Source organism: Lissotriton vulgaris, chromosome 8, assembly GCF_964263255.1.
Source record: "Lissotriton vulgaris chromosome 8, aLisVul1.2, whole genome shotgun sequence".
In the NCBI taxonomy this organism is placed as follows: Eukaryota; Metazoa; Chordata; class Amphibia; order Caudata; family Salamandridae; genus Lissotriton; species Lissotriton vulgaris.
In genome coordinates this window covers 515701668-515773756 of record NC_141696.1, presented here as the reverse complement: position 1 = coordinate 515773756, position 72089 = coordinate 515701668, and positions in this window count along the sequence as shown.

Here is a 72089-nt window from a genome sequence, read left to right as displayed (position 1 = left end):
GTCAAAGGCATAAAGCTAAACGTCAACAACACCCTAAAAATCAATTTTGACAGTCTAAAGAATCTGGTGCATGAATACGTGGCATCAGACGATTGTGAAAATGCTAAAACCATATTTGTGAACCAGCCATGCATAGTCAGATCCAAAAAGAAGTGGGAAATGACAACACAGCCCTCACATAAAGCCTTACGCGTTGTTTTTGATAAAAGGGTCCTGACCACGGCTATAAAACGCTTCTGTATGGCTATTAGACCCATTAGAGAGACAAACCCCCCAACATGGACACCAGATTACAACATCCATTCTCCTGCGTGTTAGCATGGCCTTCAAATAACATTGTATGGCTTTATTCATGCTGGCAGCCGCTTTATACAGCCCGGGCCCGCAGTTTCCACCATATCAGATTTATTGAAGGTATACCAGATAATCTCAAAGATGATGAGTTACTGCCACCGACCAGGGTTAACATGATAATTGTCGATGACATTAAGCGTGAAGCGGGTGATCATCCGGAGTTAGAGAGAGCTTTTACTCAATATTCACATCATCGCAATCTAAGTATCTGTTATATTGTGCAGAACTTGTTTTACAAGGGTAAGACCAGCAGATCTATAGCTCTCAACGCTTCGTATCTTGTTTTATTTAAAAACCCCAGTGACAAACAACAAATAGCCGTCATAGCTAAACAAATGTACCCCGGAAACACCTACTACTTCATGGAAGCCTTTAACGACGCTACATCAAAACCCCACGGGTGCCTACTGTAAGCATGGGCGAATTTTGCGAATCTCGCGTTCGCGAATTTTGCGGATTTGCGAACTCGCAATCCACAAAATCCGCGAATTCTCGCGAATTTGCGGATTTTTTTTTTGTGTGTTTGCGTGGGTTTCTGCCAGTTCGCGAGGGTTTTGTACAATGTCGCAAATTGCGAACTTATCTGTCGGGTCGCAAGTTTCGCGAACTTGTTGTTTCTACGTGTCCAGCCTGTTTGGGACACTCTTCTTCATCACTGCCACTCTCTGTCACCACTGCCACTCTCTGACTACTCATGCCACCCTCTGGCCCACCCATGCCACCCTCTGTTTCATCACAGCACCCTCTGGTTGTCCAGTCAGTGTACATTATTGTGGCAACGCAAGCACACCTTCCCTGCCTCAAGTGACCTGAATTAATTTGGGGCTGATTAATGTGTCACAGAATATTTTTTTAGCTGGCACCTGCTTCCTTAGTGCTTCCTGATTAGTGATCTTTTGAACTTGCTAAGTGCTTTCATTGTTGCAAAATTAGTTACAACACCTGCCCTGCCCCAACTGACAATAATGAATTAGGGGCTGATTAATGGATTTGAACCTCCAGCCTGGCTCCTGCTTGTCTCCCTTAGCTGTAATTCAGGACCTTTGTGGCATATGTGTAACTATTCTGAGGTTCAGAGCAGGGTCACATAATAGTTGCAACTGGCAACTGAACTCTGGAGGGGCCCCTCAGGAAGCACTACAGGAAATGGCTACTAATGATGAGCCTGAACTTTTGAACCTGGTAAGTAGTTTCAGTTTTGCTAAGATCGTAGTTCTGCAATTTTGCACTTATTCGCGGGGCGCGAAGTTGTACTGGGAAGCCGCGAACTCACGCGAACAGTGCGAGCAGTGCGAGCAAAATCCGCTGCTCGCGGATTTGCGGATTTTGCGGGAGATTCGCGAATCTCGCGGATTGCGAATTTACCGAAAATCCGCAAAATCCGCGAGCGAAACGGATTTTCCGCCCATGCTTAGCCTACTGGTCGACTTAAAAAATGAAACTCTAGAAGACTATAGATTGAGGGCTGATATTTTTCCCTCCGAGCTACCAGTCGTTTACACGCCAAGACCCAAGAACAGGTCCTATAAAAAGCAGGTTTGATGACTTTTAGAGACATTTACAGCCAGGACCTTATAATACAAGGTGTTGACCATGTCGGCCCGTCTACAATTCAATTTAGCTCTCCTGAAAATGCTGGTTACAGCCAGTCCCCAACACAGAAAGGCCATCCTGTGTGCTGCTTCTGATGACTTAGTATCTGCCGTTGCAGAATTAGCCCTAAACACCCTAAAAGGCAACATACCTATCTCAAGGAGTCAGTTACAGGTTCTGAAGAAGAAGAGGGGTCTTATCAAGAAGCTCAGTAATAAAAGGGCCTCACTAATTACCAAGAAGAAGCTGGTGAAACAGTCTGGGGGGGTTATAGGCGCTTTGCTGCGTATAGCGATACCTGTAATCACAAGCCTCCTCGCGGCACAGTGATGGAGCACGCCACAAAAATTTATTTGGTTCCTAAGCAGCAAATGGACCAGCTGGGTTCTTCCGCGGACAACGCCTGGGATATACGCAGAAATGAGACTTTACGACTGGATGCTGAAATTAAAAACATTTTGAACCGTACTGATCTAAACCCCTATGACAAAGCTAACCTTTACACCAGCACCCTTAAAAACTTTTTAAGTTACTACAGCAAGTGGAATACCGAAAAAAACAAGCTGACTTTATATACCCTGGACTCTGAACAATCAGCAGCCCCTGAGCATGGCCCTCAACCCCTACAAGCACCGCCGGACCTTGCGCCACCCTCTGATACCTTTGTTGGCGACCTCTTAAAAAATATAAGTCAAAGGCATAGAGGGTCCGTGCAAATGTTGATGAGTAAACTATCAACTTCTGAAGACCTAACATCATGGAATGAGAGAGGAGAATTTCTCTACAAAGGACAACCGGTTGTAGGGTCACACATGTAAGATCTAGTCAACGGGCTCACACACCCCAAAATCCTAACGCCTCAAAATGCACCTCGCGGCTGGGAGCAGTTTTTGCGAACTGTTGCCGAACTCAACATCCCCTCCACGCTTGTGGGTAACAACGAGCACCGGCATCTGCTTGAACATTTAAAGACACCCCTCCCTCCATCGCCTGCAGGCTCGGATGCACCACTGCTATCCCCCTCGTGGAGTACCTCCATGGTGTCGGATGTACGGCGAAAAAGACATTTGTCCAAAACCCATACATGGATTCAGCCTTAATGGTTTTTAAATAAAATGTAATGTTTATGTGAATAAATGTGTCTGATTTTTCTTCATATGTTTATTCGCTAGAGTTTGTCATTGTATTGCTCAACCTACAGTCCTGTTTGTTATAAACACTTTTATAACTTTTCATCCCGTCTCAAGCGTCTTTTTTTAAAAACATTTTTTAAATTATGGTGCATGTATAAGCAATAAAAATACAGAGACTGAATGCCTGACTTTAAAAAAAAATGTCTAATATTTTTAGACGTTCATCATTACAAAAACATAAGTTATAAGCACTTATAATTTTGACAAGCAACATATTCGGTTTTCACAGGTCAGACCGATACCCTTGTGTTTTCTTTTACATATTTCACAACTATACTGTCATTGTTAACAAGGTACCGCAAATATAAATTTAAGAAATTTCTAAACGAAACACCCTCATTTTTACTGATAAAATAAATTCAGTGTTCCCCGCATGTCATGGCTATAGCATCCTGTACCCGCACCTTATTATACACAACACGCTCTGCAACTTTTTTCACAAACTTGAATATGGGCTGTGTATATAGACAATGTTCAGGGAACTCTGCTGTACTGTCAAAAACTGTAACCTTTTCATTATCTATAAACATGGCCACCCAGTGTGTTCCGCCCTTGTAGTGAGGATCGGTGTTAAAGACTAGGGTGCGGGGTCTTTCTGCCCCTATTTCAGCCGGTAACCCATCGCTAGGGAAAACACCTAAAAAGTATTTCCTTGCGTGTTTATGCCTGCTTAAGAAGTCCTGGATCTGCACAGTGTCCATTTCACAAATGTTTTAAAGATAGTCAAACAAAATCCGTTGGGCGTGGTTGATCTGAATGACGCTGTTGAACATCGAGAATACGACCATGTTCACATTCGTAGGCAGTGAATTACTGAATCGTATTTCAGCTTTTAGATTTCATTTTTTGACCAGTTTGTAGTGATCCCTGTCTTCCATGTCGGGTGTCAGGTCGAATGCGAGCAGTGTGTATCCTGCCCCATAACCTTCTCGTGATACGGCTACACCACAGTCCCTCAGGTGTTTCCCTGTTATCAAAACCAACCCCTGATATTCCCTGATGTAGTTGGTTGTTATAAAACTGGGGGTGTATGGTTTTGCAGGAATCACATTGCCCTCGTGGACCAACGCCGCGTAGTTGATACCCTAGTGTTTAAAATTGAAGGGGTTTGAAGCATAGGTTCTGCTAAAAGCAGTATTGTCCACAAAATCGATGATGATGAGTTTGGGTAGTTGTCCCAGAAATAAATTCTGCTGCTGTGTTAAGCGGATACCTGCTGGGATACTTAATACCTTCAGAGCTACTCTTTCCACAGCGTACTTGGCGTTTGATATTTGTGAAGCGTCGGCGTGCACTAATCTGACGCTCGGAGATACTTTCACTCTATTTACAAACAGACTCGCCGACAGTATGTCCAGTTTGTACTGTTCTGCATCCCCGCTGATGAGGCAGAATGAGTCCTTGTTAGGAGTGAGTCTGATCTTAAGGTCAATTCCGTTGATGAGCAGTTCATCTTAGAAGAAGAGGTCTGAATGTATGTGGCCCAGGAGGTCAAAGTTGCGACTGCCTACTGCCACGCCCGCTCTTTTTACAAAACCCTTATTGGCGCCGTCCAGAGCCGTGACTTCAAACTGGGCGTATGTATCCTTGTAGAAGAGACCCGTTGAAAGCTGTGTGTCAAGGGCATCGCTACTGTAATTTAGAATACTATTGAGGTAGGCTCTGTAGGCGTACATGTTGACGTTCTGTGTGATGAGTCGATCGCCCACGGTAATGTCCACCTGATTAAACATCGTAGCTATGGGGTAAGCGATCGTCGCCACTTTAGCGTCTGCTGCTATTACGGACCCATCCGCTTTCGTGATTTTACACACAAGATGCAGCAACGTGTTGTTCAGATCCAAATACATATCCGTGGACCCTGACACATGAAACTCTATAGGGGCCAGAGGCGTAAAAGCAGCTAAAGGCGATACCTTCATGAAGAAACTGTTTTCGATGCTTGTCTGCGTTGGTTTTAGAGTGAACAGGTCTAACTCGGATTTGGCGCACACACCAGATGCGCAATGTACAAAGGCCATGGTTTAGTTTACGAGGCTTTAAACAAGCACTGGCGTTGCCAATAGGTCTTGCAGTAGGAAAGTTGGAGCTATTGGTTTTGTAAATGACATTTTATATTTATATATCGTTATTGGCATTGTCAATAACAATATATAAATATAAAATGTCATTTACAAAACCAATAGCTCCAACTTTCCAAATGCGAAACCTATTGGCAACGCCAGTGCTTGTTTAGGTAAGCGGTCTAGTCTTTTTTTGTTTTTCACTTTTTTTTTATTGACGTTCATTTCCTCAAATCGCATTGCTACGTTGTGTTACGTAGTGTTGCAAATGCTGTTCGTCATTTGGGAAATTCCCAGATCTTCGTGACCGGCATTTGTGGAAGGCGTGTCGTGTTTCCTGTGTTGTTGCTGCGTCGGTTGACAGGTAAGTTGTACATTTTTTATTATTTTTTAGTATTTGGTTATGTAGTCTTTCTCCTGTAGATATATTTTGTACGTTTATTTTTCTTTTGTAATGTTTTTTTATGTTTGCTTATACCGATTGTATTCGGCGTGCGTATGTACTTAATGTATACCTGTCGAATCTTTATAATATAATATTTAATATGTTTTTGTGATGTATTTTTATTAATATAGTCCAATGTTTTTATTTTATTTGATGTACTCTTGCCACATGTTGTTAATCTTTTTTCTCCTGTTTATGCTTGTTGTTTCATACGTATACTTTGTGATTTCATCTCATCCTTAATTATTAATAGTCATTGTAATGGTATCGAGAACCTAATGTTTTTTTTTTTTAAACATACATGTTTTGATGCGTATGAGCTTAAACTCCATATTTGTCTCTTGTGAATTTTTTTTTTGGGAGGCCTGGTAATTGTCGCTTGTTTTGCATTGTGTTTGAGCTAAATACCCATTTGTAGGTCTTGAATAATTTCAGTTAGGCTGTGAAGTCTCTTGCCCTTTTGATTACGCACTTGATTAGACTTTCTTTCTTTTGGGGATAATTTCCATAGTGATTTAAGTGTATTTGTTTGTTGAAATATTGGATGTACTATATCGCCTAATTATATTGGTGTTATTGTTCAATTGCTCTATGTAGTGATTGTGTGTTTCTTACATGGCTAGGCTTTCCTTTAAATGTTTCTATTAATCTCTGTCTATTTGTATTGTTCTTCATTTGGTTTGGAGGTATTGAGTTGTTGTTCCAAATGTATTATTTTAGCTTTCCTCTCTGCATCATAATTTAGTAAAAGGTTCACTGTTTTTGCGATGAGTTTTTTTTAATTTTAGGAAGACATACATGTGTGTAATTGGATGTTTTTTATTCATACGCCGGACTTTTAACTCTTTTTTGCAGCGTGTGAAAAGAGCCAGGGCGCACGCACTTAAAATCCCAAAATCTACACGAGAAACCATATGGAGAATGTCACTTCTTGATGTGGTGGTGTGCCTCAGTGGCATGGTGGTGGTGTCCCTGAATAGCGTGGTTGTGTCTCTGAGTGATGTGGTGGTGTACCTGAGTGATGTGGTGGTGCCCCTGAGTGATGTGATGGTGCCCCTGAGTGATGTGATGGTGCCCCTGAGTGATGTAGTTGTGTCACTGATTGTTGTGTTTTTATTCTTATGTGATGTTGTAGGGTCCCTGAGTGATGTGGTGTCCCTGAGTGATGTTGTGTCCCTGAGTGATGTTGTGGTGTACCTGAATGATGTGTTAGTGTGCCTCAGTGCTGTGGTGGTGTACCTGAGTGGCCTGGTTGTGTTCTTGAGTGGCGTGTTTGTGTCCCTGAGTGTCGTGGTTGTGTCCCTAAGTGATGTGGTGTTATCCCTGAGTGATGTGGTGTCCCTTAGTGATGTTGTGTCCCTTAGTGATGTGTTGGGATCCATGACTGATGTGTTGGTGTACCTGAGCTGGAGAGGGAGGGGGTGGGATGCATGGGCAGTTGAATGCATGTGGCAAGAGAGAGAGAGCGCGGCGAGACGGCTCTCTTATTCGGCATAGCTCTCTTCCATCTTGGAGCTCTTCTTTTCTGAGTGCGCCTTGAAGAGCTCCTTCTTTTTTTATAGGGGGCCAGCGGGCCCCTGCGGCTCAAAGCACAACGCTTCCTTTTAACACGCGCACGCCTTGCGTACGCCAGCCCCGATCCTTCTTGCGGCTGCTTGTTCATGCGCTCTGTAACTGCCGATGTAACAGAACTGACCACATCCGAGGCAATGCTCGTAGCAGCCGCCTTAACATGCAGTTTTGCAATTTCATAGCCTCTTCTCAGGAATGGCATCGCTCTTCTAAACAGACTTCTGAAGAATCCCCCTAAACCAGCCCCGTACATAACCGGTGATCCTTGAAAGAACGGTGGCCCTCCATAGCCGGCTTGGTTTCTATAATAGTCCCTGTACATAGAATGGTCACCATATGTTTTCACGACCACCATGATGCCTGCTTAATAGCTGCTGTCGCATCTCGGTCTTAAATGAAGCTTGACAATAACTTTCCCGTATTTAAAGCCAACCGGCTCAGACTGATCATCGTAGATCATAATTGAAATACTGTCAAAATGATTTTTAGAAACTGCGACGTAGTCGGGTTTATGAAACTGGATATTGACCATCCCATTTTTTTCACCTTGTACCTGGACCCATCTTAACAGCAGCGAGTAACTATCGCCGATCCTCTGGGCCTCTACTATATCCCTATATACATAGAGCGTATAGAACCCTCCGTTAATATCGGGACACAATTGATACTGTTCCTCCAAACCTTTCGAATTTGCATTTATCACTGTGCCTAAAACCCTTTTTATTTTACAGGAGCAGTTAAATGACGAGCCGCCACTTGGGGCTTCAAGAAAAACCTTCCTTCTGACGTGATCTAGCGTCAGCTGGATATTCAAATATCTTTCGAGGGTGGCTATGGATTTGTTGATGGTGTCGACAACACTTGCAACGGATGGGTAGTAGCCGTACGGGATACTGTGTGCATGTTCACATTGTCCTCACGGTTTATGTAAAACTTTGCTTCGCTCGATGTAAAGGTATTCCAAGTTCTAGGGTATTGTATTCCTGTTAGGGCCACCTCCCAATCCCCTTTCAGGTCAACCGGCTTTGTCAATTTCACAATGTAGTTAGAAATCTGGTTGTCGGGGAACATGACCTTAGAAGAGTTGGATGGTAAGGTGATATAAAAGGGCTCCGTCTCCATCTTCTCAACTGTTTGTAACTCGTCCTTAGCTCACACACCCTTCAGAGAGCTGGCCAACACCCAACTGTTAAATTTCCCAGGCCAGCCCCTCCATTTGACATATGCCTGGCTGTTAAACCCTCTACCCCGCCTTTTCAGAACCTTTTCAACCCTATACACACGGGTCGGATAATCAGGTACCGATTGTAGCTCTTCCTTGTAGAAGATCCCTGACACCTTTTCCCCAGCGTAGGCCTTTAACCTGTAAATATACAGCCCCTCTTTGAGCTCCACACTTTCCACTATAAATATCTTGCCGCTAAATGTCTGTTGGTAGCCCTTCGTGAAGACACCTTTCAATTTTGAAATCCTGACGTGCTCTCCTTTTTTAAAAATAGGCTTCTTGACCTTTGGAGCAAAATTGCACCCGTACACCGTTCTCCAAACAGTTAAAACATTACTAGGAGTCACCTCTATGGGGGTTGTTTTGATGGTCCTGTGATAACTGGCATTGTATACATCTAAAACAGCCTTAAGAACATTCACGTATCTGTAGGTGTTGCTGGCCGTAAAGTACCTCCACATCTTAGACTTAAAGGTTCTGTTAAACCGCTCTACAACAGCTGCTTTTACCTCCGTATGTATTACAAAATGTTGAACACCATGGTGGTTTAATAATTTCTGAAATGTCTTGTTTAAGAATTCTTTACCGGCGTCTGTTTGTAGTTTTTGAGGAATTCGTCCCCTAGCAAAGATGTCTTTAAAAGCGGCTTTGACACTCGTACCACTTTTATCGTGTAACGCTTCTGCGTAGGCGTACTTGGACAATACATTAATATATACTGTGCGCCGTTGTTATGTTTTGCTATATTTTGAAGGCTTATGATATCAGCCTGCCATTGATAATCTAGTTGTGCATTAACAATTGTAGGGCGTCTCTTAAAATGGCTGGTTTATGGAGTGAATACGCCTCCTCTCCTGAAAGCCATGTCTTGACCTGGGCTCTTGTTACAGGCTCGTTTTCAGCTACAGCCCGTCTACACAGAGCTTCGGCGAGTCCCAAGCCACCCACCCCACTGGTATCGTAATAAAGTTTTCTTAGCCGTGCCCCCGGCATGTTATCAGCCGCTACACCCCCGGCAATGAATGACCAGTGTTCTGCATAAGGCCATTTTTATTAAAAAATAAAAGAATCTTAACAAAACATAAACAGAAGGTATTTTACATTTTCACAGTAAACGGTGTAAGAACTGCTAAAACCCTAGTCACCTCTAGGTGTAACATTCTACTACTTCATTCTAAAAAACATGCTATCAGGGCTTGTTAGGTGTGACATTATTTACTTAAAATAGTCTTCGAGGGGCCAGCAACCCTATTCTTGTATTTTTTTGATACAGCTTACAGATCCGTCTTTCTATGAGTCTTTCTATCATCTTTCTATCATTAACCGTGCACACCCCACGCATACACAGCAGTTTTAGATCAGGATGAGGGTCGTGTTGGACTTCCTCGAGTGTCGATGTCACAATCTTAACCATAGCAGGGTGAACATATTTCTTTTCAGCGGACAACCCGTAAACTACCCTTAGCAGTTTATTCACCCTGTGAGGGTCTAACACACTACATATATAACGGATTACCCTACCTCTGTATGCATCGAGCAGACACTCGTGCGCGTCCTGCTTAGGATCATTCAGCTTATGTCTGTAACAATGCTCGTAATAGTCATGTTTGACACACGTTTTCACCACAGCCACTATGAAACCTTTAACAGAAATAAAATCGTCGTAGGATATTGCATTAACTTCTTTTACAACAGCGTCTCTTTTAGAGGCACAGTCCCACTTCACAAGAACATCAGCACTTTGACTTGTGGAACTTTCAGTCTGTTTTGCACAACATAGACAGTAAAAATTCATGCTGTGCGTTTTTGTAGGAGACTCCCCGGCCTTAGTTCTTTTTGGGGTTTTGCCCTAGGGGTAAAAGAAGACAGATTGACAAATCATTAGTTTAGCTGGAGAAATAAAATACAACAGTACATACCAGACGTGGCATAACAGTTTTCTTACTAACCTCCGTATTTTCACAGCTCTCTGCGCTCGCTCTGAAATCTTGAGAGTCGCTAATGTCCTGCGAAGCCCCATCATCTTCGACGGTTGTACCAGACGGTTGCACGACGTCCATCTCAGGAGTCGTATCCTCATGAAAACCGAGGTCTTCATAGATGGGGGAGTCAGGCAGAACTACCGGATCTCCCAAGCTGTCCAATTCCTCAAAGTTGAATCCCTCATACGCGCTGTCATTACAAGAGTCTTCACTCCACCTGCTATTGACCTTAATAGGGGATATACAGCAGTCGCAATCCTTGGGTCAAGGAGTTTCCATACAGCGGCACAGGTCAGCGTCAAAACCAGTAACGGCGCAGCCCTGAACCCCAGGTGATTCCTGTTGAGCATTCTCATCCACCCCCAGGGGTGCCAAAGAGCTGTAATATCTATTGAGAGTGGCCTGGGACCCACCCCACATAGGTCCTTTCACAACAGGGTTGTATCGCTTCATTCTTTTTCTTTTTTCTTGCTGTGGGAACCGCGGCGTATTCAGGCTTCCGGTTGCTGTACAATCCTCCTAAGGAGGCCTTATATGTATCCTAAACAGATCCAAAAAGGGGGTATCCCTCTACTCCACAACAATGTCATACACGCGCCATAGGGCTTTGGTTCGCCAATGACTCCAGAAGAAGCACCGCCCCTGTACGCCCCTTGAGGACCCCTGGGGGCCACACCCTTGTATTTCCATGGGCTTGAGGTCTGTCACTTTTAAGGACATGCAGCTGGCACTTTTTTCCTGCCACACATGTCACTTTTCCTGCCATACCATTCACTTTTCCTGCCACACTGAGGGGGGCGGGGGGGCCTCTGGGGAGGACCTGTCACTTTTCCGGGCATGAATGGGGTTTAAGGGTATCAGCTTCTACTACTCTCCAAGTTATTTTCTTGAGGATGTATGTCTTATATTTGACGTCTACCACTGTGTTAATTGTAAATTTGTGTTGATTCGACCGCTGTGCTCTACGGAGGACCCTTCTTGCTGTAGTGTTGGTTTTGTTCTGTAGCAGTGTTGGCCTCCTGGTCCCACTGGGTTTTGTCATGTGGGTTCTGTTTACATCACCTTTCAAGATAGTTTTGAGACACTCGACGATCTTCTCCCACCAATTAAGGATCAGGTCCTGCTCCCTCTAGTTTTTTACGGGGGCCTGTTGTTTAGCCAGGTTGCTACAACTGCTGAGTACTCTGGCCTCCATTTTATTCTTTTGACTAAATTTGCTTTTTCGTCACATATTGAAGTGCCCAGGTGTGCCATTCACAGGGAGTTGTAGCTGAAGATTCACTGTGCATTTTAGGGGGCTGTGGTCACTTTCCAGTCTTTCTGTGATTTCAAAGTGTGCCAGCTGCCTAGCCTGGTTGAGCGCCCTTTGGAGATTGGGGGAAGTGTGTGATTGTTCTCCTTTGCAAGTATCTATTGTGGGGCCACTTTATAAGTTGTCAGAAATTCCTGTATGATTTGCCTCCCTCTCTCCCATGGGACAGACTCCAACGGCCCACCTAAGCCATGATATTAAAATCACCCAATATTATAAGTAAATGGGGCAGGGTAGTCGAAAGTGAGCGATTCTAGACTGTCCAGCAAGTCCTGAATAATTGACAGCTGAGATTTATTGGAGCATTTATGTAGCAGTTAACCAGCATCACATTGGTGCTTTTCCAATTCATTGTCAGAATCTGATGGGAATTTCTTGGACCGCATCACTATCAATGGGAAGTTTGCTGGCCTCTAGGTCTGCTGTGTACTTGATAAAAGTTGATAGGCCCCCAGACGGACAGACAAAAATGCTTGTTCACCTTGCTGGTGAGAAGAATCATAGAAGCCTGGCAGAAGCGAGGGGGAAGCTTCCAGGTTTCCATTGTCAACAATCTAATTAATAAATCACCATTGGGCTCACAAATGTAAAACATCTGGTGTGAGGAATTTCTTGGGCCCGGTAGCAAGGGCAGAACACAGCAAAATACATCCTTTGCAACGTCAGCAGTGCTGCGCCCCTCCACAAGCACCACCTTCAGACAAACACTGATAGCAGAGTTCGTTTTGACAGCAGTAGCGAGTCGGGCTGCAGCTGAACTCATCTGCTAAAAGTATTAGCTTTAAAATGCAGATTTACACACATACACTCAATAACAGAGCTGAGCAGAGCACAGCACCAACAGTGAAACTGAATGTGTGAGTACTGTACACAGTCAGTGGCAGGGTGATGGCTGAATTGTAAGTGCGGGTGGGTGAAGCCGGCAATGCCTGGAGAGTTTAACATATTTAAGGATAGAAGCCCCTCAACAAAATCATCACTGAGAGCAGTTTAAAGTCTGCAGCCGACCCTCCGGGCCAAGGCCTCAGCTCAGTCTAGTCTCAGTCAGAACCACCCTGCCACACGGCCATGCAGGACTCGGAACCAACTGCCAGCCATGGTCTGTCCCAGCCCTGCCCCCATAGAGCAGAGTTTATGGGAGGCTGCGCTGCTGTACTTGGCGGTCGGGGTCACTATTTGTTTAATTTACTGTGACCCGGCCGAACGCGCCTAGGCGGGAAACAGGCACCAAAAATGCGCGATAATGCTTTTTAATGTGGTGATGCGGATCACCACATTAAAATGCACTCTATATAACACCTGTCCCCTAAGCAGAGAAGGGAAAATGGTGTTAAGGGCTGAGAGAGGGAGAAAAAAGGACACCCCAGCGTGCCTTTCTTTGTCTTAAGGGCGCCGACAACCTTGCTGCATGCCTCTATCTCGCTTGGCTCCCCAGGCGAGTTGAGCGTAGGGGCAGCGATATAGCATCATAGTGAGCTAGGGACATTTGGGCGAGGTAACCTGGAGAACAGTGCGAGCAACACTCCAGAGGGGAGATCCATAAAGCGGAAGCCCCTGTAGTGTCCTGCTGGACACGGTCTAGTTGTTTCAAGGATGTAACCCACACTTTACACCCACCCAGCACTGGTGTCACGAGTCATGTGACCCAGTTAATAAAGGAGGTCGGGCGCTCATGCTCGAGGCCAGTTTAGTAATCCTCTACCCTGTGTCCGTGTCTCCATGAGCGCCGTAATGCGGGCCTAGAGCCCAACACCACATTGGCGATGAGGCGGAGCTGTGCCCAGCATGCCACAGCCACATGAAGACATCGCTGGGAAAAGGGGAGAGAGCTTCAGGGCAACGTCGTGCCCCCCCCTCCCTCGCAGGATCCGCGCCAGCCTGCCGAGAGGCCCACAGGGCGTGTGCCAAGCCCCGGCCCGCATGTTAATGAGACGGTGACCGGGAGCCCACCCCACACCTCTCAAGCTTGCCGGACGAGGAAGCGGACAGGCCAGAGTCCACCTGCACCGGTCGCAGCTGTGCCCTGGAGAAAGAGGACCCACTGGAGCCCACCCGCGTCGGCCGTGAGCCCTAGTGTATGAGGAAATCCACGTGGAGCCCACCCGCGTCGAAAAAGAGGCCCGCCGGCAAGAGAAGTGCTCAAGAGAAAAGTGCGGACCGACCGGAGCCCACCCGCGTCGGCCGCAAGTGAGGCCCCACCGCGTGGTGACCGACGCAGAGCCCACCCGCGAAGTGAAAAGGCCCGTAGGCCGGAGGTGAGCCTGGGTGGGCCGCGCAAGCCAGGAGCGACCCCCTGATGACTGATCAATAAGCGGAGCCCACCCAGATGGTCATAGCGACTTGCCGGGCGCGGTGCGGCCGCACATATGTGGCTGGAAAAGCAGGGCCAGCGGAGCCCACCCGCGGCCTGCCTGCAGCGTCCCCCGCCGCGCAGCGTATGTGAAGGAAGGCTGCGGCGGCGGGGATGAATGAATCTTCAAAGGAGCGCCAGGAGCTCGAGCGGAACCCACCCGTAGCGACCCGAGACAGTATTTGAATGCGGAGAGCCCGCAGCGTAGGGAGAGCTGCAAGTGAAGCAAAGCCAGCAGAGCCCACCCTTGGCCTGCCATCAGTGACTCCTGCCCCCGCCGCGCAGCGCATGACTGAGGCTGCCACGGCGGCGGGGTGACTAAACCAAAAAGAGAAGGGAAGGCACTCGCAGCGTGTGGAGCGCTGCAGGGCGGAAGCTGAGTGCAAGCGGTGCACACCCGCGATGGCAGAAACGGAGGCTATTGCGGCTGCCAGCAAATGCCCCAAAGAACGCCCAGGCCAGCGAGAGCCCACCTGGCTGCACCCGGTCCAAGCCCGCAATATTCTCCCCACGCCGCGCAGCGTGAGAGCTATGGAACTGCGGCGGCGGGGTGAAGGATCCTCAGAGAAGCTGCCAAGCACCGCAAGATCAAGCGGAGCATACCCACAAGCCAACACAACAGCCCCAACCATCCCCTGCCATGCAGCGTGTAAATGTAAGGTGAGCTGCGGCGGCGGGGTGCAATGTGGCAATGGCGGCAGTACACAGCACCCAAATACAGCACCGCAGTGGAGCACGGAAGAAACAAGCTCTTCCGCCTCCTCCCTCCTCTCAAAGCCCACCTCAAACACAAAAGGACTTACCAGGCATCCACCAGGCCTACAGCGAGGAGGCAGCGCCTCCCACGCATCGTCCACTGCCCCGGCACACCAGTCAGACCGGAGTAGCAGCAGCACCAACAGCTCCCATGCAGCATACAGCTCAGTCCAGGCAGATCCATCGAAGGAGCTGAGCAAAGCTATAGAAGAACACAGAACGGTGGAGACTGCCAGCAAAGCCAAACAACACTGCCATCTAGTGGCCGTTGTTAGGTACAACAAGAGAGAAGGCAGCAAGTGACGATCCCAAGGATCACGGACGGCATGAAGACGCAAGACCACACAATGCCAGAAGCGCACAGGAGGTCGCGCCAGTGACCCTGCCTGCACAGTCAGCACCAAGGAAAACCTCTCCACACAGAAACACTGCTGAACGCAGGTCGGAGAGATCACACATCTCCACCACCACAGCGAAGCCCTATAGCAGGCCGAAGACCACCCACAGTGTCCTCCTTCACACTGCCTCAAGACGGAGTCAGCCATGACCCAAGATCGGCAAGAGAGGAGTCGCACACCCCATGTGGCAGGCCGCCACAGCACCATGTGCTCCAATGAACAGCGACACAAGACCAGATGTCACATCGCCCAGCAAGCAAGAAACAAGTCACCAAGTGACTAGGCCAGACATATCTCCTCACCTGAAAGCACTAAACTGGCTACCTTACGAGGCTAGAATTCAAATGAAGATGGCCTGTATTACGCATAAAGCGGTACACTACAACACGCCTAGATACCTAGCCAAGAAACTTAAGCTCTCAGGAGGTAACAGAACAACTAGAAGCGCAAAAGATTTGCTATTACGACCAGCCTTTTTCCACAAGAGAAAGACCTACAACCGAGCATTCTCCGGAGCTGCCCCCAGAATCTGGAATTCACTCCCTCCAAACAGCAAGAAGACTCAAAATACAGCAACATTCAAACGAGAACTGAAGAGCCACTTGATGAGTAAATACCCTACTTAGAGAAACCTACCGATCACTGGGATGATCAATTTAGCTAACTAAGGGCCGCCCTCTTCATGGAAAATTGGAAGATCATCATCGGATAATGAAATGATGCCGTGCGCAAGCCGAGACTTGACACATTACTGCTACCTCATATATGTGTGAACTTTAACTATATCTCACAGTCATACTAAAGAACTTCTTTCTCACTTGATTTATTTATCCATATATGTGGAACCTTTAACTATATGTCACAATCATACTATATATCCTCTACCGCACCTGATTTATTTATACTTATTATCCTTGATATGCACTGGGACGCCTCATAACCCTACCTCAACGAGCATGGTTTGTTACTATGACACAAGCCAAGCCTTGCTCGCCATTTAATGCTAATTGCACAGTCATTTTGAATATATATATTTAATCTCGTCCATACAGTATATTGCCTTCTACCTCATTATTCTCTTGTTGTCAGTACTGCTTTTATAATGTCTATATGTAATTCTTTCATTGTTAAGCGCTCTGATACCCTCAGGTCTTGTTCGCGCTATACAAAACACTATAAATAAATAAATAAATAAAGCACGCCAGAGCAAAAGCAGAAGCTGGTGCCACAACAGCGCCGCCTCGAGGTCCAAACGCAACGCCCTCGAAGAAAAGAAGAGTGACAGCTCTGTCACCCAAAAGACCGGATGAGCACAGGTGGGCTGAACAAGCCAACAAAGGGAGAAAACCGAGGACTCACAGCCAGCCAAGAAGCACACCCTGACACGCCAGACAGCCACCAAGGCGGACCGACGTCCCAGGATACAGCCACACGGATGAACCAAACATAAGCCGCAGCAAGCGCAATCCATGTCTCATCCCAACGCTTCCCCAGGTGACCGTCCATCCCCGAGCGTCGGCAGTCTAGGTCAGTCGACATCCCTGCTCCTGTCCGCAGATGCCACGGGCGAAGATCAGCACTGAGCGGCTGTCCTCTCTCCACCTCAAGATGGAGTCGGCAGTGGCCCCACAACATGCAAGAGAGGAACCGTTCACTCTACGTGTCAAGCCGCAACCCAAGGTCAACATCAACAAAGCGGAGGCACATGGCTGCCAATTCTCTCCAGACATCCAACACTCCCAGCAAGTCACCAACACATATCCCGAATCTCTACATGGCTGGCAACCACCATCACCCCAGCCATCAGCACCTGCACCAATCAACACCACTTCCAGAGACAGGCAGTGTGGACTGGCAAGAGGTTCAAGAAGTTCAAGTAAGATGTGGTCCACGACCAAGGAACCAACGAACTTCAACACCCTCAAGAACCTGAAGTATAACCATTAACAGGAAAAGGTCGCGGTGACTGGTCCAGTCACAGAGTGGAAAAGAAGACAGTGTCCTAGAGCCAGGACAAGACAAGAGGGAAATGGGCGGAGTGCACGCCGCTCGGGGAAGCCTGGTCAGGAGGACAAGAGCAGCGAGATGACCAGACCACACTGCGAAAAGGAAAACAGAGGAGAAGGGCACAACGCCATGAAGGAAAGAGAAGAAGAAAGGAGTCAAGTGGCACGACGCCATTAAGAAAACAACACCCAGAAAGGTGAGGAGAGGTGCGACAAGTCTGCACACCCACCAGAAGAGGAGGTGACATGCGCCACAACATCGAATACAAGGGCTTACAAGTCAAAGGGAACATCGGTAGCACTTGGCGAGGAACATGCCTCTACCTACAAGTCCTCTGACAACCCGTCGACTGCAGGAAGGAACAGGCTGGACTATTGGCAACACCCACCTTTGAGATTGAGCGGAAGCCTGGATGCGGAGAGCGCTCAGACGTCCGGCAGAAGGAAAACTGACCACTCCACACCAGCCCGTGGATATCCAATGGGCAAAGGCCTCAGGGACACCGGTGGCAGAGGGTCCCGGCACGAGAGATGGATCCGTTGCCGTCTACCCTGCACATCCCAGGAAGAAGGGGAACTTGTGCGCAAAGGAAAGAGTCAACAACCACCCTCCACGCGGAGCTACGGATGCATGGTAGTAATCTCATCGCCTCCTCCATTCATACCGGCTTGTGGAGTTGGAGCAACGCTGCAGAGAACACCCTGCCCAGCCGAAACCTGAAGAAGAGGGCCTCCGGGACATCTCGTGGCAGGAGAATACCCGTGAGAGGGGCGTCCCAGTGAGAGGGGTGCCTTTCAACCTCTCCTTCTTTTGCAATATGAAACCAATCTGCCTACAGCGTTGAAACCCGACGGACCAGTATAAGACAACCTCAATCAAGTCCACCATCTGGTTGTCCTATTCAGCGTCACTCCAAAATCACGATCTCAATGGACTGAAGAACACGCTGCCATGGCACAAGTCCAGAAGAGCAAGCCCACCGCGGACTAGGACGTCGAGACCAAGAGAATGAACGTTTCAGCTGAAGGTTTCTACCGTCGTCATCTAGCAAGCATCTGAAGAGACTCCTTCTAATGTTATGAGATTTGCATATTTTTGTATTTTTTCTCCCACCGGTTCGGACTTTGTTTGTCTCATCTTTTATTAAAGTTGGGGAGGAATGTAGTGTCCTGCTGGACACGGTCTAGTTGTTTCAAGGATGTAACCCACACTTTACACCCACCCACCACTGGTGTCACGAGTCACGTGACCCAGTTAATAAAGGAGGCCGGGCACTCGTGCTCGAGGCCAGTTTAGTAACCCTCTACCCTGTGTCCGTGTCTCCATGAGCGCCGTAATGCGGACCTAGGGCCCAACACCACAGCCCCCTCCCCCACTGCTCTCAGCCTCAGTTCGTCTCCGGCATCACCGCAGCATTTCCCTGTGGGGAACAGGCAAGAGTCATGGAGTCCGGCGTGGTTCAACGGCGTTCAGCTGCAACTGTCCTGAACAGGCACCCCCTACGCCTATGGGAGGGGTGCCCTTAGTAGCGCCACGGGACTGAGCCTATTCTGGGTCCAAGAAGGGGGTTGCTTGAATGAAGGGGTCAGGTGAAGTCATCGGGGTGCGCAGAAAAAAACCTGGTTGGATACATAAAACTGCGCCCCAGGGTTTCCAGCCTCTCTGTCCCCTCGCACCTCAGGCAACCTGCAGGGGCGCGTCGTTGAGGATCAAGTTTTCCGGTCGCCGGCTGTCGGTGTGTTACACGGTAGGTTGGAGGGGGCCTTTGTGTAGTCATTTGCGTATTGCGTCGCCCGCATAACACGGCTATTAGCCTCCTAAGTGCTGTGCCGGGGCGTTGGCCGACAGCAGCACTACCTCCCCAGTGCTGCGCACGTCCATTGGACGTCCATTCAGCACTAGTTCCAATGGACAGCGCAGCACTGGGGAGGGATATTTGCGCCACATCTAAGGTGTTAGTAATAATAATAATATGTTTTGAAATTTCCTGAGAATCGCAGTAAGAACATGAGGTGGGCGCGGTGGCAACTTTGATGGATTATGAGGCCACTGCAGAATGCGGGGCCACGCCCGTCTGCGGGGATGGCAGTAATGATGGCACTCGGTTTTTAAAAATGTTAAGGTCTCAATGGGGAACTTTAGTTGAGGCGGCACTAGATAATGAGGCCACTATGTGGGTGTGGAATCATATGCTTATGTAATAAGGCTGCTCCCGTAGGTCTGTCTGACTGAGTCAGCGTGTATGCTCCTGGCACCTTTGCAGAGTGACATGGGAAAGGAGAACTCGTGCAATGGTGCCTGTTGTGTCCTCGAGGGGTCCTGGGTCAGGGGCGTAGGACACAGTAGGGGCACACTAAGGGGCACACTCAGGGTTATACTTGAATAATCACACAGACACGGGGGTCTTGCTTACTGATCGCCACGCCGTCACCAACTGGCATACGTGCGTGCGTAGACCTCTTTTATTAGGCACGAGTCACATGACTCTAACACATTATGCCTGTTGCGTCACAGGCAAACACTACGTCCCTCCCCAACAAACATAACAACAAACACTGACAGGTATGGCTTCTGCTCCATTCCTAACTTATCAATCACAACTGGATACTACAATCAGCCAGCACATTTGTGAACAGTCTTACGTGAAATAGTCTCTCAGGCGACAGGAGGGCACTGGGTTCCACCACAGTTGGTGTTGTGATTGGCCTTGGTTCTGGGTCTCACGGATTCCGGCATCAGGTGTTGTTGCGCCTGGCCGGGGCTCGGGATTTCTGCAGCTACTCTCCTGCTCCTCACTCACCGCTCCGTCCCACTGAGTCAACCCAGGATCAGAGACTCTCGGCCTTCTGAAGGGGTGAACAGTTCCATTGAGCCGCTGGGCTGAGCATCTCCGCTATTTATGGAACAGGGGCTACTCTCACATCTCCTGGGAGAGGATGCAGACCCTTCGGATTGATACTTTTTGAAATGGGATATATTGCGGGTTACAGTTTCTCTACCTCGAGTGGCAATAACCCTGGTTCCTTTGATGTTGACTACAGTCCACAGCTCTTTTTCATAGAGCAGTCTGAATTTTCCACTAGTGATACGATTTCTAAACAACACAGCATCCCCTCTGGTGATATGGGGGGCTTTAGCCCTCCGCCGATGACTGACCTGATCCTGTGCCTTGCGGCGTCTTGCATCAACTTGACTGTCATCGGGTGTCACCTGCCGCCACTGGGGGTGATAAGGTATCGAGTTGGTGACAACTTGGCCCATGAAGAGATGCACTGGGGCTACACCCGTCGTGCTGTGGGGTGTTTGGCGGTAGCTCCTTAGAAACGTGAAGATAGCCAGCTAGAGGGACTGTCCTTTGTCATAGGCGATTTGAATTACCCTAGTGGAGTAGTGTGGCTCACTGGTTAGAGGCAGCAGACCCAGAAGCAGAGGACGGCGCGGGACCAGGGTTCAATTCGCGACGCATCAGGGTCGTGAACCAGGGTCAGTGGACTTGATAATTCTCGCCTCGGTGCCTACTCTAAATAGGGATCACACTCGGCAACTCTGGGCATTAGCTTGTCTCATCTCCACAACGGGCCCCCACAAACGCTGGGGATGCCTGGTTTCACCTTGGAGATACCCAGGAGGGAACATCTCACAGGGAAAGCCAGGACGGGTTCCCCAGCGGTCTATAGCGCCAGGACACCTCCGGGTAGCAGTGCGCTTTACAAGACACACACATTTACACATTTACATTCAATGTTCTCATGAACCTTTCCACTTCACCATTTGCTTGTGGCCATCTGGGTGTAATTCTACGATGTTGGATGCCAAGAGCACTTAGGTACGTAGCCAGTTCTTGCCCTTGAAAGGGCCGTTGTCAGTCCTTAGCTCACGCATCAGGCCATGTGCCGCCATGATTTTCTCAAGTTTGGGAATCACCTCCGTGGCACTAGGTGTTGATATGATTTCCACCTCGGGATACTTGGAGTGGTCATCAATGGCCACCATCGTGTGGCGGCCATCAGGGAGGCTGCCAAAGTCAAGACTAACGCATGACCATGGAGACTTCGGTCGGGGTTCCACAATGATCGGGCCGGTCGAGGGGCTTCTCCAGTCACTTGACACGAGGTGCAGGACAGGACCAGTTTGTCCATCAGGAGGAACCTCACCTTGGTTCTGAGTCGTGACTTGGTCTTGACCATGCCTTGGTGCCCAATATGAGCAAGTTGAACAACTTGGGCGGTTAATGACGAGGGGATTACCAGCCGGTGTCCTCTTAGCAGGCAGCCGGTATCGTCCTCATTGAGCTCATCTCTTACATGATATAGGCTGTCCATGACACGATGTGCTTCGGTGGTCAATATCTTCCACTCCTCCTTGGCCTTGTGCCAGTTTCCACTCTGCAGAGCTGTCTTGGCCCGTTGTAGGCGATCGTCCGCCTTGGTGGCTTCTGCCAGGCTCTCCATGGATAGCAGCAGGGGACATGCCTGAGCGGTAATGCACCGGTCATACTCTTCAGTGTCTGCCGCATCTTCCATTTCCTCCCTAGTGGTTGCTCGGGGATGTCGCGACAGGTAGTCAGCTGGTTTCCGAGAGCCAGGCTGGTACTCTACTTTGCAATTGTAGTTTTGGAGCTGAAGCATCCACTTCTCGATTCGCGGCCATGGCTTTGTGGAGGTCCCGGAGAAGAAGGCCACAAGTGGTTTATGATCCGTTGCTACCACGAAGGGTTTTCCATAGACGTATGAGTGAAAGTGACGGCACCCCCAATGTATGGCGATCGCCTCCTTCCCGATTTGGGAGTATCTCTGCTCCGTCTCGGTGAGTGATCGGCTGTCGAAGGCCACGGGGCCCAGTCCTCATCCTGGTGCTGTCTTTGCATCAGCACAGCCCCTAGACCCTTGGGACCAGCGTCCACTGCCACGAGTGTCAGCTTTCTTTGGTCGAAGAAGGCAAGTGTGGTGGCCTCTTTGATCTCCAGGAATGCTTTGACCTGTTCGGGCCCCATTTCCAGGGAGTGGAGTCTTTGGTGAGCTAACTTAATGGCAGGGTCCGGTTGGCAAGGTCACGGATGAACCTCCCACAGTAGTTCACCATACCGAGGAAGCTCCGGACCTCGGTGACGGGGGTGGGGGCAACAGCGTCTTTAATGTCTTTCACCTTCTCCGGGTCAGGGTTGACTCCGTCGGTCGAGAATGTATATACCTGAAAAACTGGAGCTTGCGCTTTAAGAATTCGCACTTTTCTCGATAAAGAGTGAGCCCCGCATCTCGTAGGCTCCAAAGTACTTGAGTTAATCGGTTGTTGTGCTCCGGGATGGTCTTCACATGTATCATGATGTTGTCGCTGACATTAATTATGCCAGGGATGTCCGTGATGAGTTCCTGTATTATGTTTTGGAATGCTTCAGCCGCACTGGACACCCCAAAGCTCAGTTGGGTATATCTTCGCAGGCCCATGTGTGTTGAGAAGGTTGTAATGTTGCGGGAGGCCTCGTCTATCACCAGCTGATGGTAGCCGGAACGCAAATCTAACTTGGAGAACCAACACGCTCGGGCCATCTCTCCTATGAGGTCATCTATGTTGGGGGTGATGTGGTGCTCCCTCTTAATAGCGACTTTGGGCAGCTGCATGTCCACACAGATCCTCACTGCACCGGGCTGTTTGGGCTTCCGAATGACCAAAATCAGAGAAACCCATGGAGTGGGGCTGGTTACTTTCTCAATTATTCCAGCAGCCTCCAGCTTCTGGAGCTCTTCCTCAACCAGGGGTCTCAGGTGGAAAGCTATTCGCCGATGCCTCAAAGCCACCGGTTGGACAGTGGGGTCAATATGGAGATAGATTTCTTTGCCCCTGAATTACCCGATCCCTTTGAAGACTACCGAGAATTCTGTTAATAGGTGTCGGATCGACTCCTGGTGGACTCCGAAGGCGAATGTCACTACTCCAAGGTCTTCTTCTGCTCTGCACCCTAGCAGCATGCCTTGTCCATCTTCGGTTACAAAAACGTTGGTTGTGATGGACTGCACAACGTGTGTGATGGACGTTCTGAACTTGCCTTGTATTCTCAGGGGTGTGTCCTGACCATATGCAAAAACGTTGATGGCTGAGGGATGAAGCACTGGCAGTGGATTCATGGTTTGATGGAGGGCCGAGGCCATGATGTTAAGGGTGGCACCATGACGTCTTGGGAGCCGACCCCGACACTGTACTGGGGTAGGCGTCGTGCCTTTCGGATGGTGGTGCCTATCATGTGCACTTTGTGCACTACCCGCTCTTCGTCCTCATCATTGTCCATGTTGCTTTGCTCTCTGTCCCCTTCTGGCACAGCGTTGACCACTTGCCAGGGCTTGCAATACTTCTTGGATCTGCAGACTTTCTCAAAGTGGTTATAGAGTCCACACCCCGAACATCTCTTGCCCTTGGTGGGACACTCCGCCACTGGATGGGGTGACACCCCACAGTACCCACATGATTTGGATTGTCCGGGAGTTGACGTTCTGAGTCCCTAATTGACCCACCTCGTCGGGGGTTCGTCATCACAGCGTTCACTGATTCGGCTTTTACAGGTGCTTGGAGGGCCACTTTCAGGTGCGCAGCCCGTGCTTTTGACAGTTCCTTGGTGCGCCCTAGGGTTAGTATGTCATTGCGAGATTTTCCCGACTCCTCCAATATTTGCTACCGGAGCTTGGCAGTTGCGCAGCCTTGGATGACTTGACTTCGGATTTCCTCAGTAGGGTCAGCAAAACCGCATGTGGACGCCAGGTTCTTGAGCCGGGCATGATACGAGTCCAGCGACTCTTCGGGTAACTGCCTCGCCTGCCGGAATATGAATCTTTCATAGTCTTGGTTGGCCATTGGTTCGAAGTGTCCATTGAGGGCATTGATCAGTGTGTGGTGGTTCTTTGGTGAGACTTCCGCAAGAGTCTTTGCGATGTTATGGATGTCCTTACCCCCTAGGTGGAGTAGCATGGCCCTTTTCTGGTCCTTGTGGACCTTTGTGGCTTCAAAGAAAATGAGTAGGCGATCCACCCAATCCTTCCATTTGGGTGCGAGAGATGAGGGTGATCCCTCCACTAGGAAAGGCTCTATTGGGGGTATCGTGGACATGTTGGGCGGCTGGACGGGTGTGTCTGCCACTGCAGATGAGTCCTTCGCCGCTCTTCTGACTCTTCCTGACCTGCGCCTCACTAGGGCCTCGCCTGTTCCGGGCATGTGGCGGTCGTTCCCTGCAGGGTCTGTTCAGAGGGTTGTCAGCTCTGCCCTCTGCGACGGGCCTTCTGGGGACTGCCTTCGTGGGTGCTGCTGTAGCGGCTTGACTGTGCCAATGCTTGTTGATTTTTTAAAAAGATTTTTCTATGCTTGCATGTGGCTATGCTTGTTTGATTGTCCCTTCTTTTCTGTGTACCCTTGAGTAAATGGTGGCTGCAGGTATTGTGGTGCTGAGGGAGGCACAGGGCACGTGCTATTACTTTGTGCTATAGAATTTGGTGAGTTCTTCCACTCTCCCATGCGTGCCTCCAGTCCTGTGATGGGGGGTCTTCTATTCCCCTGTTCTTGCCCACCTGTTGTAGAGGGGCCTGTGACCCCAGCAGGACACACTGATGTACTCCCCGGGGCTTGAAAGTGTAGGACAGGCACTCGGAGCTTCAAGCACCTCCCAGCCCTCACGGAACGTCCGCTGTGTATCACGAACCTCCATGGCGGGGGACCACGTGGCCTGCAGGCCGATGCACAGCCGACAGGATTCCTTTCTTCAGGGATCCAATGCGCGTCTCACCTCAGAGGCGCACATGTGCCGCCGGGTCGCTCCGCGGATGCACCGGCCTCCGTTCACACCCCCGCAGTCACTGCTGAGGAGGGGCACAGCGCGTTGCACGCTGGGGCACGAGCGCCGCAAGCCAATGGTAGTGCTCGTGGCCGCCTCACCACTGGATGACACGCGGCGAGGGCACGCCCACCCTCGTCGCCAGCTATTGTGTCCTCGAGGGGTCCTGGGCCAGGGGTGAAGGACACAGTAGGGGCACGCTAAGGGGCACACTCAGGGTTATACTTGAATAATCACACGGACACAGGGGTCTTGCTTACTGGTCATCACACCGTCACCAACTGGCGTACGTGCATACGTAGACCTCTTTTATTAGGCACGAGTCACATGACTCTTACGCTTTATGCCTGCTGCATCACAGGCAAACACTACAGTGCCTGTTGCCTCATATATGCAATCTCTCCTTTTGAGCGCGATGATAATTACAGTCCAGGCTAAGGAGAACTTGTGCAGTTGGTGCCTGTTGACTTGTATATGTACTCTCTCCTTTTGAGCATGGGGATAATTACGGCCCAGGCTAAGGAGAACTCAGGCAGATTGGGCCAGTTGCCTTTTATATGCAAACTCTCTTTTTGGGCATGGCAATAATAATGGCCCAGGCTGCTCACGTACATGGAGGGGACTACATTTAGGAGACATTTTGCAAACACAATACTTGCAGCCCGGGTCGCTGTTGATGGAGCGAGCTTCAGAAATAATTTTATACTGACTCGTGAAGTCTATTCCCTGTAACATGAACTAATCTATTAATGAATTGTTGCATGATTTGTTTGATTAATTCAATCTAGTATAAGATTGCACCACACACTTGAACACGCGGGAACTAATGACATGTGCTCTTGTTGCATTTGCGAGTCTGTTTTGTAACACATAATTAATATTGTTTTGTTTGTCATGTTCATCCTATTGACTTTGTCATTATTAATATGCGGCTGATCATTTATGGCATGTGCTTTATTATATGTGCTTACATGTTTGTCCTATGTTGTGATTGTCCGTCTGTGTATCATTTAATCATCTTTATACTCTTTCAGAAATATAAAGCTGGACTTTATGAAGAATGGTAGATATTTTATGTGCTGCTTTATTTGTTTGCTTCTGCTAGATGTCATTTATTAATGGGTTAATTATTAGCAATGGTCGGGTGGGTAACAGAAGGGTTTATTTTACCTAAATTAATATTTCTTTTGTGTTTGTTTAAATACTAGCCCGAGAGAGAGGTTTGAGGCCTAGTATTGGTTCTGAAGAATATTGGTTGGCCTGTACGTGAGCAGAGTCGGAACCAAGCGCAGTCATATTGGAACTTTTCCATGGAGAGCTATACTTTTGAAAGGACTGTGGCTCAGACAAAAGAGACTTGTACACGGACTGCTCTGAATGTTCTTTTTACAAGGTCAAGGAAGTGACAGAGACGATTTTGCCGAGCTCTGGAGGAAATCAGAGAAACAACTTTTAAAATTGTTGCAAACGCTTGGAAGCCGGTGTCACTCCATGTCAATGAACAATAATGTGGTGACGTTCTCTCTCTGGAAGAGGTGGTTTTGGTGGTCTGACAGTCAGCAACCAATCAGGGTGCTGAAGTTTACTAAAATATTACATTTAGTTAGATTAGCGAGCAGGAAAGGTATAAAAAATGGGCCTCTTGAGGGGAACGGGGCTGACTGTTTTCTGAGGGCGAAGTGCTGTCCGATTTCCAATGGACATGTAAGGTTTCAACTGTTTCTTAAAACTATTTTCCTTTTCAGGTCAGAAAGCTAGCTTAGGGAATAGGGTTAATGTTTTCTTAAATTCATTATTTAATGCAATGTTGAACTGTCGGATCTTTGAGCCAATGATTAATGAATTAAACTGATTTAATAAAATTAAATGTTTGATATTAATAAAGAGCTAATAAAGTTTTATGCAAATTGAATATTATAAAAATAAACTTTTAAAATGACAAGCTGGTCTTGTTTATTGTAGAGAGTTTAAACAACATATTAGATCCATTTGCCTCATGATTCAGCTGCTCTGTTATTCTTATGGGCCTGGTATTGATTGGTAAGTTTGGTGGTAGATAGTGACTTCATTTATGCAGAAGTTTAGTAGGAGCGCTGGATCAGTTTTTGGGAGCATTCGTACCGTTATATGTTGTTTTTGACATGTATGTTACATGTATGATTTATATGTTGGTATATACATAGGATCAAAGTTTAACATATGTTGAGTTTTTGATTTTGTCAGATTGTTATATGTAGTCGTAAGGATTTTTTCCAGCAGTGTGAAAAATTCCTGGTTATTTGCCGGCAAAGGGTAGTGTGACTAGAAGAGTTACACAGTGCATTTGTTCTGTTTCAAAATTGTGGTATAGAATATATCACGTGTTGTGGACGTACAACACAAGTTTAGGGACATTAGATGTGTATGGTTGAATGTTATAGTGAGGATTGCCTATGAAATCGTAGCATTAAGTATAGGGACTTGTTGCCCGTTTGAAAACTTTTGTGAAAAGAGTAATAGGATTTATCCAAGCTTGAGTGAAGGGTGAGATAGCGTTGCCTATTCTTATTAACGCTTGATGTTTTCTGTGGTTGGTTCAAGTCCTGCCAAGATTTCGTGTGCGAATGATCAGGGTTTTCGTATGTATGCATGAATAAATGATCGTATAGAAATAGCGTTGTCTATTTTATGCGAAGAGTGAGTTCTGAATGACTGTAAAAACTATCACTTTGTTAGCGAAACAGACAAGTGGTTTGTTTATTTGTAGTTACTAATTAAAATTCATTGGAAAGTTTTGCTTAAAATGGCGCTGTGAAAAAGTTTTGTGAAGGAGGGGTGAGTTTACGGAGTAACACGCAGAGAAGCTGCAGCGGCAGCATATGTCATTTTGGTTCGCCCTGCGATTGGTTAATATACGTCACAGAAAGCGCACTGATTGGCTCACGTGACAGTGACGAGCTGGTACCAGATTGGTCAGTTCTGAATACTGTATTTCTATTGGAGGAGCAAGGTGGTGACGTGGCTTAACCTGATTGGTTTGTTGGTGTCTTTCGCGCACGGATTGGTTAGAATAGCGGAACACCAGGAAAACATTTCCGAAGCTTACGGAACAACGATTTTTGACTTAAAATCATGAGTTTTTGGAATGATAATGAGAAAAAGAAGCCTTCATGGTTTCTGAAGGTGAAAAATTATTTTAAACCTGACAAGAAAATTGAAACGCGTGGTGGTAAACTACTTCATAAGTATAAAAACACCTGCAGCCTATATGGAAGGCGAATATGGCTATCATACTGTAATTTGGTTTGATAATTGGATGCATTATACCAGTAATGATGACGTATTAGCTTTGCCAGAAGATGGGTCATTTAATATGAAAGTTTTGAGAAACCTGAGAGGAAAAATGATGGATCTTGTGCCGAAGCCAAGACCTACACAATTTGAGGCATTGGTTGAATGGGAGGTTGAGATGATGGAACTTGAGCGTGAAAGCAAATGCCTGGCACCTAGAAATTCAAAATATATTTTAAATAGAGAAACGCATGAAGATAAAGTGAGACTCTGGAGAAAGGCAGATATGTATGATGGTCTGTATCCAGTGAGAATAATGATTACTGAAGATTTAGAACAAAAGACAGCTGGAAGGAGAATTGATGAGGAATTAGATGATGCAGTTTTAGATGACATATATGCTACTAAACGCAAACCGCCCCCTTATCAAGCAGGTTCTCAATCTACCCCGAGAGTTTCTACAGGAACTTCTCCAAGTGCACCTCCTAGAGAAGCTGAAGAAGGTTCTCCCAGATTTTTGAAACTGCCTGAAAGAGTAGGGTCAGTAAATAATTGTAGCACACCTAGAGAAAATAGATTCCAGCAACAGGAAAATAGCTTTGTGAAAAATCTTTTTTTTTTTTTTAAACCTTTTTTTATTGATAACACAAGCAGCTGATAGTTAATAAAAAAAGAAAAACAAAAGGAAAAGTATAAACAAGAATACATTTGATCAGTACATATTACGTCTTGAACTTCTTCCTAATAAATACAGAGAGTAATACATAAAAAGAAAAGAAAAAGAAAAAAAGACATCAAATAATCAACGCAAATTCATATATCATCTAAGAAAAAGATAATAGGATATCGAGGTAAGCATAACCCTTAATTAAATCAATTCATATTTGAACGAGTAAAAAGACATCCCCATATTCTATCTATTTTCTTAAGTGCTTTATCACCCCTTTTCCTAGCTAAAGATAATTCCATATCAAATATCTCCTTCACCAAAAACCACCATTCAATCTTTGTGAAAAATCAAGAGAGAATACCTGCTGACATTCCAGAAATTTCTAGTTATAATAAAGCAAAGGAAGAGTTAATTCAACAATTGACAAAAGGCATGGAAGCAGTGACAGTACCAGTAACTATTGGTCCTGTTGTACTGGTTTTTGATCAAGAAGATAATAGACATTCAGCTTTGACAGTTCCATTAAATGCAGAAATTCAAAAAGTTGCTGAGAAATTTTATTCGGAACTTACAGAGATTCATAGAGAAAAATCTATGATGGCAAATTTAACATTAAATGGAAGTTTGTCAGGTTCGCAAACACCATCAGTGGCAGATTCAGAATCAGGTCTGTCAGAGAAAAGTTTAAATAGGATAGAAGTATCTCAAAATGGATTGAGCCCTGAAGCTCCTGATTATAAAAAGCTTGATGTTGCTAAATTTAAAGCTGACCTGGAGGAATTAATCATTGGCACAATTGGTACTGACAATTTGAAATTGTATCAGGATGATGAATTGCTGTTTATCTGTAAAAGTATTCAGTGGAAAACTAAAAACAGGTATGAACAAATGGAAGAAATGGCTGCTGAATTACAAATTGATTTGAGTAAACAGAAACATTTGCAGAAACATTACAGAGTGGATTTCTCTGAAAGAGACATTGACAATCTAAATGCTGCTGGAAGAATGACACATATAAGAGAATTAATAAGTTTTCTCAGAAAATTAGGTGAATTAGGTAAATGGAGAATAAAATGATCAAAGAAAGAACAGGATTAAAGACTAAGAAACTTGGTAGTTTCTGAATTTCCAATGAGGGAAATAGCTGGAGGAGGGTATGTGCATGTTCCTTGGTCTAGACAGGATATTCTCCTGTTTACTAATGATTTTCCACGCTTGAGAGAGAAGCCAGTTGAGTGGTACCGACAGGTAGATAGATTTATAAAGGTGTCAAAAGTTCTGTGGATTGATCTAGATGGATTCTTTGACATTGTTGTTCCATCAGATCTTTGGACAGAATGTAAAATTTCTGTGGATTGGCCAAAAGAAGAACCTCCTCGAGACCCGGTTACAGGTGCCCCAGCAAAAGATGTCATGGACATTTATAATTAAGTAATTTACTGGTTGAAAGGGAAAATTCCCCCGAAAGAAGTGGATTAGGTTAAAATTGACAGAACAAACCAGGAACCAAAAGAATCAGTTCATTCATTTTATGAAAGGTTACTGTTAGTCTTTAAACAGTACAGTGGCTATGAAAAATTAAGTGAAAAAGACATGAGCCACTTTATATACAGATTTGTATATGGCCTGAGACCTGAAATTGGTGACATGATTAGAAATGGAATTGTCTGCTGGCAAGCACTTTCAGTTGATGACATTTTGAGAAAGGCAAAATATTGCAGCGATGAGATAGATGCAAAACAAAAGAATCTCAAGGAAAAAGCGATGTGAGCACAAGTGAAGGTAGCAGAGCAGCAACAACAAAAGTTAGCTTCTATGCAGCAGCAGAGTCAGGGAAAGTTCAAGAATAATTTTAATAATAATAAGCCAAAATTTAATGTGAATGTTGAAGAGCTGAAAGAAAAGCTCCCATGTTTTAATTGCGGAGAAATTGGACACTGGAAACGCAAGTGTAAAAACCCGCCCAAAAATTTTAAAAATAATTCATTAAATCCACATGTGCATTGTGAGTTAAATCTGCAGCAACAGCAACAACTACAGCAGCAGTTAAATGAGTTAAGTCAGCAGCGACAGCTACAGCGACAGGTAGCGAATCAGCAGAGCCAGATACAGCAAAGCCAGTTTCAGCAGAACCAGGTACAGCAGAGTCAAATTCAGCAGAGTCAGGTACCTCAAGCACCATTCCCTAATAGTGCTAACACACAGATATTTTCTCCCAAAACAGGTTTCTGTGGAGGTAATTTGGTAAATAATGTGTCAAAAATTAATCTGTCAAATGCTTCTCAATTTTGGTTAAAAGACAAAGAAGAGAGTTATTCTTCAGAAGATTACTCATGACGGTGCCTGAGAGAGGAAGAAGAGTGTGTGCTTGGACCCACTCTTGAGGTAGATCAGTCTGGTCCATTTGTGAATGGTAAAGTAAACGATGTTGATGTTACCTTCCTTGTGGATACAGGTGCTACCCGTTCTACTGTTAGATCAGCAGAAATAGAAAATCTTCCTCTCTCTGGGAAGTCCATCCAAGTTGTAGGTGTAGCTAATCAGCAAATTAAAACAAGTTTGACAGAACCAGTAAAGGTGGAAATAGGGAACTACAAAGATAAACACAGATTTCTGGTTTGTGACAGCAGTCCTGTGAATCTGTTGGCTCGTGATATATTGTGTAAAATGAATTGCAGAATATATTGCTCACCAGATGGCATTGAAATGCAAACAGCAGAAGAAGATGGGCTTTATAAATTGACTATGCTAATGGTTGATGAGGAGAAAACATCACTATTTCCTGTGTTCGATAAAAATGATTTGCCAGAAGAGCTCAAAAAGCCAGTTAATCCAACAATTTGGGATCTAACAGGAAATGATATGGGTCTTATGAAAAATATAGATCCAGTAAAAATCACTGTTAAGCAAGGAATGGAATTTCCAAATGTTCCTCAATATAAAATGAAAGGTGAAACAATTTAGGGTGTCATTCCTGTGATTGAAAAATGTATAAGTCAAGGTGTGCTAAAAGAAATTGAGAGCAGCCCATGTAATTCACCGATTATGGGTATTAAAAAGCCAAACGGAACATACAGAATTGTTCAGGACCTGAGAAAAATTAACCAGATTGTTGTTCCATGTTGCCCAATTGTTCCAAACACTGCAGTAATTATTTACCAGATTCCGCATGATGCAGAATGGTACACTGTCATTGACCTGTGCAATGCCTTCTTTACAGTTTCATTACATCCAGAAAGCCAGCAAATTTTCCCTTTCAGGTTCCAAAATAGGATCCTAGCATGGTGTCGTATCCCTCAAAGGTATGCTGAGAGTCCATCTATCTTTAATCAGTTGTTAAAGAAATCCCTGGAAGATCTAATATTGCCTGGTAATTCCACACTGGTACAGTACATTGACGATTTGCTTGTGGCAGCTAAAACACGAGAAAATTGTGTTACTGATACCATTAAATCGTTTAGCAGATAAGGGACATAAAGTGTCACCTGCGAAATTGCAGTTTTGTAAACAAGAAGTAAAGTATCTTGGTCACAGAATTGCAAAGGGAACAAGAAAAGTGACAATTGAAAGGATTAAAATGATTCGAGCAATTAAACCACCGACAACACAAAGACAGGTGAGAATGTTTCTGGGAATGGTTGGTTACTGTCAGCAATGGATTAGTGGGTTTTCAATAATTGCAAAACCACTTCAGAGACTAACAAAAGCAGACATAAAAGATCCAATCAGTTTGTCAAAAATTGAACTGGAAGCTTTTGAACAATTAAAAAGGAGCTTGTGTGAAGCTCCCGCCCTGGGTATGCCAGACTATGAAAAGGAATTTGAACTCTACTGCAGTGAAAGAGAAGGTTGTGCATTGTCTGTGTTGATTCAGAGGCATGGTAAGTTGAGAAAACCAATTGCATATTTCTCAGCTGTTTTAGATCCTGTTGCAAAAGCTTTGCCAGGTTGCTTAAAAGCAGTGGCTGCAACAAGTGTAAGTCTTGAACAAAGTGAGGGTATCATTATGGGATTTCCTGTAAAGGTATATGTACCTCATTCAGTTGAAATTCTTCTTACCAGAAGTAGGACTCAACATTTAACAAGTAGCAGACTGACAAAATATGAGAAAACAATTCTGGGATCAGATAATGTTTCTATTGCAAGGTGCGTAAACCTGAATCCTTCCACATTGTTGCCAGATGGAGTCTTTACTGAGGTAAATAATGAAAATGACATTGATCATGAATGTCTGGATGTTGTAGATTACTGCACAAAACCACGACAGGACATAAAAGATGTTCCTTTACCTGAATCAGACATAGTCTACTTTGTGGATGGGTCTTGTTTGAGAAATGATGAAGGGATTCTGAGAGCAGCATACTCAGTGTGCACAGTTTCAGATGTTGTTGAAGGTTCACCTTTGGATGGAATTCGTTCTGCTCAAATTGTAGAGTTAATTGGTCTGATTTGAGCATGTGAAAAAGCAGCTGGCAAAAGAGTAACCATAGTGACTGATAGTCAATATGGTTATGGTGTAGTTCATGACTATGGACAGCTATGGTCTCAAAGAGGTTATTTAACCTCTGCAGGTACACCAATCAGGAATGCAAAATTGATCAAGAGATTGATTGATGGCATTCAGTTACCAGAGCAAATTGCTGTAGTCAAATGTGCAGCTCACAAGAAAGGGGATGATTACATCACCAAAGGGAATGCGTATGCAGACGAGATTGCAAAGTACTGTGCCAAAAACTATTATTCAATCAATCGGGAAAAAGACAAAAGTCACACAATGATTTCTCTCATGCTAATTTCTGTAGTTGAAACATGGCAGGAAGTAAAAGATTTACAAGATGAGGCAGAGAAAAACACATGGTTAAAAAATGAATGCAGGCAAAGAGAAGAAGATGGAATTTGGGTTTACAAAGATGGAAGGCCTGTAATGCCAGACTGCATGATTGTAGACATGGCACGAATGTACCATGGTCCAGGACATTTAGGGAGAGATTCCATGATTAGATTATTCAGAGAAACATGGTTCAATACGAAATTTAGAATCATTGCAGAATCACTTTGCCAAAGATGTTTGACCTGCCAACAGATGAATCCTAACAGGAAGACTGTTGTAAGTTTGGGAACCATAGGACGGGAGGGTGGTCCTTTTACCAGATTACAAATGGATTTCATTGAGATGCCGTTGCACAACAGACTGAAATATGTATTGGTATTTGTTTGTCTGTTTTCAAGATGGGTGGAAGCTTTCCCAACATGTCATAATGACTCAGTCACTGTGGCAAAATTGCTTCTTAGGGAGATCATACCTAGGTACGGTTTTCCAGTAACCATTGAAAGGGATTGCGGAACTCATTTTGAAAACAGATTGATGAAACTGATTTGTGAGGCTTTAATTATTCAACAGAAGCTGCATTGTGCTTACAGACCAGAAGCATCAGGTGTTGTTGAACAAGTAAATGGAACTATCGAGAATAGAATTCAAAAATGTGTCTAGCCACAGGAGTGAAGTGGACGGATGCACTTCCACTTGTTCTAATGTCAATGAGAAGTACTCCTGAGAAAAAGACAGGTCTTAGCCCTCATGACATCGTGATGGGTAGAGTAATGAGGCAAGCATTTGTTCCAGTTGGCAAATTAATGAGTATTAATGATAGTGCAATCATTGAATATTGCCACAACCTGTCTGATATAGTCAATTCTGTATTTCATCAGGTGGGAACAGATGTAATCTCAAAGGAGAAAGTGCAAGCCCATGATTTGTTACCCGGAGACTGGGTAAGGACCAAAGTTCATCGAAGAAGAAACTGTTTAGTTCCAAGGTGGCAGAAGGCAAGACAAATAATTTTGGTTACAACAAATGCAGTTAAATGCAAAGGGCTGAAAAGGTGGGTGCACGCAAGCCATACGATTCGTGTACCACCTCCTGAAAATCCTGATGAAGACAGTGATACAACAACTGATTCAGATTCAGAAGGAGATCCAGAAGATCCTGAGTCTGATGATCAACAAGAAAATCAACATCAAGAAAATCTAGATGAGAATCAGAACTTGAATGAAGAATATCTGAATATCGAAACTGGAGATCAAGGTGTTGATGAGGATCTGCTTGAAAAAGAGTCTCTAAAGGAAAAAAGAGATTAAAAAGCAGCAGAAGATTCTGAGCGAGACGAAAATCTGAGCCGAAATATTGAAAAGCAAAAAAGTAACTCTGTGTTCAGGAGCAAAAAGCCTGAGACTGGGAAGCTGAAGGTGATTCCTGAAGAAGAAGAAGAATTACCAAGTACCAGTAAGGATATTGTTCCGAATGGAGTGAAGCTGCTGAGTAAAGAAATTCCTAGGTACAGATTTGAAGTCTCAGATACAGACACTGATGAAAGTGAGGAAGAATCTGAAATAGGAAAATTCAGAAAAAGAGCTTGGAAAGCTGAATGTAACAAAAGTGTGCCAAAGAAAAACATCTTGAGAAAAGGAGATATTTGGCCTGAAAATAATTTGAAATTCAAGCTGGTGAAGAAAACAAAAGATCAAATCAATGAAGTATCTAGTCAGGGAGGTGACTCTGAAAAGAAAACTGAAAACAAGAAAATAGAAGTAATCACTCGAAAGACAAAAAGAGTAGTAACGCCAAATCAGAAGTATAAGTCCCCAGAGTGGACTTATATAATAATTCCACCGATTGTAGAGGTTGAGAGCAGCAGTCAGGAAGATTTGGAGGAACTCAGTGACAAGGATTGAAATTCTTTAAAATTTTTTGATAAGGGTTTTGTTTTCTGGCATAACGCTGAAGAAAATTTGTTAGATGACTTTAGGTCGAAGAAATTGTGTTTAGTTGGAGAGCACATATTTATGTGACACAAGGTCGAAGAAAAGCTGTTTAGGGTTTTATTTAAAAAAAAATTAAAAGGGGGGATATAGTTTATAGTTTACTCACATTTAAAATTTTTGTTTTTTTTCAAGTTTTCTAGAATGCCTAGATCAGATACTTCTAGGTGTTCGATACTTAAGAGATGTTGTAAAATGACTTTAATTTGTGTGATATTATTAATTCTACTTTGGTTAATATTAGCTGTGGTCTATCCTTTTGATGTTAATAAGCAAAAACTTAAGACTAATATAACAAGTAAGGTAGAGTCTAAACATGAGAAACATGCTGGCAAGTCTAGCAGAGTTATTGAGCATGATCCAGAGACTCATCAAGATAGATCTGTTGGAGATTTCTCAAGCAATTCATTTTCCAGGCTTCTGACTGAATATGTTAAAGTAATAAATGTCAAGGATTGCTATGTTTGTGTGAAATTGCCTGCTTCTGTTTCAGAGGGAGTAACTTATAATATGTTACCTCTCACTTATGGCATTACTTGTAGTGTATTTGCTAGCCTGTTTTATCAAACTGTTCGTCTGGAGTATTATTACTCTGACTTTGATGAGATTTTTGCAAATCTCAAAGTTGTAAATAGCTTAAATAAAGTTAGGCCTGGGAAACAGATGAGGGAATTATTTTTAGTTACTAATGAACTCAATTATGAGTACGCTTATAGAAATAATTTAACATGTAAAATGAGAGCTGAAGAAAAGACTTTCCTGAACATGGTTGAGGAGAGAAGGGCTGTTTACAATAGAAATGAGATGCTTAAGCATGCTAAGTCTAAATACTGGCAAATGGAGGATGCTAAATTAAATGGTGTTAACACAAATGCTGCTATTCATATTGACGAACCAGTTAGTGGTAAATTTTGCATCAGAAGAGACAATACGCTTTACGATAACTTTTTTGTGGGTGCTAGTCAATGTGAGGATACATATCGTATCATTGGGGGATGGGGATTTAAAGGTGTTAAGGATCCAATTTTTCCTGGGATTTATTTTATTTGTGGTAACAAAGCATATTTTAGCCTCCCAGACCATTGGTATGGGACATGCTATCTTGGCTTGGTCTTTCCAAAACTTTTTCATGTTGACAGAAATGAAAAGGGTACCTTTGAATTTGGTGAACATCTGATTCTGAATAGGTACAAAAGAGAAAGTTTTTCAGAAATCCTGGGAGACATCTTTGGTGCTGTTATTCCTATGGTGGGAATTACTATGAATTCAATCAAAATCAGAAAAGTTTCTACAATTGTAGATAGATTGTCAACAGATACTGCAAGTGGTTTCCAATTAGTTAGCACAGAACTTGTTGCTACCAGAAGCATGGTTATGCAGAATCGTCTTGCATTAGACATTCTGCTTGCAAAAGAGGGTGGAGTTTGTGGGGTCTTACATGTCCAGCATTGCTGTACTTATATACCTGACAAAAGTCGGGATATAGAGTTGCTTGTTAAGAACATTACGCAATTTCATGAGGAAATAGAACCTATGGAAGAAGAGAGTTTCACTGAACCAATTGGGAAAAGATTGGAGGCTATAAAGGAATGGTTTTCTGAAGTTGGAAGCTCCATCATTGGCAAAGTGCTCTATCCAGTAATTGTCATCATTATAGTGATAATGCTGCTAAAAATTAGCTGTTTGATTCACAAAAGGAGAAAGCATCAGAAAGAAATGAGAAGGATTTTCAAACTTAGAAAGGAACAAGAGAAGGAATATGAGTTGGAGGAAATGCGAAGGGTTCAGTTTGTAAGAGATGATCAGACAGCAGAAACAGGGGTTTAGGGAGACTAATATCGAGAGAATCCAATGTGTGACGTCTCCAAATTGGGTGAAAAATTTCCTGAAATTATTTGGGTGTTGTTTGGTGATTTTAAAATCACCAGATGAGGGAGTTGATGGAGCGAGCTTCAGAAATAATTTTATTCTGACTCGTGAAGTCTATTCCCTGTAACATGAACTAATCTATTAATGAATTGTTGCATGATTTGTTTGATTAATTCAATCTAGTATAAGATTGCACCACACACTTAAACACGCGGGAACTAATGACATGTGCTCTTGTTGCATTTGCGAGTCTGTTTTGTAACACATAATTAATATTGTTTTGTTTGTCATGTTCATCCTATTGACTTTGTCATTATTAATATGCGGCTGATCATTTATGGCATGTGCTTTATTATATGTGCTTACATGTTTGTCCTATGTTGTGATTGTCTGTCTGTTTATCATTTAATCATCTTTTTACTCTTTCAGAAATATAAAGCTGGACTATATGAAGAATGGTAGATATTTTATGTGCTGCTTTATTTGTTTGCTTCTGCTAGATGTCATTTATTAATGGGTTAATTATTAGCAATGGTCGAGTGGGTAACAGAAGGGTTTATTTTACCTGAATTAATATTTCTTTTGTGTTTGTTTAAATATTAGCCCGAGAGAGAGGTTTGAGGCCTAGTATTGGTTCTGAAGAATATTGGTTGGCCTGTACGTGAGCAGAGTCGGAACCAAGCGCAGTCATATTGGAACTTTTCCATGGAGAGCTATACTTTTGAAAGGACTGTGGCTCAGATAAAAGAGACTTGTACACGGACAGAGACGATTTTGCCGAGCTCTGGAGGAAATCAGAGAAACAACTTTTAAAATTGTTGCAAACGCTCGGAAGCCGGTGTCACTCCATGTCAATGAACAATAATGTGGTGACGTTCTCTCTCTGGAAGAGGTGGTTTTGGTGGTCTGACAGTCAGCAACCAATCAGGGTGCTGAAGTTTACTAAAATATTACATTTAGTTAGATTAGCGAGCAGGAAAGGTATAAAAAATGGATCACTGAAATATTATCGACGGTCACATTATCGACTTGCAAAAATATCGTTGACAAATTATCGATGACAAAAATATCGACTTTATATACTTATTACACAAAGTACAAAAATATCGAGCAAAAAATATTGAGTATTTACAATATCGAGTACATAAATATCGCTTTAATAAATATCGACTACAAATATATCGTTGTACATGAAATTAGCACTAACACTACAAAAATATCGACTAAAACAATATAGACTACTAAAATATCGTTAAAAAAAAAATATCGAGTTCTTTTTTGTACACTTTCATGTCTAAAATACCATATTAATCATCTATAAAAGTCATTGCTCTATACAAAATACATTTTACATATAATACCTGTTACTTTTATAAAATTCCTATTTTCAACATTTGCTATACATTCTATTACATGCATTATATCATTTTCTAAATATTCTTTGCATTTCACAAACTTTTTCATTACTTCTTTTCACTTAAAAATCTATTTCATTTAACAACTAACCTGCTTTAATGCGGAAATCACCACATACCACCATTCTCACATCAACAAATACACCAATTAACAAAAAAATTCAAACTAGCCTATACAATGCTTCATTACATCCTACAACCAATCAAATCAAAGCACACAAAATACACATACTATAAAAGGGATACATGCATTCTACCATTTGTTGCTGCTAACTCTATGGAAAGTAGATGCCAACACTCTGAAGATTTGGTTCCTGAAGAAACATCTTTAAAGATCCAGCTCACTAGCTCATTATTCAAGTAAGTAACACTGCATTATTTAGAAATCTAAATTAGAAGTGTACTATTTTACTTACATCTACTAACTCTTGCACTTATTTTATTTTAATCTCTTCCTACATTTCTGATAGAAACTACTCCAAAAAAATTCCTATTACATGGTCATATTTCTTCACATTGAAAATCAGATTGTAAGTATATATTAATGCTCTGTTATACACCAACTGCTGTTTTTAAACACTATTTCACAAGAGTATGTCTTTATTTTAAACATTATATTTACAGATATACTGAGATTTTCCTATTTCTACACAAAAAAGGATAAAACGACACTAATTAAACATGTAAGTATAGATGTTTTTTTATTACCAACCCAATTTTATAATTGCAAATTTCTAAGCAACATATCTTGCATATTACATCTTCCCTACAGATCATATAAAACATCCTACATCAACTATACCAAAAGACAAGACTACCCTTGTAAAAAATGTAAGTATACTTGTAATTTGTCTAAAACTGATGAAAAAAACGCTAACTATATTCTTAACACCATGTTATATATTTTGAATTTCCTCTACAGATATTCTGAATACATCATACATCTATTCTACAGATCCTATAAAAACATCCAACACAAACTATACCAAAAGACAAGACTACCCTTGTAAAAAATGTAAGTATACTTGTAATTTGTCTAAAACTGCTGAAAATAATGCAAACTATGTTCTTAACAACATGTTATATATTTATTATTTCCTCTACAGATATTCTGAATACATCATACAGCTATTCTGCCTACAGCAAAGAAAACGACTTATTTAAAAGTTAGTATACTTTTAAATATTTCCCATTTCCCAACGGTTCAAAATATTAAATATAATAATTTTCATTTTTTTCTTCTATCTTCTCTACAGATCTGAACTTTACTACCTTGATGTACTCCACCAATTACTACAAGTCTACTATTTAAACAAGTAAGTATATGTAATGTTTGCATCAAATGTACAAGTAAGCCAAATTGACAACTGCTTTTTTGTAGGAAAAACGTTTGTTATGTGTAAACATTAACTTGGCATTTCTATATTTTCATACCAACAGTAAATAAAGAAATACACACAAGAAAATCCATCAAAATACTGTTCTGCATTTGTGATTACTACTTTGAGTAACTGTAAGTATAAATACATCTTTAATGATGTTAGTACCACAAAGTGAAATATATGTGTTTTGATTTTGTTTCTTTCTACTCTTTCCTAGAACAAGTAAATCAAAATGACTGAAGGTGCAGAATTTGTTATGTCACAGAAAAATAAATTACTATTATGTTACATGGGTTATGTGTATAATCAGGAAAGACAAAGTGGTAGAAAAGTTTTTTGGAAGTGTACCAAATATTACTCCAACAAATGTTATGGGAGGGCTACTACAGAGGAAACTAATGTGTTATTTACCAGGGAACACAATCATCCCCCAAATGTCACAGAAATTGAAATAAGAGATGCTTTAGAAAGTATTAAAACTGCTAGCACACAAAGTGATAAACCAACAACACAAATCATTAAAGAAGAACTGGTAAAAGTCCCAGCCCATGCTTCAGGTCAACTACCCTCTATTGACTCCCTGAAACACACAATTGCACGCACTAAAGACTCACTAGCACAACCCAACCCAACCCAACTACTTTTGAGGAAATTATTATTTCAACAGAAATGGCCATCACACACAATAAAGACAAATTTATCCTTTTTGACAATGAAAGCAGTACAAACAGAATCATTATGTTTGCAACTGCAAGTAATTTAAGAAAAATCCAACAGTGTCCCCCAATGGATGATGGATGGAACATTTAAACCATGCCCAAAACCTTTTTATCAACTGTATTCCATCCACGGTTTATACCATAACTCTAACATACCTTTCATTTACTGTTTGCTACCCAACAAACAGCAAAACACTTATACAGAAATATTAAATGTTCTCAAAACAGAAATCAATAATTATTTTCCAGAAAAAATAATTATTGATTTCGAATTAGCTATGATTAATAGCATTTTGAGAACCTTTCCCCACACAGCAATCCAGGGTTGCTATTATCATTTTAATCAGAGCATATGGAGGCATCTGCAAAAATCAACTTTAAGTATACTATACTCAACAGATAGCACCTTTGCCTATCAAGTAAAAAAATTGATAGCCCTGGCCTACGTCCCTGTTACAGATGTAGCGGAACACTACAATTTATTAATTGACAGCACATATTACAAGAGGAATGAAGATAAACTAACCCCATTACTGGACTATTTCGAAGATACTTGGGTGGGAAGGTTGCACAGATCTGGACATCGACGCCAACCCAAATTCCAAATCCCTTGGTGGAATGTCTATCTTAGTACTTTAAACCAAGAGGCTAAAACAAACAACAGTGTAGAAGGGTGGCATAATGCTTTCCAAGCAACCACAAGCAGAGGCAACCCCACATTCCATAACCTTCTAGAAGCTTTGAAAAAAGAACAAAGCTATCAAGAACTAAGAATGGAACAATCTGTGTCCCAAATAGGTCCAAAACTCACTAAACAAACTAAACAAATGTTCTGACTACTGCAAAGTCAAGTCACACTATACCCTACAACTAGAGGATTAGAATACCTGTCAATAATAGCTAAAAGTCTACTATAAAAATGTCAACAAAATATACTACTGTCTTCTTACAATAATGGTAAAATTACATTTCAAAAACATTTGTAAGCAATTATCAATAATACATATTTGTTGAACAAACTTATGAAAATTAGGAAAATTATTTTTTAACAAATATGCAATGTTTATAATTACATCACACATACACATTACATAAAAATCGACATTTCCCACCCAATAAAAATTGTAATTTAAATACTTACAATTTTTGTAGATGAGAAAGACGCAATCAAGCAAAATGCAATCCATACAATCCAATCCAATATAGGACAATTCCAATATGGGAAACCCTCAAAAACCCGAAAATAAAGTTAAAAAATTAAAAAAACGCTCCAGGAAATCCCGAAAACAGTAGTGTGGACACTTTAGTATTTAAAGTGATATACACACAACTTGTAAAAAACGGTAACGCATATCAATGTATCAATCCAATTCGAAACCCTCCAAAAACCCGAAAAATGTTGAAAATGTGTAAAAACCGCTCCTGGCAAACACGAAAAATAGGAGATAAGAGTCAAAATCTAACCATAATAAGTCAAACATTAGTTTCTCCGGAAAAAAACACGCTTCCTTCCATGTAGTTTTCATGCGAGGAACCGGAACCTGTAAAATAACAGACATAACGAGACCCACCCGCAAATAGCCCATAACATTTGTAAATACACTCACAATTAACAGTAACCATGTAAGAAGACATTTCCGAACACTCAAAATTACACTAGAACTAAAACATTCACGACACATCTATAACGAAGACATTTCACCAAAACGCTACTTAAACAATTCATACATACACCAAAAAACACTACAAAGTTCGATTATACCCTCAAACATGACCACTTACTTATAATTTGTATGTAAAAATAACCTTACCTCTCTCCACGCGAAGCAACTCCCAACCGCGAGCTTCTCCAGTCCAGAATGGAGTGCAATAACCTTACGCGGTAAAAAAGTAGTCCCCTTAAACCATTTGTGTAAAAGTACCATAGACAATACAATGTTATAGTAAAAAAATATAATACATACACATTTATAATTTTACAAATTAATACACTATACTCATTATAATTTAACATATTTAAGAAATAGAAATATATTTAATATAAATTAATATATAATAATTATTATATATTAATAATATTAAAAACTTATGTAAAACTTGGAATAAAAGATGTAAATATTTAGTTATTTTGTACATTTATAGGAATAAGTTTGTGTTTCTTTTTGAGTAAACATTATAATTGTTTATGGTAATAATTAATAATAACAAATAATATAACTTATTTATTGTTATTAATATCAAAAATATAACCATTTAATATATAAACAATGCCCAGAAATAATGTATTATTTTTTTATCTGAATGTATGTTTTTCCGAAAATAATAAAAGAATGATTATGTTTATTAATTAATAATAATAATAATAAATACATTTGTTATTATTTTTATTAATTATTACAAAATGTTTTATAATAATTTCTAACTATAACAAAAGTATCTAATTGCTTAAATAATATTTTTGCAATACCAGATATTATTATTAAACATATTGTTCCCCTATACTGTTATAAAGTTTACAACATAATATATTTATATGTTTCATTTAAAAACAACATTGTCTGAAAAATGTATCAACAAATATTTTAATTTGTATTTCAATTTCTTGAACAAATGTAATAATAGTCATGTTACTTGATAAAATTAGAAATGTTTTATATATATATTTAATAATATTAATAGTTAATATTAACATTATTAAATATTAATTGAAGAAATTTATAAAAAATTTTTTTTATTTATTTCAATATAAATACTTGTAACTCAAAGTTAATGATGGGAATATGTTATATTAACTGAAATAATGTTGTTAACAAATTTATTTTTATAATTGACAACATGTATATAAATGTTAATGTGTTATTCTGCGAATACTAAAAGTCAAAATAATGTTATGTTATTTTTGTTTGTGATTGTATTGTAGTACACAATAAAAATGTCAAAAATGGTTAATAAAGTTTTTTCAAAACATCCATGTTGCATTATTTTGTAATATTATAGGACAGTAATATAAAAATGTATGGAAATGTGCTGGACACTGACCAATTTAATATGTCCTATTGCTACTCCAGTCAAGCTAATATCATTGAAGGTGCAGGACACTGACCAATAATTATTTACTATTCCTACTCCAGTCAAGCTAATATCAGTAAATGTGGTGTACACTGACCAATGATTAATTACTAATCCAACTCCAGTGTAGCTAATATCAGTGATGGTACTGGACACTAACCAATTAATAATTACTATTCCAACTCCAGTCTAGCTACTTTCCTGGAAGGTGCTAATACATATATTATTTAGATAAATTTAAATCTTAATAATGTAATGTTATTTTTTTTGTATTTTCCTGTAATAGCTTTAATGTATTTTTTTTTACCCTGTACACCTGTACCCCAAAAACCCAAAACTGTCCCAGAACACTAAAAATACCCCTTCACCCAAAAACCCAAAACTGTCCCTGAACCCAAAATATACCCCTTTACCCCAAAACTGAAAACTGACCCAGAACCATAAAAATACCCCTTAACCCAAAAACTAAAAACTGACCCAGAACCCCAAAGCATACCCCTTTACCCAAGAACAGAAATCTTACCCAGAACCCTGGAAATACCCCTTTATCCACAAACTGAAAACTGACCCTGAACCCTAAAAATACCCCTTTACCCACAAACTGAAAACTGACACTGATCCCAAAAAAATACACCTTTACCCAAGAACTGAAAACTGACCCTGAACCCTTAAAAAACCCCTTAACCCAGAAACTGAAAACTGACCCTCAACCCAAAAAATACCCCTTTACCCAAGAGCTGAAAACTGACCCTGAACCCTATAAATACCCCTTTACCCACAAACTGAAAACTGACCCTGATCCCAAAAAATACACCTTTACCGAAGAACTGAAAACTGACCCAGAACCCTTAAAAAACCCCTTAACCCACAAACTGAAAACTGACCCTCAACCCAAAAAATACCCCTTCACCCAAGAACTGAAAACTGACCCTGAACCCTCTAAATACCCCTTAACCCACAAACTGAAAACTGACCCTCAACCTAAAAAATACACCTTTACCCAAGAACTGAAAACTGACCCAGAACCCTTAAAAACCCCCTTAACCCACAAACTGAAAACTGACCCTCAACCCAAAAAATACCCCTTCACCCAAGAACTGTAAACTGACCCTGAACCCTCTAAATACCCCTTTACCCACAAACTGAAAACGGACCCTGAACCCTTTAAAAACCCCTTTACCCACAAACAGAAAACTGACCCTGATCCCAAAAAATACACCTTTACCCAAGAACTGAAAACTGACCCTGAACTCTTGAAAAACCCCTCAACCCACAAACTGAAAACTGACCCAGAACCCCAAAAAAATACCCCTTTAACAAAGATTTTAAAACTGACCCTGAACGCTAAAAATACTCTTTTATACAACATTAAAGATTAATATTTAATTAACAATTAAATAATAATTAACAATAACAAAAAAGTAAATATATTAGCACATTAGCTGTAATTAATAGAATTTATTAATTAATATTGTTTATTTCCAATTAATTAATTAACATTAACAAAAAAATTTACATTATAATAAAATTACTCCAATTAATGTAATTAACAAAATTAAATTAATTAATGACCAATTAATTAATTAAAAAACATGGAATTAATTAATAATATGCTTAACTAATTATTATTAATTAATTACCAATTAATTAATTTTAAAAAATGCTAAAAACTTAATAAAATAATTAACTAATTAATATTAATTAATTACCAATTAGAATCTAATTAAAAAAATTAACAAACATATATTAATTAATTAATTAATATTAAATTACTTCCCACCCTATTCCCCTATAAACCCACAACCCGCTCCTAAACATTAACTACAATTTATATTTTTAATAATTATTTTTTTTATTTTTTTTTACATTTTTTCTACTTATTCTCGATATTTTTTACTTAGACTATTTATCGATATTTTGTCTGGTCGATTTTTTTGAGTCGATATTTTTGTAAAAGATATTTTGTTTTCCTTTTTTGAGTCGATATTTTGTCCTACGATATTCCTACAGTCGATATTTTGTTAATGTCGATATTTTTAACTCGATATTTTGTCCATTCGATATTATGTATTCGATATTATGTCCAGTTACCATAAAAAATGGGCCTCTTGAGGGGAACGGGGCTGACTGTTTTCTGAGGGCGAAGTGCTGTCCGATTTCCTATGGACATGTAAGGTTTCAACTGTTTCTTAAAACTATTTTCCTTTTCAGGTCAGAAAGCTAACTTAGGGAATAGGGTTAATGTTTTCTTAAATTCATTATTTAATGCAATGTGGAACTGTCGGATCTTTGAGCCAATGATTAATGAATTAAACTGATTTAATAAAATTAAATGTTTGATATTAATAAAGAGCTAATAAAGTTTTATGCAAATTAAATATTATAAAAATAAACTTTTAAAATGACAAGCTGGTCTTGTTTATTGTAGAGAGTTTAAACAACATATTAGATCCATTTGCCTCATGATTCAGCTGCTTTGTTATTCTTATGGGCCTAGTATTGATTGGTAAGTTTGGTGGTAGATAGTGACTTCATTTATGCAGAATTTTAGTAGGAATGCTGGATCATTGTCATACATGGAGAGCGGACACTCTTGGGGTTTCACGCCCAACGATTACAGCGTTTCTGATGCTGCACAGGGGGGGCATATTTAGGATGGTGTAAATGCACGTGCCCAGGCACACAGGTAGCATTTGATTCTGCAGATCTTGGGTGCGGCCCAGATGGGGCAGGGGGACCAGCGTGATAGTGAACGCAGTATTAACGTCCACATGCGCGAAGATCTTTGTGTAAGTATTGAGCATGTCCATGCCAATGATGTTAAACAACAGAGTGACTGCACAGGCACAGTAAGGGAGAGGGTGTGCAAGAATAAGAATAATGTGTGCAGGAGGTATATGGCACAGAGTTTGCAGGGTACTCAGAGACCAGGTGTTGTTTAACATGTAATGTCTTTTGTTTCTGCCTAGTAGGTTACCAGACGTGGCGCCGAAGCGCACACACTCTAACCCCGGGAAGTCGGTGACTCAGGAGGATTTCCACGCCTTCAGCGAGCTTTGGAAGGCGGCAAAGCGACATGACATGGAGGCAGCGCTGCAGAATTTGGCAGGGGGGCTAGAGCAACAGTCAGACGACAGGGCACCAAAACGGCAGAGTAGGGTCTCAGTTCGCTATATGGAGGGGCAACAGGACAAGCCCAGCGCACAGCCTGAATCAGTAGCCACAGTGGTGTGTGAGTAAATTGCTCCGGACACAGCAGCTCGCAGTTTGGACCTGGGGGTGCAAGGGCCAGTACTTAACATGAGCGTGGGTGAGGTGGGGCAGAGCATAATGGCGATCTCAACGACAGCGGCATCTGTGGGTAGGGGGAGCGCCAGCGGTGACACAAGTGGCAGGGAGCGCTCCAGCCCACCAGTTCCTGGTAATGATGGGGGCGCCAGTGCAGTCACCACCCGGGCCAGTTACATCGACAGGAGCACAAGGGGGGTTGCAAGCGGCAGGGAGCGCTGCCGCCCACCAGTCCCTGGTGATAATGAGGGGGCACCGGTGCCACCACCACCACCCGACCAGTTACGTCGACAGGAGCACAAGGGGGGTTCGCAGCACAAGTGTGGGCACAGTCTGGGGGGACATCGGTGATGGTGAGGTCAGGAGTAAATCAGTCTCCTCCCACAGTGGTGATGGTGGGGCGAGCATAGTACAAACTCCTCCCATAGTAACCCCATTGATATTTGGGTCTACCTCCTTGGTGCTGACCTCTCCTTCAGCAATTGCATGGCACATATCGACAGAGATGTAAGAAAGGATTCACAAGGGAGAATTTGTGAACGTCTTCGACTTAATCAATGCAGGGGTGGTCCCAAGTAGGCCCAGACAGAAAAGGAGAGTGAGCAAAAGTCAAAAACAGTGTGGGTAGAGGGGTCCTTAAAGAACTGGGTGAAAGGGTTTTCCATTTATGCAGCTATTCTGACTGAGAAAATCCCCATCGTTGGCCCCACAATTATTTGGGTGCATGTCCCTCATACATGGGGTGGCCTCCGAGTTCCAAGGGTCAGCGTGGATGCAGTATGACATCAAGTTTAGGCAGATGAAAGCGGTCAGGCCACAAATAGCATGGGACCAGATTGAGATCCATATCTGGCAAGCCGATTTCAATATGTCTCAAGGAACGAGAAGGGTGGCTCAGTCCTTTCATTTCAACAGACGTTTAGGAGACAAAAAACTGGCCTGCTGGCAGTACAACAAGAAGGAACGTATTAAGGGGGCAGCATGTAAATTTAACACATTGGCTCCTTCTGTGGGGGGCAAGGCCACCCAGAGTTTCAGTGTTTTTAAAGGCATGTGAAGCAGAGAGAACAAACATCCCCTAAGAGTCAGCCCAAGTAATAAAAATAAGCTTCCTTAACCAATCCGCCTTTACGTTCTCACTCATCTTCTCAGCAAAAATAAAAAAAATAGCATGGACGCACACATGCCCTACTATGGTTTCAAGGATGGGTTCCCCATTCCTTCCCACACACCCCATACATCAGTCCCACCCAAGAACCAATTGTCAGTTCTGCGGCAGCATGAGTAGGTCCGGGACAAGTTTATGAAAGAGGTGTGGGCGGGGAGGGAGGCAGGTCCTTTTAGTTCTCCACCGTGCGCATCCTGGGTTTGTTCGCCCCTGAAGCTGGTTCCAAATAAAGAGCCAGGACAATTCTGCTTGATTTACAGCCTCTCTTACCCCACTGGGTTATCCGTAAATGATGGGTTGGACCAGACACTATGCACTGTGCGATATACCATCTTAGATGAAGCCATTGCAAAACTGCAGGGATTAGGCAGGGGGTCCTAATGGCCAAGTCAGACATAGAGGCAGCCTTCGCCTTCTACCCACCCACCCGTAGAATACTCGCTTGCTAGGTTTCACTTTTGAGGGTCAGTACTTCCTTAACTTGTGCATGCCCATGGGGTGTTCCATAGCGTGTTCAGTGTTTCAGACATTCAGCAGATTCCTGGAGTGGGCAGTGAGGGATTTGGTGTCATCGGACGATGTGCTGCATTACCTAGATGATTTCCTGTTCATGGGTCCCCCAGGTGACCAGGCATGTGGGAAGGCCCTCCCTGACTTCGGTCAGCTGGCACAGGCTCTGGGGGTTCTGTTGGCTGGGGACATGACGGAAGGCCCTACAACATGTTTGTGCTTCCTGGGTATTGAGATAGATTCGGTGGTAGGGGAGTGATAGGGGAGTGTAGGTTGCCACAGGAGAAGGTGAGGGCATTCAAGGAAGTGTTTAACACCTGTATAACTATCAGGAAGGTTACGCTACATCAGCTGTAGGTCTTGGTAGGGCAAATGAACTTCGCTTTGAGAGTGATTCCCATGGGAAGAGTTTTTTCAAGGAACATAGCGCAAGCAATGACCGGCCTATGGGCAAAGAACCACTACACAAGATTGCCTGCAGAGGTCAGAGAGGAGTTAGAGACTTGGAGGGGGTTCATAGATAATTTCAATGGAACACTATTGTGGCAGCAACCAGCACAGCATAGCTAGAATGTAGCCCTTTACAAAGATGCAGCAGTCAGCATTGGGTCTGGGGCAGTGTTGGGCTCTAGATGGTGCATACAGCAGTGGCCGGGGGAATGGATTGCATCTGGGATTTCACGCAATGTTACCTTTCTAAAATTGTTTCCCATCATTGTGGCCCTACACATTTGGAGACCATTAATAACAAACACCAGGACAATTTTTTGGTCAGACAGCATTTCAGCAGTCATGGCAATCAATCATCAAAGTGCAAAATGCCTGTGGGTGCTGCGGTTGCTGAAGACTCTTATTTGCCTATGTCTCTTGCATAATGTGCATTTTTTATCAAACATGTACTGGGTGTGGATAATGCAGTGACTGACGCTTTGTCTCGATCTAAGTTGGCAGAGTTCAGGGCACGGTGACCGCATGCGGACAAAGTGATGGCAGAGTTCCCAGAGGAGTTGTGGAGGCTTGGTGCCCCATTACCACAGACCTAATTGCAGCAGCACTGGCACCCAAGACAAAACGTATGTACAAGAATGCTTAGTGGGTGTACGACACAACCTTCAGATCAGACGTTAAAGCAGAAAGGTTCACCCCAGAAGGAGTACTGGGTTTTCTGGTGGGTCAGAGGGAAAGGGAAGAATAATTGTCGTTAATGTGCCGGCAACTGTCCACCATTGCCTTCTTTGCCGGGTTAAAAGGGGTCAGGGATCCCACCAGGACTTAAGGTTATAAAAGCCCATCAGGGGTTGAGAATGCATGGTACCGGGCGTACAGGACAACAGACAAACTATAAACGTGGAGAGGCTAGGGAGAATTTTCGGGGGTCTTGCAGCAGGTTTGGAGGTCCCAGAATGAGGTAAAGCTATTCAGCCTCTGCCCATCTCAGAGTTGATAGCATCTTCTAAGAAAGGTGAAGGGGGCTAGACGTGGTGGATGTCCTCTTGTAGGTAGGGGCGATCGATCTCAGGGTCAGGAGGTCAAAAACCGACCCACTAGGAAAAGGCACATAGTTGAAATTGCACACAGCGCACAACACCGGATATTGTCCTGTGGCATTGGCAAGGGATTACATCAGGGACGCCCATCGTGACCCTAACCAGGCTTTTAGTTCACAGGGATGGGGCACCAATGATGCGATACTACTTCACTCAGGTGTGTAGGTAGGTGCTGGCCTACCTGGGCGTGAAGTCAATCAACGCAGTTTCGCTCCCATTCATTTTGCATAGGGGCGGCCACCACAGCAGCGTCACTGGGCCTGCCAGTAGAAGCAATCAAAAGGGTGGGTCGATGGCGTTAAGTATGTTTTGAGCGGTAGGTGCGGCCAATCCTCGTGTAGTTTGAGGAATGATGCCCAAGGACCCGCCAGTCATGGTCATACCAGCAATACTCTCTCTCTTTCAGTTGATGGGCGCAGCCCAGTACAAGTATGTTGGTGTGGGCATTCTTTTATTCGTGGAGCTGCAATTCTGTGGATCCAGTCTGGGGGTGGCACAGGGGGACACTGGGTTTGGACACCATTGGATATGGGTGGGGATCTAAGATTGCAGGATCTCTTTGGTCGGCTTGAACAAGCAATAGAATGAAAAGCAGATCCCCGCCTGGTCATTTTGGTCATTCACGCTGGGAGGATTAATATGATGCTGCTAGGCAGGCAAGAGGTAAGGAAGGCCTTGTTCACAGCCATGTCAAGGATTAGAAAATACTTACCGACAACGTCAATATTGTGGTTGGAAGTAATACAGCTAGCAGTATGGGCTAGGGGTGCTCTGATTTAGGCAATGAATGAGCCTGTAAAGAAGCGGAACCAATCTATCAAAAGAATCTTAGCAGGTTCCACGATGGGCACAATTCGGCACAACTTGATCCAGCCAGGAAAAAGAGAGCTGTTCCCATCAGGATGGGGTGTATTTGTCGGGAAAAGGGCAGAAGCTATTTATCCAGAATATATTGGGGGCTATTGTGGAGCACAGTCAGCTCCGGGGGGAGGGCGAGGGTGCCAGGGAGCTTCTCACCTTGTGGCAGAGCACTGACAGTTAACAACAAAGGGGGATGCACAACAATGGAGGTTTTACAACTGGATGGACCCAAGGAGGGAGTAGGATCTACGTGTGCAGAGAGTAGGCTGGGAGGGGGGACTGACCTGATGGTGGTCCTGGACTCTACTGCCCTAACCTGCAAAGTATGGACTGAGTAAAACCTTCTGAAGACTGCTTGTGTACTGGTACCCCGGTGGGCCGATGAGTTATGCGGTGCCCTGGATTTCAAGTAGTCTAACAGTTCACTGTGGCGCATTGGGGCCTGCTGGCACAATGTGAGCAGAAGAGTGGGTGCTTGGTGGGCTGAGACGGCCAAGTTGAAGTGTACGGCCAAGTTCAAGTTTAATGTTGTGCCTATTTTCTTGCTGCCTTTGACATGTTGATGCCTCTTAAGTGTGATGCTGTGAATAATTTTTATATATCCAAGTAGGATACTTTACTCTGGTATTGGTCTGTGGTGAATTGCCTGGTTTGATATGAATAAAAGGCTACGCCTTGGACAACATACCCTGATTCTGAGAATTTTGGGGCACTGTGGGAAGGAAAGGTGACGAAAATTGGAGAAGAGTGAATGTCACGTTGTGCGCATACTATGTGAGCATTCCACTCTGCCTTGTTGTTTAAAAAGCTGGTAAAGAGATAAAAAATGGTAGGACTACAATAAAAAAGACAAGAGTTTGACAAAGAAAAAGTGAAAATTTGTGTGATGGTACTAGAGCAGAAAAAGTGAAGAATAATTAAATTGATAATGGGCATTTACGTAACATTTAATACAAAGTAGGTGTTTTTGCTCTTTATTGACATTACTAAAATGGAAAGGCCTTCAATGTATTAATCCGCAAAAGAATGAAGGACTTAAATGTATATGAAGCAAACACAAGGAGATGATGGACGGAGTGCTGAAACTTTTCAGACACTCACCACCAGCCACAGATCTGGGTTTAATCCATCATTTTTCTTTAGCTCACTTTGCCACCCCAGTTCAGACACAGCTATATGCAAATCAGTCTTGACCCTGTGCCTCATGGGAACAGTCCAGCCCGAACTGCCAAGTCATGTCTTCCCTGGACCGGAAACAAGCATCCTGGGACCGGTTTCGGGCTAACAGCCCTCATCAGCCAGGCTAGCTTGAATCCAGTGGCAAAGTGAGCAAGGGACCCATATCCTGCCAACGTAGGGCAAACAAATCAAACAGAAAGAGATGCTCTCCATGCTACTGGAATCAAGCTATCCTGGCTGAAGAGGGGTGAAACCCTGAAACTAGTTCTAGGATGCTTGTTTCCAGTCCAGGGAGGACCTGGCTTGGCAGTTCAGGCTGGACTTTTACCATGAGGCACACGGTCAAGAATGATTTGCATATGGCTGGGTTCAAACTGTAATGGCATAGTGAGCAAAAAAACAATGGATATAGGCCCAGATCTCTGCACTGGGGTGAATGTATGACATTGTTCTGCATTCTGTCCATCTACTGTTGGTTTTACATATTGTCTCCCCGAGTGGGACGGGTATGCCCAGACGTGGGTCCTGTGCTCTCTGTGCCACTGTAATCAAGCTATCCTGGCTGAAGAGGGGTGAAACCCCGAAACCAGTCCTAGGATGCTCGTTTCCAGTCCAGGGAGAACCTGACTTAGAAGTTCAGGCTGGACTATTCCCATGAGGCACAGGCTCAAGACTGATTTGCATATGGCTGGGTTCAACCTGGAATGGCATGGTAAGCAAAAAAATTATGGATTTAGGCCCATATCTCTGTACTGGGGTGAATGTATAACATTGTTCTGCATTCTGTCCATCAACTGTTGTATTTGCATGTATCACTCCGAGTGGGACGGGTATACCCAGACGTGGGTCCCGTGCTCTCCATGCCACTAGAATCAAGCTATCCCGGCTGAAGAGGGGTGAAACTCCGATACCGGTACTAGGATGCTTGTTTCCAGTCCAGAGAGAACCTGGCTTGGCAGTTCGAGCTGGGCTGTTCCCATGAGGCCCGGGGTCAAGACTGATTTACATATGGCTGGGTTCAAACTGGAATGGCATGGTAAGCAAAAAATTAATGGATTTAGGCAAAGATCTCTGTACTGGGGAGAATGTATGACATTGTTCTGCATTCTTTCCATTAACTGTTGTTTTTAAAATGTATATGGAGCAGGGCACTCTAACCTGCCGGTAGTGATCCCGACACCGCTTCATAACTCCTTGAACACTATACTCTCCGCCTTGATTTGGGGTAACGTCTGCCATGGAGTGGGGCTAGCCGAGCTGCAGTTGGACACTGATAAGGGTGGACTAGGTGCCCCGGATTTTCGTGCATACTGTTACGCGAGCTAACTGCAATGGCTCTCGTATTGGTCGGCAGGCTGCAAATTACATGAAATTAATTACACTTCGGCTGACAAAGACTGAGGGCAGTTGCATACCCTGCTCCTACCGTTGGCTAAAATCCCAGCCGCTGCCCCGACGCTCCTGCGCACGGCACTCAAGTACTGCATAGAATCCACACCGTACACGCGTAGCTGCCTTCCTTATTCTGACACTACTCCACTTCTTGGCCTCCCTACCCCCACTGGCCTCCTCACCAAGAGGCAACTGCTTCCCTGGATGGAGGGTGGTGTGGCCACAGTGGGTGCTTTATTTGATGAAGGTGCATGTATTGATGTTCCCAGTCTTCATTTGTTAATAAATCTTCTTTATTCAAGATTTTTTGTATATATTTAGAAAGGGTGCTGGCTTCCCTAGGAAAGATCCTGGACAGAGTGTCCTCACATTCTAAGTTATTACCTTTACACAGATTCTACATGATGCCAACACATTGTACTTGAATATTCTAACATTTAAAGATTCATATTACTACACAACACCATTTCGTACCAAAACAACGACAACAACAAAACAGTAATAAAAAGTAAGATAAGAATGAAAGAGTAAATGATTTTTTTTTAAATAAGTTACAAAGGTAAATCCTGTAACACTTTAGGAGTAGTAATATGTCTGCCACACCTTGTAATAACCGGAGCAGCATTTTTTCTACTAACTAAATCAGAATGGTCTGAATTTACAAGATTGTCAAGATTGGCCAGTTCAGGTTCATGAACATCACATGGAACCAGATCAGTGTTTAATCTCTAGGTGTAACAACAAGATCCCTTGACACACCAGACTCAGTAAAATCCTGTGAGCCACTAGGTAATGTCACATGTTCCTTCTCTGACTCCAATCCAAAACAGGGACTTAACCACCAGTAATCACCTTCACATCCCTTTCACTTGCATTATTAACAGCTACAGAGATTTGATCTCGTGCAACAGCAACTCGGCTCATGTGACAGACACTGCCATCATCCAACATGACAGTATTCCTCATGACTGTAGAAACCAGCCTGAGTTCCGAAAAATGAGGTTGTAATTTCCCAACCTTCTTTGTGCTTTTAATTCTAACCCATTGGCCAGCTTCTAAAGTGACTTACTTGCTACCATGTTTCATGTCAACATAAGATGTGTTCTTGATCTGTGTATTGTAAATGCACTCTCTTATTTTCATGCTGTCCCATTCATATTTCTTACTCCTGTCCATCCAACTAGGATTAATATAACAATAAGGAAATCTCCCCCTCATCAGGGCAAAAGGACATTCACCACATGTATCATGAATTGTAACCCTATATGACCATACTAGTTTGTCTAGTTCAGATTTCCATTTCTTTCTCGTTCTGCTAGCTAATTGTAGTGCCCCTTTAATAATTCTATTGATTCTTTCTACAACCAAAATATCCCTAGGATGATATAGGGCTGCAAATGTGTGTACTATGCCACTGGCTTCCATGAATCATTTCATCTCATCCGATTTGAACTGCACACCATTGTGGGTCAAAATAGAAGCAGGTAAGCCTTCTCTAATAAAGCATTCATCCAAAAATTGAATTACTGCAGAAGTGTTAACATGTTCCACAACCTTGACCTCAAAGCAGCTGGAGAATTAGCCAACTAATACCAGAAAAAATTTACACAAACCATCCTGCCAAATTTTAGGTCCCATAATATCCAAGGCTTAACCTTCCCACTGTAACTTGGGACAGCCTAAAGAAGATAAAAGCGGATTGAGTGTCTTTTTACTTTTGTCAGCACCTTCACAGCTTATACATTCACGTAATAGTCTTTCAATCTCCAGATCTACTCTGGGCCACCAATATAATGCTTTAACATTTCCCTTTGTTCTAGAAACTCCTGGATGACCATTGTGTCCAAACTTAATAACTTTGTGTCACATACCTTTGGGAGGAATAGTTCTTTCACCCCGACATACAAACTCTCCATCCAGGCTCAATTCATCTCCCACCTCCCAGAAAGCTCTAATATGTGGGTCAGTTTTACAATCATTGGACCATCCGTTAGTGATTTTGTCCTTTACTACTTTAAGTAAATCATCCTTCGCAAGTTCTTGTTGCCATTCATCCAAACCTAAACCTCCTGACTCAGAAAAAATTCCAGCAACGCAAAAATCATTCCATAAATTATGGTCTTCTTCTTCGAGAAGTAGAGAAATTCTGCTAAAAAAATCAGCAATTACATTTTTGACTCCCGGTACATATTGTACTTTATAAACAAAATCTTGGAGTCTCATGGATAATCTAGCTATCCTAGCTGAAGCTCTGCATAAACCTTCCGTAGTAAGCTACTTTGTCAAAGGTTTATGATCAGAACGAAGAACAAACTTCTTACCCCAAATAAACTTTCTAAAAATGCTCCTTTGCCCATACACACACTAAGGTCTCTCGTTCAATGACTGAGTATTTCTCCTTACAAGGAGACAATGAGCGTGAGGCAAAAGCTATAACTACTTCTATACCCTGCTCAGCCAATTTTGAGAGAACTCCTCCAAGTCCTGTACCACTTGCATCTATAGTGACAAATGTGTCGGATAACGTATCAAAACCAGGTAATGGAGGTGGATTGGTGATTGCCATTTTTATATCCAAAAATGCCTTTTGACACTCAGAACTCAAAACAAATGAGGTCTTGTTTTTCATTATCTGACGCATTTCGTAAGTTTTTTTAGAGAACTGAATAACAAACTTTGAGTAAAACTCTGTTAATCCCAAGAAGGACCTGAGTTTTGGTCTTAGGTGCAGGAGAATTAACAATAGCCTCAACTAGTTTACTCTTAGGTTTGATTCCTTCATCACAGATCTCATGTCCCAAATAAGTAACCTTTGTTTCTGCAAATATACACTTGCTACCTTCCGCGATCAACCCGTTGAGTTGTAAAATCCTTAGAATGGAATTATGATGAGACTTATTTTTCCCCATAACTAAAATGTCATCCTGAAAGACAACAACTTCAGGAATATGACCAAACAAATTAGACATGAACCTTTGGAAGACCGCAGCTGCCGATGCCAACTTGAACGGCATGCGTTTGAATCTAAAGCAACAAAAAGGAGTGCAAACGTTGGTTAGATGTCTGCTTCCATGGTCAAGAACTACCTGATGGCATGCGGAGGAAAGATCCAAAGTTGAGAACCACTTGGCATTACGCGTTAGAGACAACATCTCACCAATTCTTGGCAGTGGGAACTTGTTAACTAGTATGTTGTTTTTAAGATATCTGATATCAACACATAAACGGGCCTTACCATTGGCCTTGCAGGCCACGACCAACGGAGAAACCCATTCTGCAGCTTCAACGATTTCAATTACATCATTCTTTAGTAATGTATCCAATTCACATTTGACTTCATCTCTAACGTTGAAGGGTATATTGCGAGCCTTATGTATTTTAGGTACAGCACCATCTTTTAAACTAATAATGTGAGTAAAACCTTTGAGTTCACCCATTTGAGAAGAAAAAACAGTCCGAAACTCATCTAGTACCCTTTTTTTTGTGTTTTCACCTTCACAAGATATAAGAACCTACTCTTTGCTATTCGGGTCAAGGATGATGTTGAAATTCTTCTGGTCTTTCTATCCAAGAACCGATGGACCTTCTTTAGCAACATACAGTTTGCCAGTAGAGTGACTAACTCTAAAGCGAAAAACTAGAACTCTGAAACCCAGGATATCAATCTTTTCACCTGTGTAGCTTTCAGGAGCAATGTCGCTAGATTCCAGTCCACTCCCAATAGTTGAAATGAATAATTGTTTCCATACCTGTCTCGATATTTTGGTATATGGGGAACCCGAATTGTCTGCCAATTGAACCGGTACACCGCCAAGGGATATTTGACACATGGGCTTCGAAGAGGAAATGTCAGCAACATTAAGTACAATATTTTTGTTTTTGTTAAACTGTGTTTGAACCTCATCATCACTAGAAGTAGAATCACTGTATCCTTCAGTTTCCCTTACACAAGCTATTTTACTTTTAGGTTTTTTACAGAATTTATTTCTGCAAGCCTTTGCAAAATGCCCAACAATGCCACACTCAAGACATTTTGCAGATCTGGCAGGACACCTGTCAAAGTCAGCCGAATGGAATCGACTATCGCATATGAAACACACTAAATTGCCTGTTTTTCTAGGCTAAAATGTTCTTATTTTATACCATGTACCTTAGACTCTTTGTCATTTTTGTGACTCACTTTCCCTTCAGAAAGGTTGCTCACCATCTCAACCTCCTTTTTGTCAGAAGATAAACTGGCTTTTAAACAGCGTTTTGACAGTTCCACTTTTTTGACCATAGCAATAATGTCCTTAGGTTACCCTCACCTGCAACCCATAATTTATCTTGGAGGTTCTTATTTTTTGTATACATGAAAATTTGATCTCTGATTAATTTGTCAAGCAACTGAGCAAATTTACATTTGCTAGAATTTTTTTTAAGGCTGATACATATTCTTCAATACTCTCATGGTTATCTTGTTTCCTTTGAAAGAAGCTGTGTCTAGTAACAGCAATACAAACTGTGGGAGGAAAATGATCATCTAGATCTAAAATTGCAGCTTTGAATACATCAATATCTCCTTCAGCCATTTCATGCTTTTGAAGTTCATTGGAAACTCGTAGACCTTCGTAACCTAAGCAGTACATAAGAACTCTATTTTTTCTTTCTGGAGAAAATGTTTCGCTCAAATCTTCCATGTTTGCAATATAGTTGAGAAAGTATTCCGTCCACTCTACCCAAGCCACCGGTGGTTCTCCAGGTACCGCTAGAAATTCTCTTGGTATGTTAATATGCATGGAGGAAGCAGCTGCAACAACCGCATCACAAGGCGTTGAACTGGTACCAGAGTTTACGGTAGTAGGCATGACTGAAACATGTAAATGACTCTCCGACTATTAGTTTAAATAGTGTTAGAACGCTTATCCAAGCTAAAACAAATAAGATTTGGTAACGTTGAAAATACTAATAGCAAGGGCTCCTTCATAAATGACTGTAAAATAAACATAAAACTTACAGTACACAATTGCTCTAAAAAAAATTGCAAAAAAAATAATTAAGCAAAGTACTTGAATATGAAATTGTGAACTGCTCCCAAATAAATAACTGGAGAATGAGAAGCCAAAAGTTACAGTACGAGATAATCCAAAATTGCTAAAATGAAAAATTTGTTGAAGTAAAAGCTACAGCACCCTTTAAATCCCAAAACGTAAGGTTAAGTAAAATAACACATGTAAAAAAATACCCTTTGTTTGTGAAGTTTGCAGGCTGGGGACTTCTAAAATCCAGATAACATTCCTTCCGATGCTGAATTACTATGGCAACAAACAAAAATCCTCAAGAAGGCCGCTGTGCGTGACCTGGACATATAGACGTCAGCTGACCTTGCGTGAGCAGGGTCAGGCAGGCAGCGTAGTCGTCATCAGAAGAGAATCGTCATAGGCAGCTGCACATCATAGGGATCGGAGAAGGAACCAGCAAGTGCGCGCTTTGAAATACCAGCCCACGTGAAGAAGAGCGCACAGGTTGCGGGATTTGAAAACCCAAAATGGCGCTCAAATGCAGGTAAGAAACTGGCATACACTTACTTAAGTTGCCACACGAAATCGCAGAAACTTCAAAATTGAGTTTCACGCACCGCTGAGGTACTCCGGTTATTGCTTGCTTATCGAACGCTTGTGGGCAAAATAAAGTCAGTTTTTCTTTTTCTCCTCCTGTGTTTCCTGTTCCAAAGTGGTCTTTGATGTCATTCACCACTTCCAGCTTCACGAGGGAAAACAAAAGTGCCCAGCCCGTTGACAAAATTGTTGTTTTGTTCCCAGTCTTGATTTGGTCATAAATCTTCGTTATTCAATATTTTATGTATATAAGTACAAAGGGTGCTGGCATCCCTAGGAAAGATCTGGGACAGAGTGTCCTCACATTCAAAGTTCCTACCTTTATACAGATTCTAAATGATGCCAACACATTCTACATGAATATTCTACCAATTAAAGATACATATTACTACAGTACACTTATGGATCATGGCAATTTTGTCAGACGACATGCATTCACTGATGCGTTATATCTAACACACACTGTATTCTTGCAATATGTAAAGAAACATTGGGCCCCCAGAGAGAGGAACCCCCTCAGCATGAAATGGTCTTCATGGCCTACCTAATGGGAGAGGGCCGTCATCTCACCAAGTGGCTCTACAAAGGCATTACTACCCACACTAGAATCCCACTGACGGACTTGCATAACAAATGGTCTACAGACCTTGGTACAGTCTTGACGAATAAAGACTAGGGCAGGGCCTTGGAATACCCTAGGAAAATCCCCCGTAACGCCAAATTCAAATTCACTCAACATATGGTCTTACATAGGGCGTATCATACTCCACACCGGTTGCAACGCATTTTTCTGACCACCCAACACTGCTGCCCCAGATGTAAGTTAGAGGACCCTTACTTACTACACATGCTGTGGAAGTGCCCTGTACTCGCACCTTATTGGTGGGAAGCGCTTACTTTGATCGAATCCGTGGTTGGGATTCCTGTCCCAGGCATGCCCGCAGTTTGCCTCTTGGGACTGTTACAACGCCAGAAGACGCAGAAAGTACAACTTCGCATTATAGACATAACCTTACTCCTGGCTAAACACACCATCATGACGAGGTGGGAAACAGTCACACTCCCACAGCTTTATTGCTGACACAAGGAAGTGGTGAGATGGGGGGGGCGCAGAGAGCGCTTCCATCCGCCGGGAGATATCCCGGGATTGCGCAAAAAGATCATCTCTCTAGACTGGGAGAGTATTTTGGAAGCGTTCAAGGCCCTGGCTCCACCGCCTGTCCCCATAACTCGGAATTAATGACAGCTTTGTTACCCAGGCCCTCGTCCTGTCCACGCTAGTATTGATATATATTCCATTTAGACCTTGCACCATACAGTGTATATACATACCTTGATTGTTTGAGTGCAACAGGTATTAGCTAATGGAACGCCTTGTCGGATACGCCGTAAATGAATGGGGCAGACGAAGTTGGGGGAGGGGGGGTGGAATGGGATTGTTGCATTCATGTGATACACAAATCTTTTCCAATAGGGGGACCTTATGCTGCACTGTGATTTCAATGTGATACATGTCAAAATGAAATAAGGTGGATTGTCTGCTACAGCGGGGGCAGAGGTAAGGCCTTTTCCACCTGGACAGAAGACCTGCTGTGATCTGAATGAATACATTTACCACTATTTGTAAAACCTGGCTCAGTTTAAAAGAAACCAAATGACCGGGAGAGAAATGTTCCACTTTCCTCTATAAAGAATTACTTGATGAGTTGAAAGATTCTTTGTACGGCATTATCAATTGACCCACTGGGGTGTCAGTGCTTATTAAGCTATTTTTAAAATTGGACCGTAGACTGATGATGAGCAACAATAGGATTACAGACTCATAATTCCAAGACTTACAAAGCCTGTTTTGATGGACAGAGCGAAGCTGCTAGTGATGCTGAAGAGGAGCCTGTGCAAACAAGAACAACATTGCTCATCAGTCAGAGGAGGTGTACTGGTGAGTGCTTCGAGATTGGAAACTCCAAATACATATACCATTTCCAAGTCTTTACAGTTGTCTCCCCTGCAAATGGTACCACTGGCAACATTATATGTTGTTTAGAACGCTATAATCCTTGGCACAACAATGGGGGTCTCAAGGACACAGATACATTTTGTGACTTAAACAGAGAACATACTAAGGCTTACATGCTGAAAGAAAAGATATCAATGAATCCGTTTAAATAAGTTTGTATGGAACTAGAGGTGTGTGAGGTGTTTCAGCCCCCCACATACCATGCATATTTCAGATGGATAATGAACATTAGAGAGGGATTTGATTTATTTTCCAGCAAGATTTACCAAGTCTAAGACAAGTTAAAAACTGTTGGTAATTATTTGAACACATAAAATTGCATTGCAATTGCTCTTTCTACTTTCTCTCACTGCAAAAACACTGATAATAACATTATCTCGCCAGGTTCTAGCCACATTCTTTTGATACTGCACTCCAGATTCCATAATTTGTCTCCCCATAATTTCGATGGCCTACACCCCCACTCTGAAAATTGCTCCAGAACCAATGGTTTGAATGTTAAATGGAACTAACCATATTTCGAGTCCAGTCTGTCACTCCGAGTTACTTGTTTTACTAAGTCAATGAGGAAAAAACGCTTCACCTCATAGATGCCCCAAAGTTTCAAGTAATTCTGAGCTTGTTACATCTGGTTCCACAAAATCAGGACATTAATTGGGGTAAGTGGAAAATTGTGTTTATGTACGGTTCGGTATTGCTACCAATACATCCTAAACGCACAACCTAGTCACTGGCTGCTGGATCTTATGGCCTGGTACTTACTTACTACAGGCCCCATCACAGCTATGAGGATGTCCAACAACTCCCTCCCCTTGACCAATTATTGCGACAAACGCCAGGTTTTTGGATTGTGGGGTGTGACCTTCCCGGCCATATTTATTACAGTATTTAAACATTTGTTAATAACATTTTATGTACAAAAATTTTACGCAGAAAGTACAGATACATTGATAGACAAAATGCTGTTATGTGGCTAACCTGTGGTAAATTTAAATTACCTATACTTAATTTATGCGGTAAAGTTCAATAAGAATAACTCAGTCAAAAAATAAGAGGCAGAGTCCGTGGCATCTGAGTTTATGAAGGTTTTATTCCTTAAAAAGGAATTGGTTCGAACCAGGTATCATGTTCCATCACCACAAGGGTTCAGGAAGGGAATGGACATGGACATGTACCATGTTTTATTAACAGGATATCATATATATAGTCAATGCATACAGTAGTGTTGAATGCAGAAGGCGTAACAGCTGAGAGAAACGAGATAAGAACACAAGTACGTAACAGAAGGCGTGCATGAGGGCGTGCACGGAGGTGTGTGCTAGACAACGTCACTTGAAACGTATCACAAGTAGGTGGATCCATAGAAGAATCCTGCAGTGTCAGCAGAAATACATGGCAGAGATGCGCGCGCAGCAGCATGACGTGTGATTGACGTGGAACTGGAGGGTGAAGGGGACTTGACATTTGCGCTATACAGGGAGACAGAAGTCTGGTGTGTCAGAACAACCTAATCCCAAATCATATCTAATATCTTGTGTTTGAGGAACTGTATTATCTAGAAGGACAGGTCTCTTGGGCAGAGGCTATTCTATACTGACTGCTAGTGCATGCATATGCGACTACGTGTCTATGTGTAAAGCAAGGGGGCCATGGGCCTACCATGGTAACAGGAGCTATGAATTACTTGCACGGAGACAGAAAGGCCGGGCCCTTTGCTCTGCAGCTGGGAAGGATGTTTGTCTAAACTACTAGACAGGAATGTATTTTCGAGGAGCGGAGCAGATAACTTGAAGGCTGAATACAGTCTTGGCAGGCAAGCAGGTCGAGCCAGGCACCGCTCGCCACACAGGGAGTAAGGCAAGGGTCAGGAAGCAGCAGACTGTAGCTTTCAGAAACAGGAGGCAGAAAGGGCTCGATGGCAGGAATCAGGGCCTAACTCACCAGAGCTAGTGAAACATGAAAGTGCACCATGTAAAGACGTTGGCAAGGCACACTTAGGAACTGAATATCCGACCCATTCATGGTGGATCTGAAAGTGGACATGTTAACGTTGGACGCAAATGTATTTGCGTCTTCATAGCTGGAAGTGGAGGGAACATACATGTACTTGAAGCACGTACATGGAGCCGTTGGGGTCTACGATAGGGGACATAATTGACAATAAAATTCATATTACCTCATTCCCTCCTTGTCCCCTATGGACCCTTCATGAGATATCAATCCTCATTAATCTATCAATCTGTTCATGCAACATCATTTGCTCTTCTTTCTTTTGACGTGATTTTGAGCGTGGACTTGAATGAGGAATACATGATGTGGCGCACAGGCCGCAAATCGCTGGCCCACATTGCAGACATAGGCAACAACTGAATACTATAAGAAGGGCTATACCTAGGAAGGATAGGACCTTCCATCCCCAGGCTGACAACACGCTCCAGAACCAACCGGACCAAGTCCAGGTGCCTGGATTCTGGTGTATCTGACTTGCAATCTTGTGAAGACGGGTAATGGCTCTATATACTGATGGCGCGTTTTCTGGAATGAAAACACAGCAGCTCGATCCGATGACTCTACAAGCTCCGCCCCTATCGGCCAGGATGACATCAAGGACAAGACGATTTTGAAGAACAACAATCCGCATAGCAGACTGCTCCTCCGTTAAATTGCCTAGGGCGGAAGTAGTTTCATTCACTACTGCTTCGAGGGTTCTAGTTAATTTTCATATCAGTTTACTATTAAAGACAGCACCTAAGTAGGGAAAGAAACCTTTATTGAAGTCTGAGTATTGTTCCCATGCCGTTTCAGTGTAGTCGAGGAGATCTCTCTGTGGTCTGACGTGTACTAGATGGGTGTCCCTATGGTAATCAGGAGGGGCTAGGAAAACGTGTGGCAGAAGGAATGCAATGTAACAGGTGCCATCCCAATCTAGAGGTAAGCGTATATATGCGGTATGACCACAAATGAAGTAGGAATGACGGGAAGCTTTAAATGTAGACTTGCCCTTATCACTGAATTCGATCACAGTAGTACATTTACTATGACCCAGGTGTACTGAACCATTCTTTCTGACACATAATTCACCTTTGACTGGTAGTACGGACATGGCGGGCAAGACTGGTTCTGTTTCGGATTCAACACTCAGAATCATGAGTTTAAGTGTAAAGTTACCTAATCCATATACTTCATTTTCTAGATCAGTTCCTGTCCTTTTGGGAAGACCATCCTTGTCAGGGAAACATACTTTATGCAAAACAGTGTTCAGATTTCCCCATACCCAATTGCCCTGGTAAACTATGGAATCAGAATCTAAGGAATTAATTAAACTAAACCATGCACCACAGGAACCATTGTGTGTGAACGGGTACGGGAAAAGGGGCAGAACTCCCTTGTATTTCTGATAGGGAGGGAGTCAGCCACATATCCAACAATTGGTAGCATTGCTGGTCTGATGGGAATGATGTAACATACTAATGAATGTGTTGTTGCGCAGCGCAAGTCGGTAAGATAACTCATGCGGGGGTAGTTCACTGAAAGAGTGCTCGGCAGTGACATTTAAGGAAGAATGTGCACACTTGAAAATAGGATAATATACATGTAACAGTACACTTGCAGCAATAATCATAAGACTCAGAAAAAACATAATCAATAGAGTCACAATACAGTGATCGCGAAGAGATTTACAATATTCACGTTTCTTGAGCTGTTTCTGTCTATCTCTCTCTCTGTTGGGGTCTAGGGGATACATGTCAGAAACTTGTCTAACCGATTCACCTAGGGGAGGACTTAAACAATTAAACTGTCTGACTTGCTAGACCTCAATTTTAATTTATATTCTTGAGAAGAAGTTTTCTCTACCAGGGGGAGTTTTGAGTCAGTCTGTGGAGGAGGGCCGGGCTGGGAGTCTGAAACTGGCGGCAGTCCATGGAATTTTTTAATATGACTCGAGTGGAGCCAGCCCTTGCGGCCCTCGACTTTAATCGCTGTCCTTGTGGTCAAAAGTACTAGCTTCGGTGCTTGCCAACGGGGCTCCAGCGGACTTCTCCTGTCAAAGTTCCTTACGAAGACGAGATACCCCGGAACGACCTCATGTGGCTTCACCTCGGTGTTGTCGGGAAAGGCTGCAGCAACCTGTGAACGACATGATTGTAGTGCAGACATCAAGGAAGCAAGGTAATCTGTCAGCATATTACAATCAACATCGGTAATTTTTCTCGGCAGAGGCGTCCCCCACATATTCGGTGGCCTACCAAAGACCACCTCGTACGGGGATAACCCTGTTCTGGAGTGTGCGACCATTCTCATATAAAAAAGTGCAACTGGCAAAGCTACTATCCAGTCGACACCTTTCTCTCTACAGATCTTAGCAAGACGAATTTTCAGAGTCTGATTGTGTCTCTCTACAAGACCTGCTGCCTCCGGATGTCGGGCACAGTGGAACTTCCACTGATAGCCTAGCAGGAGTGATACCTGCTTCATAAGCTCGGACGAGAATGGCTGACCGTTATCTGAGTATACGATACGGGGCAAACCATATCTGGGGAAGAATTCACGAACCAGCTGCTTGGCAGTGGTCGGAGCAGTGTAATCTGGGACTGGATATGCTTCTGTCCAACGGGAGAGTGCACATACAACTACGAGGACATATTTGAATCCTCGACAGCGTTCCATCTGGATATAATCCATCTGGAGGACTTCAAAAGGGTGATCAGGAGGATGAAATCCACCTTGCTCTACGGGAATGCTTTTACCTGGGTTGAACTGACAACAAATCATGCAAGTACGCACTTTCTGTTTGGCTGCTGCCCGTAAATGTTTATTGAACCAAAGATTTAGAATACTGTCTAACATGGCTTTTTCTCCTAAATGTGCTGGACTGTGTACTGTGTTGATGATAACTTGAACCATAGAGTCGGGGAGAAACCATGTAGATTTTCCCTTCGTCATCCATCCTTGTTCTGTCTGGATCCCTCCTAGTTCAGTCCATTTCTTTATTTCGTCGGGTGTAGCATGTGTCTGTATGTCAATTACATCTAGGGCGGGATTCTTAACTGTCATGCAATGTGTCGGTGTCGCAACTATTGTCTTTGTCAGGTCAGTTGCGTGAGTCTGAGTCTGGGCTGTATGCTTTGCTGTTCGGTCTGCCAGGTCGTTACCCTGGGAAATTGTATCTGTGACCTTTGTATGTGCCTTGCACTTCATGATGGATATTGCTGTAGGCAGATGTATTGCATCTAACAGAGTTTGAATGAGGGGACCGTGCTGAATTTTGGCTCCGTGAGAGGTCAAAAAACCTCTCTCTCGCCAGAGGACACCGAAGTCGTGTACAACTCCGAATGCATAACGGGAATCTGTGTATATGTTAACTCTCTTGTTCTTGGCTTGAATACAGGCTTGTGTCAGAGCGATGAGCTCTGCTGCTTGAGCTGACAGGGTGTCTATACAATTCGTTTCTATGACTTCAGTTTCTGTCGTGACTGCATATGCGGCCACTAACTCTCCTGTACTTGTTCTCATGCATGAACCATCCACATAAAGTGTCAACTCTGGATCTGGTGATGCGGTGTCTGTCAAGTCTTGTCTGGGTTTCGTCGTGATGGTAATGACTTCAATGCAATCATGTGCCAAAGGATCTGTTTCAGTTAATGGCAGAAGTGTAGCAGGGTTCAATGTGTTGCAACGTCTGATTTCTATGTGTGGCTGAAACAATGTCAATTCATAACCTGTCAGTCTTGCTATAGTCAAGTGCTGAGTCTGTGTTCGGTTTAAAAGAACTTCCACAGAGTGTGGAACTTGTACTGTCAATTGATGTCCTAACACTATGGAATCACTTTGTCTGATTGCTAGAGCTGTTGCTGCAACTGATTTCAAGCACGCAGGCAAGGCCTGGGCTAATGGATCCAATGTACTAGAAAAATAAGCACACAGTTTGTGTGAACCTGCTTGATCCTGAGTGAGTACTGACAATGCGGTACCTTCACGTTCTGTGACAAAAAGTGTAAAAGGCTTGCTGTAACATGGTGTCGCTAAAACTGGTGCTTGACATAAGGCTTTCTTTAAGTTGTCAAAAGCTTGTGTGTGTTCCTGAGTCCAAGGGAGGGCAGTCGATGTCGCTGCCTCCTGGGTTGTCAACTGTATGAGTGGTTTCGCTAGAAATGCATACTGAGGGATCCTTTGTCTACAGTAAGAAGTGAGGCCTATAAAGGCTCGTACCTCCTTTTGTGTCTTGGGTTGTGACATGTTTACAATTAACTGAATGCGGTCAGGTGTTAGCTGTCTCCCCCCTTTGGACAGCAAGTGCCCAAGGTAAACCACTTGCTGAACACAGAATTGCAGCTTCGAAGGGGACACCTTGTGTCCCTTGTCAGCCAGGAAATGCAAAACCGCCAGTGACGCTTGCTCACATTCAGGTTCGCTGCGGGCGGGGATCAGTAGATCATCGACATACTGGAGTAGGGCAGTGTTGTCAGGCATGTGTATACTGTCGAGTTGTCTTTTCAGTGCTTGGCTATAGATGCTGGGGCTTTCTGTGAATCCTTGAGGTGCGCGTGCAAATTTGAAGCTTCGTCCATTTAAACAGAATCCGAAGAGATATTGGCTTTCCGGATCAATTGGGACACTAAAGAAGGCGTTCTTCAGATCAATTACAGTAAAGAACGTTGCCTCAGATTCAATAGCTGTCAGTAGAGAGGAGATATCTGGGACCACAGGGTACTGCGGTACAATGCATTTATTCAATTCGCGCAAATCGATAACTAATCGATAAACTGGTGGTGCATTTGGATCAGTGCGTTTAAGAATTGGAATGATAGGAGAATTACATAAATTCAAGTCGGTTTCTACAACCACTCCTTGTGCAATGAGCTCGTCAATGATTTTCAGTAAAGCCACTACAGCATCTGGGGGTAACTTGTATTGTCGAAGTCGTGGTAAAACAACTCCTGGTTTAAGTGTGACACAATATGGAGTAATGTGCATACAACCTACATCAGTGGGGCCTTGTGCCCATAAATGTGCAGGAACATTCTGTAATCTGGGATCAATATCTCTCAACACATAGTGACCCTTAAAGTCACGTAAAAACAGTCTTACTCCTTCCGGAGAACAGCAAATAACAGCTCCTAGAGCTTTCAGTGTCTTGATACCTAACAAGTTTTCTGGACATGATTTCGTCAATAACAAATCTGTAGTGCGAGACAACGGACCAACTAAAAGAGGTACTGGTTTCGATACTTCATTTACAATAGGTTTGCCTGAAAATCCAAGGGAAACATTCTGGGAGCCTGAGAGGGGTGCCCCTGGAACCTCGTCATGACTTATCGTTGTTCTGCTTGCCCCTGTGTCAATCAAAAACTTTCTATCTTTCCCTAATACTTGGCTATGTACGTAAGGACCCTCTTGATCTACAGGAACCTCAATAAGAGGCAAGCCAACTTCCCTCTCTAGGCTGTTTCATGTGTATCGCTGATAATCGGGATAATCTGTTTGTGCATACTGGTACATCTGTTGCGTTGCATGTTGTGTCGCGGCAATGGGCTGTGGCTGTGGTACTGCTACGGTCTGTACTGTCTGTTGTGAAGCTTGCATAGGCTGGATATTCTGTGATACTTGTTGTTGGACTTGGTCCTGTTTAGGAGGACGTGGTCTTTCTTTAGTTTTACCTGTAGCTATATTATGTTTCAAAACTGCACAATCGTTTATATAGTGACCTGGCTGTTTACAATAGTTGCATGTCCCTTTAACAGGAGCTGCTGAATTATTGGACTGTGTCATGCCCTTCTTCTGACCGTCAGCTGGAACTGACTGAGCAACTAACATTTTCATTTTCGTGTCTTTCATACGTTTTTGTTCGTGATCATGTTCTTCCCTGATTCTGTTCTGGTGGTACTGTAACATTTGTAACATTTGTGAAGGCGTATTTGCTTGCCATGTGCTCTCGACCTTTAGTACACGATTCTTAACCTGCGGCAGGGAATTCTCGACTAACTTGGTTACAAAAAGATGTGGATATGACTCGCTACTAGGTTTCAGGCCACTATTAATAACAAAACATTTTTCAAATCGGGAATAAAAATCACTAGTGTCTTCATCGGGTTTCTGTTTACAGGCTGAGATTGCACCCCAGTCCTCCTTTTTCGTTGCTAATAAACGTAGCAAAACTTGTACTAACAATCCTGGTAATGCTTTGGTTTTGTCCCCAAGCCCTAGGCCTGGGGTTCGAGTATTTTCTTCATTTTCTAATGCAGCCCAATCAATCTTTTGCTCTCCCACCTCCCATTCTTTTTCTTTGAGTTTCTCGTAAATACCGGCAGGCAATAATACTTTCAATATTTTCATGATGTCGGGATAGGTATAATCAGCCATGAGTAACATGTCTTTTATTTCACGGTGAAAACCTGCAGGGTCTTTATCGTGACTGGGCACTAATTTCTTCATCTCTAATAGTTCCATTTTTGTTATGGGCGTGTACACAAACACACGTCTAAAGGTATTATCATCATTCCTAACTGGATGCACTTCTCGCAAGGGATTCTGTCTGTCTATGTAATACATTTTTCTTTCTACGGGTGGAGCTGGAACAAACTGTGTATTCAGAAAAGCACTATACCTGTGTCGATGTTCTAGAATTACTTTAATTAAGTCGGTACCTAGACCTCTCCATCTATTCGAGAGTAGCTCTATTAAAATATCAGGTAGGGGACCTGGATCAGAATGTTGGCCTTTGAACAACGTAATGAGATGCTGAATCATATATATTCCAGCTAATTTCTGTTCGTCAGGGGAAAGGTTCAAAAAGGTCTGCGCTAAGGCGTCATTACTATATTTATCAGAATTGTCAGCCCATTGTACTGCTGACCTGGCCAGTTCTTGTTCATCCATGGAATCGAGTACATGGTACCCCATTCGTTCTTGAAGTATTTTATCGGTAGCCTGAAACATATGTTCAGGAGAATTCGGATTTGATATAGCAGAGAGAAAAAGTCTTTTGCTTTCTGGACGTATTCTTTTCTTAAGGTTTTTTCCCTTACCTACATATGCTATTGTCCCTTTGTCTGACTGTTGCGAAGTTTCTGCTAGATCCTCTGTTTCCTCCTCCTCTTGCGAGGAAGTTGGATCGTCTAATTCAAGATCTTCGCCAGGTGCTCGCTGGGGATGTATTTCTATTATTTCTTTACGGACCTTTCTAACCATATGATGTATTTGGTTTTCCTTATCATGTTTACCCTCCGACATATTCTGGCTCCATCTAATCAGTCTATCCATCTCACTTTGCGGAAAACCTGCCTGATCGTGTTCTCTTATTAAGCAATTCACCAGAAATCGCATTATCAAACCTTTAGTCTCAACTTTCTGACGTGACATGACTTCAGCAACAGACTCCGGCCCCTCTCCTGTTCTAATAAAATCGTACAATTTGTCTAGATGTTCTGGCATTCCTGGTAGTAACTTTAAATAGTCTGTAACGCGTCTCAAACGTAGGGACGCAAGTAACATGGGGCCTGACGTACCAGGCACTGGGTCATATCTGCAGTCAGTGAGCTCTCTTCTAAGTAGTTCGGCCGGAACGCCTTTCGGTGTCCGTGCCTTTGCTAAATCTCTCATCGTAATTCGGTGTATCTGTGGGGGTGTTTGATAACCTCCCGTAGCACCTCCTGAACCGGAGGCTTGAGCATAACCTGACTGTACTTGCTGTAGCTGGGTTGGGTCCTGGGCCACGGCAGTCCCAAAAGGATTTGATGGATGCAGTTGTTGAATACCGGGGGGAACAATGGGAGCAGGTGCGGGCAGCGGACCTGGAGGAATCTGCAGTTGCGGACCTGGGAGCTGATGCTGTAGGGGTAGGGAGATGTCAGCAGGAGCAGGTGGTACGGGTACATGAGCAGGTGCAGAAGAATATGAGGGAGCTACATCATCTAGATAGGAAGAAAGGAAAATATCTGCTGAGGTCTTGTGGCGTAATTTAGTCGGAACCAATGGAGGGGGCAGATCCTTCGGTATTTCCGGAGTGGCCTTAGGTAAACCCTCGGCCAGCAGAGGATACATACCATTCACAAGAGTGTTTCGTTGTCGGTCTACTTGTTCTGCTTTTACTCGTATCCCCTCTTCAACTAATACGTTTTCTCGGGCTTTGTCTGAATCCTCTCTATGTTTTTCTGCTTTTCTGAGCGCTTTCTCTGTCCGTCTGTGTGATTCTTTACGCCATAGTTCAATGGCATCTTTCTGTGACTGTCTGGCTTTCTTTTTCCATAATGCTTC